This window comes from Leguminivora glycinivorella, chromosome 14 (genome assembly GCF_023078275.1).
Source record: "Leguminivora glycinivorella isolate SPB_JAAS2020 chromosome 14, LegGlyc_1.1, whole genome shotgun sequence".
Taxonomy (NCBI): Eukaryota; Metazoa; Arthropoda; class Insecta; order Lepidoptera; family Tortricidae; genus Leguminivora; species Leguminivora glycinivorella.
This window is the reverse complement of record NC_062984.1, coordinates 3750137-3822225: the sequence shown is the minus strand read 5'-3', so window position 1 is coordinate 3822225 and position 72089 is coordinate 3750137. Positions and strand designations below refer to the sequence as shown.

The 72089-nt window shown below is 38.4% G+C and overlaps 2 protein-coding genes across 3 annotated transcripts; one reads left to right on the top strand and one right to left on the bottom strand.

Moving 5' to 3' along the window:
* Nucleotides 1–22497: 22497 nt before the first annotated feature.
* On the bottom strand, nucleotides 22498–33652 carry LOC125233358. Of its 2 annotated transcripts, XM_048139342.1 has the most exons (6): nucleotides 33555–33652; nucleotides 31810–31882; nucleotides 30796–30861; nucleotides 28146–28297; nucleotides 27313–27451; nucleotides 22498–22701 (listed from the first exon to the last, which is right to left on the bottom strand). In XM_048139342.1, the coding sequence occupies exons 1-6, from the start codon at nucleotides 33636–33638 to the stop codon at nucleotides 22634–22636; spliced, it is 582 nt and encodes a 193-aa protein (XP_047995299.1). In that variant the 5' UTR covers nucleotides 33639–33652; the 3' UTR covers nucleotides 22498–22633. The 2 variants fall into 2 exon arrangements, with proteins under 2 accessions (XP_047995299.1, XP_047995300.1); XM_048139343.1 differs by lacking the exon at nucleotides 30796–30861.
* On the top strand, nucleotides 28956–50998 carry LOC125233357 (integrin beta-PS-like). Its single transcript, XM_048139341.1, has 11 exons — nucleotides 28956–28992; nucleotides 38512–38829; nucleotides 39116–39256; nucleotides 42975–43027; nucleotides 43477–43596; nucleotides 44809–44976; nucleotides 45654–45887; nucleotides 46491–46665; nucleotides 47303–47409; nucleotides 48322–48472; nucleotides 49215–50998. The coding sequence occupies exons 2-11, from the start codon at nucleotides 38538–38540 to the stop codon at nucleotides 49355–49357; spliced, it is 1584 nt and encodes a 527-aa protein (XP_047995298.1). The 5' UTR covers nucleotides 28956–28992; nucleotides 38512–38537; the 3' UTR covers nucleotides 49358–50998.
* Nucleotides 50999–72089: the final 21091 nt, after the last annotated feature.

Genomic DNA, 72089 nt, shown 5'->3' with positions numbered 1-72089 from the left:
TGCCATCAACGATTGATTTATCATAACCGTTCGAAACTGCCAAGTGGTAAATATTGTCCAATTCGGCTCGATAGTGTTCTTCAGAAAGAGGCACAGACAACATCCTATGCACATAACAGTGAAAAGCGGCCAATCTATGCTGCCAAGGGTGTGTAGAAGAAGCTGGTATAACTGTATCAGTATGTGTAGGCTTGCGGTAAATTTGAAATTGATGACTATTATTAACTCTAGTAATGGTCAAATCTAGAAAATTCAATGACTTGTCTTGCTCTAGTTCCTTCTTAAACTTGATCTTTGGATGTTTACTATTAAGCCCAGTAAAAAATTCATCCAGCAGGTCCATACTCCCCGTCCAACAAATAATCAAATCATCTACGTATCTGAAGTAATACAATATATTATCATTCCCTGCAATATGCTGGTTCTCAAAGTGGTCCATAAAGATATCCGCCATTAAAGGACTCAGTGGAGAACCCATGGCTAAACCATCACTTTGCAAATAATACTGTCCCCCGAATCTAAAATAATTATGTTTCATACATATAGCAGTTAGATCTATCAACTCATCTACCTCCCCTGGATGTAAACGTTGCTTTTCAAAAAGGTCCCTTAGAATATCCAAAGTCTCCCCATACGGCACATTCGTAAACAAACTATCTACATCCAACGAAAGCAAGACAGCATTATCTGGAATAATAATATCTTTGATCTTTTCTATTAACTGCAAACTATTCCTCAAACAAAACTTCGGCCGGAACTGAGACTTTTCTCTAATAATGTGATTCAACCTCTTAGCTAGATTATAAGTTGGTGCACCCAAATATGAGACCACTGGACGAACTGGAAGAAGAGCATGGTTGTGCCAATGAATCCACGAGCTCCTATTCTTTATGGGCTACCTAAGATTCATAAGGATAACATTCCAGTTCGTCCAGTGGTCTCATATTTGGGTGCACCAACTTATAATCTAGCTAAGAGGTTGAATCACATTATTAGAGAAAAGTCTCAGTTCCGGCCGAAGTTTTGTTTGAGGAATAGTTTGCAGTTAATAGAAAAGATCAAAGATATTATTATTCCAGATAATGCTGTCTTGCTTTCGTTGGATGTAGATAGTTTGTTTACGAATGTGCCGTATGGGGAGACTTTGGATATTCTAAGGGACCTTTTTGAAAAGCAACGTTTACATCCAGGGGAGGTAGATGAGTTGATAGATCTAACTGCTATATGTATGAAACATAATTATTTTAGATTCGGGGGACAGTATTATTTGCAAAGTGATGGTTTAGCCATGGGTTCTCCACTGAGTCCTTTAATGGCGGATATCTTTATGGACCACTTTGAGAACCAGCATATTGCAGGGAATGATAATATATTGTATTACTTCAGATACGTAGATGATTTGATTATTTGTTGGACGGGGAGTATGGACCTGCTGGATGAATTTTTTACTGGGCTTAATAGTAAACATCCAAAGATCAAGTTTAAGAAGGAACTAGAGCAAGACAAGTCATTGAATTTTCTAGATTTGACCATTACTAGAGTTAATAATAGTCATCAATTTCAAATTTACCGCAAGCCTACACATACTGATACAGTTATACCAGCTTCTTCTACACACCCTTGGCAGCATAGATTGGCCGCTTTTCACTGTTATGTGCATAGGATGTTGTCTGTGCCTCTTTCTGAAGAACACTATCGAGCCGAATTGGACAATATTTACCACTTGGCAGTTTCGAACGGTTATGATAAATCAATCGTTGATGGCATCATCAGAAAGAAGCGAATGGTTATGGTTAACAATATGTTGTATGCGGCACGTCCTTCTGAACCGGTTAAGAGGTGTCAAGCGAGCATTACTTATGTTGGCAAAGTGTCAGAGGACATTTATAAGATTTTGAAGTCAAACGGCATTCCTGTGGCCTTTAGGACAAATAACACTTTGCACTCCAAGCTTTGTAACGGCAAAGATAGGATCGAGAAAGGGAAAAATCTGGGGTTTATAAGTTGAGCTGTGATGTTTGTAACAAAGTGTACGTGGGCCAAACGGGCCGCAATTTCACTACTAGGTATAAGGAGCATATGGCATCATACAGGCACAACCATCCAGAGAGATCCAATTTTGCAAAGCATTTGATAGAGAGTGACCATACTGTATCAGAGAATCATTCTTTTGATGTTTTACATGTATGTGAGAAAGGGCTGCGTTTGGGGGTTCTAGAACAGTTGGAGATAATTAGGTACAACAATAGGGGTTAATCCTTAATGAGCAGTTGAATGTTGCGTCATCGCCGTTATTACGAATTTTTCCATCTAACTTGCTTGGTAGGGGGGGTGGACAAAGTATAAATATGGCCGACCATTCTGGGGACGATCAGTCAGTTGCGGGACTTCGGACCGTCAACACCAGCTCCTGAGGATGCCTCGTAGAGAGGCGAAACACGTGTCGAGTTTTGTATTTTTGGTGGTGGGTTGTTATATTTATTTGCGTATTTATTTTTATTTTTGCGGTGGGAGGGTGGGAAAATTAATTGCATGTAAAAAATACGCAAGTAATTATAACAGGTTAGCACTGATTGACTTGCACGTTATCGATTCGCGGATTAGCAAAGGAAAGTTCTAGTTTACGATTAAACTGACAATCGTTGACGCTACGTGGCGGTCGAATTGCAGTCTGGCTCTGTCGCTCCACTATAAAAGAGCGATAGGGAAAGATAACTACGATACCTAATCACGTGATTAGGTTTTTAAGAAGGCGCTCTAAGTTGCTGCGACCTAAAATGAATCGAACATTGAACATGAAAAATTAAAATTAAATATTTATTTTTCAAGTAGGCATATTATAAGTACAATGCGCATATGAACGTCAAATAAAGCTACGCCGGCTCTAACCCTACGCCTTAGCCTCGAGAAGATTTACAGTACCATCGGCAATACTGTTAGCTATATATTTGTAATCCTCATTACAAGGGCATAAAGTCTACCCATGGTTAGTTAAGAGTGTTGCTGTTTGTACTCCGCTATGTAGTGTAAGAGAGACGGCCTATCGGTGAAGAGCATCCATTAAAACACTTCAAATGGGATTATTAAAGCATATTTTTATTCACTGGGAGCTAAATTACAATCAAAATTCAATCGCTGCTTCTATTCGGATGCCCCGCCAATAGGGAACTTGACTGTTCTTAAAATAAAATATATTATACCATGCACGAAATAAAGCATCAGATAATTATAAGAAAAACATGGACAGAAGTTATTTTTTAATCCAATTTCTATTTAATAAGTCAGGTAGAAATATATAAAATAACTGAATTGACCGTGACGTCACTCAATTCGATTTCATATTAATTCCATATTCGCAAGTCGTTCAAATTCGTTTTGACAGTTCTTAAAAAGAAGCTGATTTGACTAGGAGGCAAGTAGCCTATTGTTCGTTCTCCTTGACGTTTATCTGTTATTCTAAATTCAAATCGGGGACTGCCAGTCAGCAAACATCAAATACGGAATGAAACCTCTTACATATCCCTCACCCTTATGTTAGAAGCAGCCATTGCATTGTTGTACAGCAACAGAGGTGCGCTAGCTCGTAGATCTAGCTACTCGAAGCTAATGACTGGATACGCTAACGACGCGTAAGCGACTGTAACGTTGGCTAGGTAAATATCAGATAGGAACCGTTTGAACCCCTTCGACCCTTTTGATCTACAAACGTACCTTTGAACAGTACACATAAATTGATACCTTCCTACAAACAAATAATATAGAAAAATAATAAACAAAACTTTATTACAAATGAATAAGGTTGATTTAGATAACAGTGTAAACTCATAAAAGAGATGAACGCTTCTCCATACACTTACCCCCCTATTCATTAAACGTTCACTAAAGTTTTTGACGACCGTTCTGGCTCAGTCGGTAGTGATCCTGCCTGCTGAGCCGCGGTCCCAGGTTCGAATCCCGGTAAGGGCATTTATTTTTGTGATGAGCACAGATATTTGTTCCTAAGTCATGGACGTTTTCTATGTATATAAGTATTTGTATACCTATTATATTATATCGTTGTCGGAGTACCCATAATACAAGCCTTCTTGACCTTACCGTGGGACTCAGTCAATTTGTGTAAGAATGTCCTAAATTATTTATTATTATGAATGAATGAATGAATATTTTTATTTCGTGCAACCATGGACACATATGTTATTAGTAGGACTTACAAACGAAGGGGTTAGTGCATACAATATTAAATTTAAAACAACACAACACTCACTGGGGAATGCAATCCCTCGCAGTGCGCTAAATAGGGACAGTTAACCCTGCCCGCTATCATCTGTAGGATGCTGTTGGGGCTGACGCGCACCCTGCGCACCAGGGATGCTACACGCGCACGCATGGTAGTATAGAAACAGTCTACGCGCGCCGCTGCGAACATCCCCGATGCGCTACAGAAACGAGGCAGCCCCATCAACACCCGAAACGCATTATTGTACTGGACCTTAAGAGCCCTGTATGCCCGTTGCGTATACGACGCCCACAAATTGCAGGTATAGAGGGAAGTGCAAAACGCTCTAAACAATGTGACCCTCTCACCTCTTTAGAGCACCTAGCAAATCTGCGGGCGATCATATTCGCCCGGACAGACAGGGCAGGGATTATTATTTATTTTTTAGTTATCCAAACCAAAGTAGCCGACGTAGCCCTGACAGCCGCTAAGCTTAAATGGGACTGGGCCGGACACATCTGCCGCATGCCAAACGACCTGTGGGCCAAGAAAAGTACCGAATGGACACCAAACATAGTGCGGCGTGATGGCAGACCGCGAAGGAGATGGCGGCACGATCTTGACGTCTTTCGAAAAGATTGGCCGAACATTGCCTTAAACCGAGAAGCGTGGAAGAAAGAGAGGGAGGCCTTTGCCCAGCAGTGGGACACAACAGGCTAACAAATAATAATAATAATAATTTTAGTTATCAAGCCGATAAAGGTCGTTTGTCCCTTTCCGTATTGGTGTGATAGAAATTGATAACTTTAGTAAACGTTTATGAATAAGGGGGACTTACCCTATTGTTATTTTGTGTTTGTAATTTTGCACCGCCTACAACTTCTCATGCTTTGCCTAAAGGTTGACTGGGAGAGAATGCCTTATGGCATTAAGTTCGCCTATTGTACATTGTGTTTCTTTGTTCAATAAAGATTAAATAAATAAATTATTATATTTTCTTTTTTGAATATTGACATTATGGAAAACATTTTTATTAATATGGGTATTTTGCGAAGATTTTAGAAGCGCTGGTAGCCTAGCGGTAAGTACGTGTGACTTTCGTTCCGGAGGTCGCGGGTTCGAACCCCGGTTCGCACCAATGAGTTTTTCGGAATTTATGTGCGAAATGTCCTTTGATATTTGCCAGTCGCTTTTCGGTGAAGGAAAACATCGTGAGGAAACCGGACTAATTCCAATAAGGTCTAGTTTACCCTTCGGGTTGGAAGGTCAGATGGCAGTCGCCTTCGTAAAAACTAGTGACTACGCCAAATCTTGTAATTAGTTATCAAAGCGGACCCCAGGCTCCCATGAGCCGTGGCAAATGCCGGGATAACGTAAGGAGGATGATATATGGGTATTTGCGAAAACAAAACACCTACTATACATCTCAACTGCGAAAAATTGCTACAAAGCAATACCTACAGCTAGCTACACGATGTAACTTCACGTTTTCAGGCAATTTTTCAAGCGTGCCTTGATCGTTTGTACTCACAGAGGAGAATTTCGTTACCGCGCTTGTGGTGCAAATAAAAATATGCATTACTGACGATACTACGATGGATTGCGTTGCTCTGTGGAAAATATTGTCTATTCACGTTATTTAAACAAGGAGATTTTACTAAAAAATGTATGTACAACAAAATAATAATGTGAAACAAAAATGCCGCTTTCTGAGCTACGTAGACTTAGCTCGGAAAGCGGCTAAGCTGAAGTGGGACTGGGCTGGTCATGTCTGCCGAATGCCGAATGAGCTATTAGCCGCCTTTACACAGACGCTCTATCGCGCGTGATTGCGCAATCGCGTATGAAAGAATGCGCGTGTAAAGACGACGGGAGGGGAAGGGAAAGAACGCGCGATTGCGTGCGGTGGAGCGGGCGCGCAATCGCGTGGTTGAGGTTGTCTTTACACGTACGTTCATTCGCGCGCGCAAGATGGCGGACATACGCTCGTGGACTAAATAATTAGTGGTTGAATTACTTGCTCTTTATAAATCCATACTATTAATAACAATAAACAATAATAACCAGTATATCGCGCAAGCCTTTACACTCACGCTCTTTTCGTTCTCAAAAACTTCGACGCGCAATTACGCGCGATAGAACGTGAACTTTAAAAAACACCAACACGCAATCGCGCGATTGCGCGCACATGCTTAACCGCGCACTATCCTGTACGCTCCGGGAACGCGCGATAGAGCGACTGTGTAAAGGCGGCTATTGGGAAAAGATTACCACAGAGTGGCAGCCCAGGCCAAAATGGGGACCCGGCAGACCACGTATGCGATGGCGGAACGAGCTAGACTCCTTTTTGGAAGAATGACCGAGGACTGGCTCAACACAGGGAAGAGTGGAAGAAGCGGGGGGAGGCCTTTGTCCAGCAGTGGGACATGACAGGCTCCCATTGATAAAATAATGTAAATTGAGATCAGGCTGAATATGTCAGACGCATGCCGGAAAGGTGGGCTATAGTGTTTACAGACTGGTACCCCCGAAACACCAATGTAAGTGGACGCTCGCAGCGGAGCGTTCGACGGACCGTGTAGTGAGGCGGGCAAGCGTGCGTCCACCCTATCAGCGTCAACTCAGGACACTTGTATGGGCTTCAATTGATTGGCATGCACGCGCCGCTCCGCTGCACGCCCAGTATGAGCGTGCACTCAGGCCCCGTAGCCGAATGGCATTTCTCCGACGCCAAACGAAAGCGATACGCCGCTGGCTCTGTCGCGCCAATACGCAAGCGCGATAGAGATAGATATCTACTAGCGCATCGTTTCGTGAGCGTTTCGTGAGCGATTGTGCCATTCGGCTAGCCACCCAGGCCTGACACATTTTCATTGCGGGCCGGGGTTCGGGCAGACCAAAAAGGAGAATTGAATAGAATAGAATATAGAATAGAAAAAACTTTATTCAGGACGCTTAAACAATATAAATTACAAAAAGATGTCACAAAAATTTAAATAAAACGTCACTGAAAAGGTTTCCACTCAGCTTGGTGTCAAGGTACCTTTTGGATACTTTACATACAAACGGAACAAATATGTATAATTTACAGGATATAATAACATTGTCATTCTACCCAAGACACGCTAGACGGTGACATGGCGCGTAGTCATAATAACTTATTGTCAGGCAAAATAAACTTGACATCTACTAAGCGCTAGTTTTCATTCTACCGCCGCAAACAAAATGGCTGCCTCCCGTTAATCGGTTGACAGATGACTGAGAGCAAATGGCATGTCCCCGTGTCATGTGACGTAGCGTGTAAAGAATAAATTAAAGGCTTCCACTTTAACTAGAAGCACAGTAGGGATAAAAACAGTAGTATTTCGAGTTCTATTTCTTTTCTTTTTAGTAATCGGTATAAATGAGCATTTTCAGAGATTTGGGTCCCCCCAATTAGCGTAAGTTGTTAACAAAAATTAACTCGCTGTCAGTTTTGTGACAATAATTAAGCATGAAATTTCTATAAAAATATTGCTTTTGTTTAATTACATAAACTTTAAGGGATAATCTACATTCAGAATGTGAAAAAAATAAATTTTTTGACGGATTTTATGCTTAATAAGCACTTGACATGCTTAATAATTTTAATAATTTTTTTATGCTTAATAAGCACATAACTTACGCTAATTGGGGGGGGGGGGGGCAACATTCTGAAAATGCCCATATTATTCAATTTCATACTGTGTGTGAAATCAGGTTTTAATTTGAACAATTGGAACGTTAAAATTCTCAATTTCGTTTAGAAACGTATTATTGGCATATGACATCTAAGGCGCCTGTTCCATTTTGAGTAAGTTTCACATTCTCGAGACACTTGTTGATATAATCAAGTAGCCACTAAGTGAAAGCCAAATACGCGTAAGAAGTGACAGCGAACGAACGACTTCATGGTGAGCACCAGCCTGAAGCAAGGCAACGCACTGTCCCCTATGCTCTTCAATTTGATTCTGGAACATGTTGTGGCACCCACTCGTGCTTGAGGTTGGAATCAAACTGAACGAAAATCCTAGATTGATAAGCTATGCGTATGACTTAGTTCTTCTATATATTTATTATTTATTTAAGGAGTACCAACAGCTGTTTACACAGATAATACAACAAACATAAAAAACAAAGAGCCAATTACAGGGACTTACAGGTAGTGATAGAACAAAAATAAAAAGATGTACACACATTCGTGTCACCGCACACGCGAACATTAAAAGAGAAAATGGGAAAAAGAAGTTATACATTAAAAAAAAGTTTTGCAATATATATATATATATAGCATAGTATAGAAAAACTGAAGACCAAATCAGACTAGACAGAGCATAAGAGCAGTTCCCGAATACTTTGTACATAACCACGTCAGCAAATTTAAATTGATCCTATTTTGTTACCAACATTTAGTAATATAAGTCGACTTTCGTAAGATATACCTCTATACAGGATAATTGTTATAATTAAGAAAATATAGATACTAGAGAACCTTAATGACAAAATAAAGTTACTAAAATCTCAATTCATCAGAAAAATCTTGGTAACAAAATAGGAATAATAAAAACAAATTTAACTTTTCCCTAAATTTATGTACAAACTTTTCGAGAACTGCTGATAAGGGCTTCAATGCCTCATTACTTAGATGAACCAGTCCAAACAGTGATTTTATCATAAGATTCTTTGGTTCTCAATGATATCGCTTCTATCACTTGGTAATGTTAGAAAATGAGCTACTGTGTCTTCTATTTCACTAGAACCGAACACAGCCGCTCTAAATCACACTAGGCAGAGCATAATCGCATCAACGCCTCGCACCGAGCGATTTCCGGACGGCGCCATGTCTGATTTATTCGCGTGATTTCCGGTCCGGCTCAGGCTTTTGAGTTCCCCGGATTTATTGGTAAGCGTTTACAAAGGCGCGTGTGGTATAGTTCTAATGTTTCAAACTGCCGATTTCAAATTATGATTCGACAAGATGACCATAAAAAGTTGGCAACAATTTTTATGACTTTTACAGTTTATAAAAAACAGGAAAACAATCTACACAAAAATCTCTATTACGATCGTTTCGTTGAATGCTTTGTCAAAGCCAAATCCAAATATGTAATTCAAATGCATAAAAACAACTCAATCAACATTATGTCAATTCACTTCGCTTTCTTTTTTAACATAATTAAAATTATGCGCCATTTCAATTTCATTGTCTAAACTACTGTCATTAAATTTCACTTTTAATCAAACCATCATCGCTAAACCCGCCATTCAGCGTGATACCTTTAATAAACAGTTATTATGACAGGAATTTAGGCGGATATCCGGAATCAGGGGCCTTGCACCGGATTATTGCTCGTTTAACAAGTATGATTCACCACGGATAGTGTTCCAATAACAGCAATGGCCGAACGAGAGAGTCGATCCTTGTCCCCAACTTTTTGATTGAGTGGGCAAGCAGTTACGATGTGTGGCACTCGCTGTTTCTGCGCAAGTTGGTACCAAAAATTAACTCACTGTCAGTTCCCCAAATTCTGAAAATGTCCAGAAGCAGCGAGTCCCACACATCGTAACTGCTTGCCCATTTATAATTAAGGGGACCCAAATTCTGAAAATCCCCTTCTTTAACCCTTCCTAGCAAGTTACCCCCCCCCCCTTATTCACCCCCTTCGCTGTTCGAGAGGGATTGGGTCAACAAGATTGCGGAGTGTTCAAGCGTGGTGCAGAGTGTTGTTTGCTACCGGCTATACCCCCGTAATATCCTATCTAATTTGTGCTTGCGTAATTTATTTAATTACTTTATAACTCAAAAATAATTTGTTCTCACACTATTTAGCAGGTACGCAAGAACTTAGGATACACTTGTACCTAACCATAATTTGGCAGGAAAAAGGATATAATTTGGTTGTTCCATTGAAATGAGCGGCGTCACGTCACTTGAATTGCTCGAAATGTGTGTAAATATGTAATGATGTTTTTTTCGCGATTTCAGCATTGGTCGTATAATAAAAGTTGTTCATTATGATCTCAAAAGTCACTCTGCAAAGTTTGGCTATACTGCTTACAAAATCACCATGTTTATCTTAAATGTTATGCTCTGGTTCAATAGTGAAGTCGCCTCGATTACGTTTTTGCAACGATTGACAATACTGTCCCAGATTAGTGATGACATCTATTGATCCTTGCGGCAAAATCTAATGAATTTATGTCATTTCAAAACGATAACGCAATATAATTTATGTTGGATAGTCACGTGCTCAACCGAATTATTATTTATTACTGCATTTTGCATAAGGTTAGAGCACGAAAAGGCACAGGAATGAAGTGCCACGAAATGGCCTTATCTCCACATAAATCGCGAGTTCCGAGCCTGATCTTCCATGGCGATGTTTAAGTTACTATTGATATTAATACAATTAACGTGTAACAAATTAAGCAATAGGTACATGTTTTTTTCATGCAGATCCGAGTGACTAGTCATTAAAAAAAGTAAATGAAGATGTAAATGAGAAACCATACCTTAAGGCGGTCAAAATTGCTCACTTCAACCTCGAAAGTGAGATAGCTAAAACGCCTGGTAATTGCTGTTAGCAATTTATATTATACAAACTGAATCATTGCCTTTATGTTTTCACCAGGCGCTATCCAAATTACTAATTCTGCACAGACCTTCCTCTTCTTCTCCTTATTCATAAAAAACCTTATTGAACTGATTAGTTAAAAATTGTTTTGTCCTTTTCTCACAAATACATAATTCAACATGTCAGAAAGGGACAAAACACTTTTTCAACTCAGTTTAGTATCTTTTTTATGAATAAGGGGGTAAAGCTGTAATTCATGTCGGAAATTGGCTGCGGTGTCGCAGTAGCTTCTTGATTGTTGACTAAAGCAACGCCTGGTAATTGACGTTAACCTTTTGTTCAAACTAAATCATTGCCTTTATTTTTTCACCAGGCGCTAACAAAATTACTAATTCCACGAGAAGTCGTAGCTAAAGCTGTAATTCATGTCGGAAATTGGCTGCGGTGCCTCAGTAGCTTCTTTTTTATTGGTGTAGTGATTGCGGAGGTCCCCCATTCCGGTTCGTTACGCGGGCTTATTGAATACACGGCAGAAGCATTGATAGTCACCGTTTCGTTATAGATTAACATTTTATCAAATATATTTTCGGTGATGCAGTGTGGCTAACAAGCATAAGGCCCACCTGATGGTATGCAATTAATGCGTTGCTGACCCTAACACTTCGGATTCTCGTTGAGCTCTGGCAACCTTTCTTTAAAACACCGAATCTAGAATTATTTGGCTGCTACAAGTTTTGGTTTGCAGTGGTTTAAATAACATTTTAAAAAATGTATAAAAAAACTTTAGGCTCGATAAATATAACTTTCCTCGAGCTTCAAAATCAATAGCCGCCAGCCATTTACTTAAATCAGAAAAAATAATATCTAACGTCAACGCGGGCTCCCATGAGCCGTGTCAAATGCCGGGATAACGCAAGGAGGATGATGATACAAAATAATACCTAACTTTTATTTATTTTAAATCAAATGATAGGCCCAACAAAAATGTTCTCTAAAACTAAGTATAATGCCATGTGTTTCGCAACCCCGAAGTGTCAGGGAGCCCGCCACAGAACTGCCGGAATTTCACACCTTTCGACCGAAACTTTTCCTTTGATAAAGGTGAACCTACATACGGAACACACATCGCTAAATAATTAAATTGAATGAAGGAGGTATGTTTTCATGGTATTGTGGTATAATTTACTTGTTAATTGACAGAAAAATATTGTAATAACTCCGTGCACTTCACTGGATATCTCTAATGGCGAAAATAACCTATAAAGTTAAAATAATTTTCCTAGTAAGTCTTTATATAGTTCTACTTTATTTTTTAAACTTATGGTTCAAAAGTTAGAGGGGGGGAGACACACATTTTTTTAAACTTTTGGAGCGATTATCTCCGAAAATATTAACAATATCAAAAAATTATCATTCTAAACCCTATCCAACAATATATCACACGATAGGGTTGAAATTTAAAAAATCACCACCCCACTTTACGTGTAGGGGGGGGGTACCGACATGGCGAAACTATAAGGGCTCCTAGTTGACTACAAAACCCTAAAAATGAGCCTACATACGTCCCATTTCTGGGCATATTCGTAAAATAAAACTGTATATGTTAAAAAGGCCCTTTGATTTACTCAATTCGCAAAAAAGGAGAACCCAATGCAGATACCAAGTCTCAATGAGATCAAACGTCACGAAAGCGGTAGATAAAAAAAGAAACATCAAAGTAATGATAAAGCCAATGCCCAAAGGAAGCCCTCGTAATAACTAGGAGGGAAGTAATATGACGCGGGATAAGTATAGCTGACCAGTCGCTTTGATCTGGGGCGTACTTATAAAAGTACCCTTCAGATGCTCTTTGACTAAATAAGTCACAGAAAAAAAAACTAGAGTAACTGGTAAGAAGGTCCAGCGGCCACACAGAAAACCAAATAGGTATTAAGGATTACTTATTGATATAGGATTTACAAATACTTCATACTAAGAATCGTACGTCGATTTTTTTGCGCCATCTATTAAATACTATCACAACTACACTGCTTTTTTAATGTGTGTTGACGTGATATCATGATTTTAAAGTAAAGAAATATGTCATTTATTTTTATAAAAAATTAAAACATGCAAAAATGTTTGGGTAAATATGATTTTGGCCACTTTCAGGCTGCGAAACCGCACCATCTAGTTTTTAAGCCTAAAAGGCCCATACATTTCAGGGGTACGCTTTTTTGTATGGGGTTTAATGAAGCATGACCATAAATAATATAGATTTTTAAGGTAGGTTCACACACTGTTAATACAGCTAGTTATACAATATTAAAAAAAATACAATTACTATGTTAAAAAACAATTAATTAATCTACACAAAATTGACAAAAAACAAAATGCAAATGTGATGTCATTTTGAAAAAAATATCCTATTTTTTATACAAAAATATTTTTGCAAAAAAAACATGCCCTGAAACAAGTACGGCGTTAAAAAAATACCCAAATTGCTATTATATGCAAATAACTCCACCAAACACCTCAATACGAGAACATTCGAACACACTGCACAAAGGCTCAAAGGGAATGTAAAAAAATAGCGACAAATGTACGAAAGTAATAATTCATCGGGCCTTTTGGCCGCGGGCCAGTCGCTGAGAATGTAAATTCAATACGCTACCTACTTGTCACAGTGTAAGGAATAAAAAGTACAACAACTACATCACTTACACCGTGGCTTGAGTGGACGACGGTCGCGGGACCGTCTCCGTCGCGTCGCATCGCATCGCCTTTAGGTCATCGAAGTCGCCCACATGCTACTTCCATAGAGATCGAAGGCACAGTATAATAAAGAGTACTATCGTACAGTATGGCCACTCCCGCTCCTCGCTGAAAGTGCCACCTCATAGTTACCGCCTGTCAAAAACGCGAACAGTCGACCTGTCATATCTCACTCATACAAGCATGGTTCGCGTTCACCTATACGAGCTTAGAATGTGTGTTATTTATGAATTGATCGCCAGTGTCCGAGGTGTGTCGAAGGTTTGATTTCGTCGCGCCGCGTCACATCGCGACCGTCGTCCACACAAACCACGTCGTTAGGCTGTCTGCTAAGCCATAAACTCTATAAAGCACTGTCTCAAAAGAATACCTATTATATTGCGAACATATATGTCTTATATTATGCTTTAGTAAGTACCTATAGCTGATAATTTCATTTTCAGAATCATTTGGTTTTGAGACAGCCATTCGGCTTAGCCGCCTCTATGGCAGCTTGAGAGCGGTTCTTTTCCGTGGCGGTCTCTCGGCGGCTACCATCAGGGCTCTTTAGAAAGCTAAGCAGTTGTATGTCTTCAGCAGTCTTTGAGGCCGTGGTTTGCGTGGACGAAGATGGGGCGGTTATAAAATTACGACCAGTTTATGACGTAGTGCGCAATTCTTTGATTGGTAGTGATTGTGTTTAAAGATAGATTACTCTAACACTAGTCTACTCTGCCCTAGCTCTGATATACTGGGCCTGTGTTTGGCGTTGCTTGCGTATTGAAAGTATACGATATTGGTCGCGAATGCTTGAGAGTGCCACTTGGAAACTATATTGGGCGTTATTTTCTTTGGCTTTCTCGACTGTGTAATGCTGTAACAGATTTGGAAATGCTTCTGCTTCAGGGAACATGGCTTTTGTAAAACGGTTTTTCTTATATTACGTACTAAACGGAACTTAGTTCTGTTATCACAGCGGACCCCAGGCTCCCATGAGCCGTGGCGAGTAACGCAAGGAGGATGATGATGACTTGATGACTAAACGGCCCGCCCCGGCTACGTATGGATTATCATTATATAACTTAAAATTTTGAAAAAAAAGCCCCAACATAGTGGACCGATTTTCATGAAACATGGCTAACGCCGTGTCTTGCGTAGGCGACGGTCGCGCGTCTCATACTTCCATATCGATAAGGTTTGATTTCGTATGCGTCGCATCGCCGTCGCGGGACCATCGCGCGACCGTCGCCCACGCAAGCCACGGTGTAAGAACACTCCCGACTAACTCAGCTTTCAAACAAAAAAAACTAAATCTAAATCGGCTAATCCGTTCGGGAGCTACCATGCCACAGACGGACACACACAGACAGACAGATTAGACAGACAGACAGACAAACAGACAGATACGTCAAACTTATAACACCCCATCGTTTTTGCGTCGGTGGTTTAAAATGGTGATAATAAGTTATCTGTAAAATATATAGACAATTATTCCATCGCGGACTTTTTTGTAGACCTCTATAAGGGCCACTTGCAGCAATGAAAATGGAGGGTTAACCCGAGGGTTAACCTACCATTTTATATGGAATTTGACAGATGACAGCCCACTAACCCTGAGTTGTGGTTGGTGCAAGAGGGCCTAAGAAGTACAATGGGTATGGGTAGCGTATTCGATTAATCCGTGCATTTTTTACCGACTTGTAATGTTAATGAATTTACGGAAAACCTTTACATATTATATACCTAAACCTTCCTCAAGAATCACTCATTCATAGATGAAAAGTGCATGAAAATCTGTTCAGAAGTTTTTGAGTTTCGCGTAATACACACAGACACACAGAGAAACGCGGCGAGGGACTTTGTTGATTTAAACGGAAGAGGTAGGTATAAAAATACACTTTTTAAAGCGTTGTAAAGGATTTTACGCGCGCGAGAAACCAAAATGGATTCATTTACCAAGGTAATCATAAAAAAAAGGACATGGACATACAATACCGATCGGGAATTGGGAATAATGGTTTTGACTAAATGATTTGAATAAACTGTTATACCAGCTATGACATCTTTAAAATATTTTGTTATTGTTGTTAACTTTAGTAAAGTAGGTATATACTGAATTTGTTAATATATGTAGGTTTTGTGATATGACTAATTAGTAGATTAGTTATAATTCATTTATATAATAAGAACGCTTTAAGAATTTGTTACTTAGTTAAAATGTAAGCTTTAATCCATCCTCTACAATGCAACTGTATTTGACACATTAGCCCCTGTGTGAACAAATATGATTATTATTAGTATAAGTATAATATTAGCTACTGCTTTAAAATAGTTGGCATTTATGAAATGTTAGTTAGTGATGTTAATTTATTAGATTGTAAGTTGTGTTTAGTGTATAAGCATAGGACTGAATTGTATTACTTAAATTTCTTTCGGGGGGAGGGAACCCCTTACCTTTTCAGGGGAGGTGTGATAGGCTAGTAGACATTCCTACACGTTGATCACGTAGACAACGTAGTAGTGATTGAATACAGATAAACCACCTCTCCATACGATAAGGGATTGCCTCTCAGCACGTAGGTTAACTGTATATAAACTACAAGCACAATGTATCTGGACTTGACTGGGAGAGTGTTAGGAGATAGGTAGAATATATTACACCTATACACCAGAACTAACTAGTGTTTCCATCAGCCAACTCCCAGGCTCTCAGCCTATTTCAAAAGTATAATCCATACCTACGACCTTTTTCTCCACCTGAACAGTTTAAGCCCACTCAAAGCCGCGACCTTTCTGTACTGTGTGGGTGTACTCCAGATTCAAATAACAGCTATATGCAAATGTGTGTGTGTGGAATTCGCTTCAAAGTGCTAACGAAGGATTGAAGCCTTTGATGTATTGATTGGGCCCAACTGTGCAACTATCGTGATTATTTCTGGCTCAATGGCGGGGTGACATACCGGCACAGGGAGAAACTGCCTAGCGGAGGTTTAGCACAACTTGCTTTCTCGCGCGCGAGTTCATACATCGAGCGCGACTTCAAGTATGGACTCGCGGGCGAGAGCGCAAGTTGTGCTAGACCGCCTGAAGTTCATTTGCTAACAAACTGTCATACAGTTTGGCGAAAATGCAACACTTAATTAGTAATTACTGTGTAACCTTTTTTGAGTAAGTGACAATCGTTGACGCTACGTAGCGATCGAAACGCGCTGGCTAGAATGCATACTGTAATATTACTTAGATTTATACCACCATAGATTCAAATAAGAAGATCATACCAGCCCATACATTAAAATGCGACCGCGCTACACCACACACAGATGGCGCACCAAAAACGCCTTGTTGCCATCGATTATTTGTAGATTGGCGTTAAGTGTCACTTTTGAGCCATAAATCTATGTCAAAAGTGACAATTAACGCCAGCTACAAGTATAATCGAAAGCTAACATTTTTTTTGTGGCGCTATCTATGTGTAGTGTATGCGCGTTCTTAGGCGGTCGCATTTTAATGTATGGGATGGTATGATCTTCTTATATTTAATTAATGATATCACTTAAAAAATATCCTGTGACATATCAGATTGTTTCAACCTCCCAGTGATGCGTATGCAATAGCATTCGTCTTTGTATGGAAGCCTACTCAGTACGGCGCGGGCTGATAAATTAGCAGGTGTCAAAATGTATAAAACCGCTCTTACTCAAAGCAAAACGGTAAATTCTGATAACCATTTTCCTCCCATATCTACTTTGACATAACCTTACATACATAATTCCTAAAGGACGAATCACACGCAGACGCAAAAAGACGTATACACCAAATGTATTCACAGCATTCTAAACCTAAACACGTTTGGGATAAAGATGGTAATTCGTTACACATGTGCCTCGATAGGAAGTGTCCACATTGCTTTGTACAAGGATCAAGGGACTGTATCGGTGTCTGTTTCGTTCTGGCTGATTTCATATTCAATGAGTACAAAGGTGATCGGTATATGGTGACAGGAGGAGCGGATAGCGTTTTTTAAGTGAAAATTGACCTTAGTCTTATAGATTTAAGGTTGAAACGTTGATTGTTGATTTAGAAAATATCAAGATTGAGACATTTTATCATTGCTCTTTGAAGATACAACCATTATTCAACTGGAAAAATATCATCATTTATTCCGTCGGTGGTCAAATCACAGAAATGGATTGAAATGGGTTAAATACTTGCCTAAATAGGTATAAATTCTTGTTTCAAAAATGTCAATATTTGATCTTCCAGTTTTCAGTTTGCTTTTAGTAGAAGACCTTTGTTACTTCTTAACATTATTAATTTTGACATGTGCCGACAGATGTTACTTATACTTACTTTAATATGCCGAGGTGAGGCCATTTCGTGGCTCTTCATATTCTATCTGTATGTCTCGAAAATTGTTTATAGTCTGTGTGCCTATGAATAAACAAACCATTATTCTATTCTATAAAAAACAAAGAAAGATATTTCCATAATATTGTCTTCGGTTACCGCGATAGTTACTCATGAAATAAAACTATGGAAACGGATTAAATCGCGTATAATGAATTTAAAATACATCCCGACGTTTCGAACTCTTTACAGCGTTCGTGGTCAACGGGTGACTGAGGAAAAATTAAAATGTGCAAAAGCTACCCACTTACAAGAAATATTAACGAACCATGACCACAAATAATATAGACTTCTAAGGCAGGTTCACACACTATTAATAAAGCTAGTTATACAATATTCAAAAATTTTTACCATTACTTTGTTAAAAAAATAATTAACCACCATACAACACAAATGCCTCACAGCCTTCGTCCTTGTGGCCGAACGAAGGACGAAGGCTGTGAGGCATTTGTGTTGTATGGTGTTGGACATTTCCAGTTTGTTTCTTTGTCAATTTTGTGTAGATTAATTGGTTAATTATTTTTTTAACAAAGTAATGGTAAAATTTTTTGAATATTGTATAACTAGCTTTATTAATAGTGTGTAAACCTGCCTTAGAAGTCTATATTATTTGTGGTCATGGTTCGTTAATATTTCTTGTAAGTGGGTAGCTTTTGCACATTTTAATTTTTCCTCAGTCACCCGTTGACCACGAACGCTGTAAAGAGTTCGAAACGTCGGGATGTATTTTAAATTCATTATACGCGATTTAATCCGTTTCCATAGTTTTATTTCAAGATATTTCCAATTTAAAAAATAATGATTAACCAGATATTTTCTGTTAGGTACAGGTAGCTGGCGTTAACGAAATGTTGCGTTTAACGTCAATAAAAAAAATACAATTCCATTACTTGTTAATTAGTTATCTTATATCTTACTGAAGTTATTTAAAGACTAGCTGACTATAGATTTAATAAAAAGATATTTAGTTCCATTTTTTTTCAACTACCTACATACCTACAAACAATACAACAATCCCTGGGCGCATCATATTCAATGCTCACGTTGCCGCATTGGTTATCAATCGCTTACGCCGTGTCTTGCGTGGGCGAAGGTCGCGCGACCGTCGCCGTCGCGTCTCATACTTCCACATCGAGAAGGTTTGATTTCGTATGCGTCGCATCGCCGTCGCGCGACCATCGCGCGACCGTCGCCCACGCAACCCACGGCGTTACACTCCGTGGTGAGGGAACTACCTTCGCTACGCGTGCTATCGCTTCTTTGTTGGCAAAGCTTGCGGCGACCTCGCTACGCATTTTAACGAACTTGCTACCCCTCCCTGAACTCGCTAGTGAGATAACGCAGTTTTTAACTATGCGTTTCTCCAAAAACTTCCTGCTTCGCACAGCTAAACTGTGGAATGAACTATTGCCTGTGGTATTTCGGACCGATACGACCTTCAAACCTTCAAGAAAGGAGCAGGCTCCCATCTTAAATGTCTTCTGGTGTTTCGGGAGTCCATGGGCGGAAGTGAATACTATCCGGCGACCTGTGTGGTCATTTGCCTCTTATCGCATATAGATAAATACCTAAGTAGATAAGGATAAATCGCTCCGCTCAACACCATACGACCAACATTACTTCGGGTCGGTCTGGAATCGAAGGGTACCGATAAGCAACACTTTGATCTCCCGTGACCCCATCTATCCATAACATCAGGGTACGTAGCCAAATGCAAAAACAATATCGTTACCGTTCCTATACTTCGTTTCTTTTAAGATTAGAATTATCTGTCAAACGGGTAAACAAAGAAGCAGTGGTCGTAAACCTTCCTTCTTCGATTTCGGCCGATACCACTGATTTCTTGGAACTTATGTACATAGTATTATAAGTTATAAGTTCCAAGAAATCAGTGGTATCGGCCGAAATCGAAGAAGGAAGGTCTACGACCACTGCTTCTTTGTTTACCCGTTTGACAGATAATTCTAATCTTAAAAGAAACGAAGTATATCTCTATCACGCTTCCATATTGGCGCGACAGGGTCTGTCATTTCAGTCGGCGTCTGGCGTCAGCGATTGTCATTTCGGCTAAGCCGCCAGTTTTGAAACTTGTGTGGAGGTATTTGGGATTGAAATTGGTAGAATATTTTGAAAGAGGAACTTGAAGAGAGAGAAATCGGAAATAGAATAGCACACACACACACAGCAACACTACACAGCGAAAGGAGTGTACCTAAAAGTTTTTAATGGGTCGGTTACGCGCATCTAACACCTCTTGAGTTGCTGGCGTCCATAGTTTACGGTAACCGCTTTTCATCAGGCAGACCGTATGCTTGTTTGCCACCACGTAGTATAAAAAAGTAATCATTTTATTCCGTTTTCCTTTTTTATAATAAAATATGTAGGTACATTTTAAACTTCATGAAAACTTGACTTGAAATGACTTTTTTCGGAACTTAATGTGCAAAATGTCATTTCATGCCTATTTGCCAGTTGTTTTTCGGTGAAAGAAAACATCGTGAGGAAACCGGACTAATCCCAATAATGCCTGATCTTCGAGTTGGAAGGTCAGATGGCAGTCGCTTTCGTAAAAGTAGATTCTGTGCCTACGCCATAATTCAATAAAATTGTTGATAGAGAAATAAAAACATAATTATTTCGGATCACGATTTCAATTTCACCATATACACTCGATCCTCTTTTCTTAATAGACAACCTTACAATTCTTTATTACATTCTAAACAAAGGCACTGTCACTGAAGTTACACAGCTCAGACCATCCAGGTCTGTGAAAACAATTGCTAGCTCAATCTCACACATTAATTGAGCACGTGAGCTCAAGCTCTTACTATCCTTCTTACAAAAAGGCTTATCTACAATGCTTTACTGCACCACTTACGTCCTTTTTCAAATGTAGACCATCTTTGCGAAAGAGCGTAAAACAATTTTTTACTTCACTTCAAATTGAATCTTGTTCTAAACGGTACGAGTTTGAATTTGGAACAGAAGGGTCGACTTCCAGGATTGTATAGTCAAGGTTATATGTACACAGACAAAGTGCCAGAAATATGTATACAGGTCCTTAATATGTGGGCATAAGGTCGCGTATACATATTTATGTCAGTTTATCCGTGTCCATGTTTAATAGGTTGACTGTACTGCAAGTTAACTTTTTTCTAAAAGAGAGTATGTCTAGTCTTACGTTCGATAGAAAGTGAATTCTTGTTTTAGGGGTAAGAGTTGATTTTAGATTGGTATTGAAGATTGGTTAGAATAGCATCGGACGCAATGGAATCAAACAGACTGAGCACTGAGCAGGCTTTGACACAGACAATGAATGTTTTGATTCCGCTCACTTGAGTCTGCAATTAGTGATAGTACATTCTCTACAGTTATATTAGAATTTAACTGGTTCTAATGCATAATTATTGCGTTGAAAGTTCTGAATAAGTCACGGTTATTTTTGACTTATATTGATCGGGATATAATCCATCCATCGAGTGTGAATGTGACCAGTGGTAACGCTGAAAGTGAACGCAGCCAACGCGCGTGAAGGAGGGTACATCGCGCTGTCTACGCAACTTTGACATCCACCCTTCTTCAGTTTTCCGTAGATTATGATGCATGCAACTGCGAGCTGCGTTGAAATATAGGGAGCTTGACAAAAATCGAAAAGTGTAATCACGGTCTATATCCCGGTCAATATAAGTCTATTGCGTTGAAACTATAGGTCTGCTGGGCGCAAACATGCTTTTCACAGAAATCGCGAAGCGCCTGGTTGAGGTAACGGTGACCGAAGATCTGGCGACTTCCTCGCACAACGTACGACGTTGCGATTTAGAGACGAAATGTCGCAAGCATTTAATTGTTTTAGAAATAATTAGCTAGGTATCGTTACTGATTAGTAATCACACCCCCGCCATAAGGTTCATAGAGATCAAAAGGGAAGTAAAATTCTTGGTAAAGTTCATTCATCCTTACTTGTCTTATCGTGTAAACAAACTCTTATATAGCAGTACCTACTTTTATTTCAAGGATAGCAAAAGGAATTGAGTAGGTTTCAATTATAAACGCTGCAAAGGTATCACAATTTATCATGGCACAAATTATATACAATTGGTTTTTAATTTATTTAAGATACCCAAAGATACGAAATATAGGTCTAAAAACGTTTACATAAACGTCGACTTAGGCAAAATGGAGGAAGTCCCCGCTCCGAGTCATTCCTGGTACAAAAGCAGCTGTCCATAGTAATCCAACGCGGAAATGCTGCGAGCGTAATAGGCACTTTTTCACCGAGAACGACAAAGAACAGTTAAATCGGATATTTTTTTACAAGTAAGGTTTATTTAGTTATAGTTTAATTTAATTTATATCTTTGTCATTGACTTGCCCGTGTGGTGACGGGTTAAGAATTTCACCACCCCCTTTCTTCCCGTGGGTGTCGTAGAAGGCGACTGTGGGATATGGGGTAAATTGTGGCGTAGGCGAGAGGCTGGCAACCTGTCACTGCAATGTCACAGTTTTGTTTTCTGTCAACCCCTTATTTGCCAAGAGTGGCATTGAAACTTGAGTAGTTTCATATGCTCTGCCTACCCCTTCATGGGATACAGGCGTGATTGTATGTTATGTTATGTTATGTCATTGACTTAGTATATAATATATACATATGTATGTAAAAAAACGTAAACTTATAATTATAAGTCTATACAAACATCATTACTCCAATTCCATCGTCGGCATGCTGGTCAAACTCCTTGGTCGTGGTCACGTCTGCGAGACAAAAAAAAATCGTATTAATAAATAAATAAATAAATATTATAGGATATTCTTACACAGATTGACTGAGGCCCACGGTAAGCTCAAGAAGGCTTGTGTCGTAGAAGGCGACTATGGGATATGGGGTAAATTGTGGTGGAGGCGAGAGGCTGGCAATCTGTCACTGCAATGCCACAGTTTCGTTTTCTTTTAACCCCTTTATTTGCCAAGAGTGGCCCTGAAGCTTTAGTAGTTTCATGTGCTCTGCCTACCCCTTTATGGGATACAGGCGTGATTGTATGTATGTATGTATGATTGTATCACACAAATAAATGCCCTTACCGGGATTCGAACCCGGGACCGTGGCGTAGCAGGCAGGGTCACTACCGACTGCGCCAGACCGGTCGTCGTATTATATTTTTTATTACTCCTTACCTATGTGGTGGGTATCTTAGTGACATAATGACGGTGGTAACTTTGGAGGCTTTTAAAGTTCGACTTAAGAATAATAAGCAGGTACGTAAAACGGATGAGAAGACACGATTTTCGACTTGAGTCATGGTCACGTTTGCGAGACAAATTCAATTTGTATACCTTTTTGCTAGTTACTCCTTATTATGTAGTGGGTATCTTGTGTATAACGGGGAGAGGGGGGTATTCTGTGGCCCTATGACAGAGAAGGTGAGAGGGAGTAGATTAGCATGGTATAGGCATGTAGGTAATGCGGAGGGATGAAAGCAATGTTATAAAACGAGTAGTAAATATGATGGTGGATGGATACAGTGGTAGTGGAAGGCTTATGAAAAGATGAATGGAATGTGTGAATAATGATATGAGATTGAAAGGTATTACCTAGTATGGAAAAACGGACTATACGGCTGATAGAGAGGAATGGAGGAAGATGATCTGTTGCGCCCACCGCAAATAATGGGAGAAGGGCATGGCGGTATCTTATTTTATCACAGTGACACTGACAATTCTATTCCAATATCTGGGTTGATAAGTAATAATACTCAGCGTCAATATATACTTGTTGAACAGGCAACGAACAGCGAAGAGTCAACTCAACTGGCGACAACTGTCACTACTAGTGAAACTGGCCAGTGGATGCTGTTAAACAGCATAAATTAAGGAAAAAGATGTACGTTGTGTCAGAAAGGAGAAATCAATAATTGGAACTGAAAAGTTCAACGGGGCTCAATAAATTAAAACTATAATTTCCAACTAGCTGGCGATAACTGGATGCGGATGGCAATGGACCGAAAAGCGTGGAGGAATGGAGAGGAGGCCATGTCCGAAAACGGGCGCTTTAAAGGCTGCTATAGATAGATAGATAATTTCCAAAAAAATTTTTAAGACGCGGCTCATACAGTGAGGCTTCTGATGTATTTGGGCTCAACCAAATCTTGCGCTAAAAAACGCCGACAAATTTGAAAAATGCTCACCAGCCTAGTGTCTTCATTAAACACGTGCCTTCCTAAAAATCTTGAATTGGAACCTTGGCAGCATCATAAAAACCCAATAACACTTAAAAATTTATTAAGAATGATTCCCATAAAAATTTTGAATTTCGTTCAATTTTCTAGTGCCAAGATTTGGTTGGCCGTCTACATTCATCATTCTCTTACCATTATCCCAGCATGTCTTTCTCTTCCACACATCTTTTTCACTCGTCATCTCATCATTAACTTGTTTTAGTTCCATATCATGTCTCACACAGTCTATCTGTCATCGTAACATTGTAAAAACCGTTAGTTTATAATTTTACTAGCGAGATTATGAACTAACGAAATATTGTGAACCGTAACGTACAGTTCACAATTTGACGGATTATTTTTACGTTAGATTATAATCTAACGAAGCGGAACCGTCATATTGTAAACTGTCATGGCGTCGGAACGAAGCTAGCGTTCTGATTGGTCGGTTTTATAGTAGATCGTTCTGTGGCCATAGAGTGACTGACACAAATAGACACTGCAATCACAGATGTCAATCAAAAACCTCGTTAAACTTTTATCATCAAAATTCGATATATCGATGACCGTAGGCTCAAAGGGCGTAAGGGACAAAATGGCGAAAATGAGTTATGAATGCAGTTATACTCAGATTTTTTTTCTCTATCGAATGGTATATTCAACGTCTCGATACCTTTGAAAAAATGTCCGATACGCCCTAAAAAAAGTCGTCATTTCTACTAAGTTTGAAAGAGCATTTTGTCGTATCCACCAAGCTAAAAAAATTTTTTGGGGCGTTTTGGCGTAACTCCCTAATCTCATGTACGTTACAGGGCGGATCATTTTTCTAATTTAAGAAATCTTTTAACGATGGGTGCAAATTTAGTGCTCTATAGGGTGAAAATGACGTAAAAAATATAAATAATAATAATAATGGGAAGTGCCTCCACAAATCTATCGTTGTATGTTTTGCTATGTACCCTCGTCGATATTTATAGTAACGCTACAGGAATTAAACTGCCGCTGAACATAGTGAAAACTGCCGCTGAACTAAGAAAAAGAGTAAACAATTAAATACATCATGACCATTATGAGTTATGACCAATATAGTACTAAATAAGTAAGTTCCAAAACACTTTTTTAAATGTGTTTTTTATTACTTTAAATAGCTTTGTGGAGGCACTTACCAATAATTGATACTTTTTCATTATTTTTTAAGAACGGCCTCCACAAGAGGCATCTAAATCGCACCGATCGTTTACGAAAACCTCGAAAAAAGTATTTTTATACATTGATGGATCCGCCTACAGTACTCAGTGCTATATACGACAATTTTAGCGCACAATGTAATTTAATTGCGAAGTTTTCATTTGATTAATTCCAAAATAAACTTATGATTCCCTCTTAATTACATAATAATAAAAAAAATACGCAGTAAAATAGCAATTTACATGAAATTTATCGCAGATTTTACAAAATTATTGTTAAGAATAGTGTACGACTTACGCCAAATTGTCCTCATAAAACAAGTATTTGTGTCCGATGTCAATCAAAAACCTCGTTAAACTTTTATCATCAAAATTCGATATAATTATTGTTTAAGAAAATGGTCGAACTCGCCAAATAAACAAAATTGTCAGTTACTTTGCTTGTTATGTGGCGGCTTAATTGGTACATATTTCTTGTGATTTAATATTCAATTTTCGAAAAAATAAAACCGTTAGTTTATAATCTTACTAGTGACATTATAAACTGACGAGTTATGGTAAACCGTAACGTTCACAATTTAACGGATTATTTTTCGTTACATTATAATCTAACGGGGAGAAACCGTCAAATTGTAAACTGTCATATGCGTCAGGAGCTAGCGCTCTGAATGCTCAGTTTTTTGTTAGATCGTTCTGTGCCCATAGAGTACCTAACATAAATAGACACTACAATCACAGATGTCAATTAATGTATTAAAATAGTACATTACGATACAAGTGCGTAAAAAAGGAAGTTAAAAACGAGTGGCGATAGATTAATGTTTTAAATCGACACGCCACGATACGAGTTACGAATTTCCTTTTCGCACGCAAAGTCTCGGGACTCGTGAGGTAATGACATACATCTCGCACTTATAACGAAATGTACGATTTCAGTACAGATGGTGCTTTTTTTACGCACTAGTGCGAGAAGTGGTTCATTATATGTCAGGACGAAACTTCGGAGGGCCATCTGTACTTAAAAACGTCGAACGATACAAGTGCAAAAAAGGGGAAGTTTGAAACGAGTGTCGATAAACCAAAACACGTCTGAAAGAAGAGTAATGTATTAATAATTGACATCTGTGATTGTAGTGTCCATTTATGTTAGGTACTCTATGGGCCCAGAACGATCTAACAAAAAACAGACCATTCAGGGCACTAGCCCCTGACGCATATTATGACAGTTTACAATTTGACGGTTTCTCTCCGTTAGATTATAATCTAACGAAAAATAATCCGTTAAATTGTGAACGTTACGGTTCACCATAACTCGTCAGTTTATAATCTCACTTGTTTATTTGGCGAGTTCGACCATTTCCTTAAACAATATATCGAATTTGAATGATAAAAGTTTAATGAGGTTTTTGATTGACATCTGTGATAGCAGTGTCTATTGGTGTCAGTCACTCTATGGCCACAGAACGATCTACTATAAAACCGACCAATCAGAGCGCTAGCTTCGTTCCGACGCCATGACAGTTTACAATTTGACGGTTTCGCTTCGTTAGATTATAATCTAACGTAAAAATAATCCGTCAAATTGTGAACTGTACGTTATGGTTCACAATATTTCGTTAGTTCATAATCTCACTAGTGAAATTATAAACTAACGGTTTTTACAATTTTACGGTGACATATCCACCTCTTCTTCGTTTTCCTCTCCTGTCACTTCCACCACCTTCCACATTCATTCGTAATATCTTTCTCGTCACATGCCTTTCATCCCTCCGCATTACATGTCCATACCATGCTAGTCAATTCGCTCTTACTTTTTCTACTATCGTAGCTACTTTCAGGCTTCCTCTGATATACTCATTCTTTATCTTGTCCATTCTTGTCACGCCACACATCCATCTTAACATTCTCATCTCTGCTCTGGTTGGCCGTCTACATTATAAATTATATTTTGTGGTAAAACATACCTTCGTCTACAAAAGCGAAAGGTCTCCCAGCACTGCCTCCAGGAAATTGATCTCTCCATGGCATTATGTCCGGACTTTCTTGTATTTGGTTCCAGCGGTCCATTCGCCATTTTGGTCTCGGAAAGAACGGCAACAGAACCTGAAAAGGGAATTGGAATTTTATAGACGGTCAACCAAATATTCGCAAAAAAACGGCCGAAAATCAAATTTTCGAATGGAAATGAATCCCCCTACATTTTCAATCATTTTTTAAGCAATGGCTAGTTGATGATTCCATCAACACCAAGGTTTTTAAAGGCACGCTATTTATAAAGTTGAAGACAATTTTTTTTACAAGTGGACTTACCTACTCTTGGCCACAGTTTAGCCAAAGACAAAGACGTGGCCTACGATGGAGTGAGCTCGCCTAGAAGATGCCTATTCACTCTTGATTTGAAAGTTGCCAGGTAATATAGCTCCCAGGATATGAGCTCCGAAATAGCCGCCGTCAAGAAATTCCACTCCTTGGCAGCGTGTATAAGAAAAGAAGAGGCAAAGAATTCGCAGAAAATTGGCCATTTTTTTTGTCGCCTTTTTAACCGACTTCAAAAAGAGGAGAAGATTCTCAGTCGCCGCTGCACGCTCAATATGAACGCGTACTCAGGTCTTACACTAAGAATATCCTATAATATTTATTGATATAATATATTATTTTACATTGGCTCTACGGAATAATTTATTAAAAATGTAGTAGAAGTGTGTTTAATCATAGAAATTGCAGTCCTTCGTGTAAATATAGCTTGGACTGTCGTGGAAAAATGTTATTGGATTTCTGAACAGTGTTATTTAAGTACCCGTTGGTGCCTGCTGCGTTGAAAGTAGTGAATCATTTCGGGAGACGTAGTCTGTACAATTTCGTCCAAGGGCGGTTTCGGAGAAGTCGTTGTCGAGGTTGTAAATGAGTTCTTTACAGTTTTTGGTAAGTTCTTATTTGTGGTTGCTTTAGCTGAAAACAAAGGAATCTTGTTTAAAGACTGCTGTTTTTAGTCCTAATATGAATAAATAAATCACTGACAACAATAACCATCATCCTTGCGTTCTCACGGTATTTACCACGGCTCATGGGAGCCTGGGGTCCGCTTTGACAACTAATCTCACTAGTTTTTACAAAAGTGACTACCATCTGACCTTCCAACACGAAGGGTAAACTAGACCTTATTGGAATTAGTCCGGTTTCCTCACGATGTTTTTCCTTCACCGAAACGCGACTGGCAAATATCAAATGACATTTTGCAGATAAATTCCCAAAAACTCATTGGTGCGAACCGGGGTTCGAACCCGCGACCTCCGGAACGAAAGTCGCACGTACTTACCGCTAGGCTACCAGCGCTTAATTGACAACAATATCCCATCAAAAAGGCGGCAAAAATATATGAGAAAATTTAGTTTCTAGAGCCTTATGATCGTGTCAAATATTATCTTCGGACCAGTGCGCGGATGTTGTGAGTGCTGTGTGTCGTGTGGTGGGAAATAAACATTAACTAAAAGCGGGTAGATTATATTAATTTGTCTACCCCGAACATTTATATAATTTAATATCGGGTAGTTTTGTGTTGTTTACATCTCCGGTGACACTTTGTTGGGACGTCAGCCTTCCGCGACCACGGCCAGTGCAACCTGGCCGAAACGTTGGGAAAAAAGGTAAAAATAATGTTAATTAATCGCGTTCGACCTGTGTGTGACTTTAAATTAATGTGTCAAATATTTATTTACGCAGTCTTTTTGTAGGATTTTATTGGCCGTGACTGGTCATGTAAATATGTAGGTACAGTCAACCAATTGGAACGCTAGGCCACTCTACAACCATGTCAAAATGACAAGCAGTAAGAGATTTCTTATCATCTGATTTATAACGTCACTATGACATAGTTCTACAGTGGCCTAGGGTTACAATTGGTTGACTGTACATAAATTAATTGCAATAAAAAAACTCTAGCTGCAAAATAATCGAAACAGGAATGTAACAGAAGTATATAAAGGATCTCACAGACAAACTATTAATATTTACTTTTGTTTTTATTATTATAGTCCGTTCTCTATTGGGCATGCTTGTATGGAGAGGTATCATATATATTTTTGAGTACAGCATTGGCGTTTGGTATGGGTATTATACACGTCCTCCTGAGTCAAATAAGACCGGTAGCCACTTTGAACTCCGTGTCCGAAGGGGGGGACGTGTACCTATAATATCCATACCAAGCGCCAATGCTGTACTCAAAAATTCATACCTTTTCCCAATAGAGAACGGACTATTATACGGTAATCGGTTGATTTGCCTATCCCAGAGAACGAGGACCTTTTACAACATTAGTAAAGCCAATAATAGTTATTTGCTTTACAAGGGGCACAGTGGTTGTTTAACCGCACGTGCCAAAATTGATACCAGCGGGCCGATTTTTGAGTCTCACGTGTTCGAATTCAGAAAATTATCACTGAAAATAATAAACAAGTCACCGTTTTCAACCGGTATTTTAGTGACAAAATCCCGTATGCGAGATTCAAAAATCGCCCCCCAGAGCAAGCAAAAGATTCCAATACTGAACCGCAAGCGTAGCGAGTGGTTCTAAAAGTGGAATCTTAACTTTGCGAAGGTTTCAAGACACGTAGGTTAAACAAACTTTGCCACCGAGTGAAACACAACATTTTTCACCTCACCAACACGAACAAAATTAAATACTTACTTTACTATAAAACATCAAACTAAATAAAATCTAGCAATCTATTCAATTAATTCAAAATAGTTATTTATAGGTAAATTCTGCCCGCCCAGCTCAAGGCATCAAGTTAAAAGTATGAAATTACTTTGCACTCTTGTGGATACAATGCAATTTTGCTATCCGTTTTCGAATAGCAAAATTGATATTTACCAGTTGGTGTGGTGAAAATATATTTTCCCCTCACTGGCTCGGAAACACGCGTTTTGTCGTTTAATACCAGCGGGTAAAAACGCATTTTATCCACTAGTGGGTAAAGTAATTTGACCTTTAATAAAGTCAAATTAACTGTTTTAAAATTGATAAAAGTAGGTAAATCTAGTAATAAAGATGATTTACCACCTGTGGAACTACTGGAAGCAGTGATAAACGCATTTTTTGCGTTGTAGTTTCCTCGCTATTGTGAGGGGAAAAGTTTTGTGTTACACTCGGGTGCAAATGTATTTTACTTCTCGTGTGTTAAAAAACTCGCAAGTTCAGGATTCTATTCTCGAACCACTCGCTTCGCTCGTGGTTCAACTATAGAATCCTTTCTAATGCTCGTTTTTCAATTCCACACTCGGCGTTAAAATACAACTTTGCAACCTTGTATAACAAATAACTATTATATTTAGTCTTTGATTACTACAAAGCATTCACATATGTATTGTGCATACTTGTAAACTATGTGAGGTGTGCAATAAAGAGTATTGTATTGTATTGTCTTGTTTGTATTAAGTTAGGTATATACTTATAATTGTAGACGAGATTGTCGTGCTCCACCAATAGTCTGCAGTAGTTTCAGTCGTTTCTGGTGCTGTAAATATTACAGAAAAACTGAAAATTTTGGATATGGACTGGATCATCATCGTGTCGGCCCAATTCGTATACATTAAATATTACTATATACGACATGGATCTGACATGTTTGACCTAATAGATAGATCGGATCTATTATATGCTAAATATTAGCTGAGTTAGTCAGATAATGGTTGTTAAGAGGTGTAGAGTGAAATGCTTAGAACAGACACTTTTTGGCTACATAACCTTATTTAGACTTTTTTTTTTATGGACTGATCGGCGATTGACCCTAGTCACACCTGATGGGAAGTGAAGACAGAGTCTAAGATGGAGCTCACCGATTCAGTTATAGCCTATTCACTCTACGTTTAAAGAGACCGAGGTCGTATTAGGACTTAGGAGCTAAACATATCAATAGTAATCGCCCAGCAAGGAGGTGGGAACCTCCTTCGTCCCTATATTTGTGATAACACTACATTAGTGAGCAGGCAAGCACGATCACGTGATAAACGATATAGTATCGGGCCTAGCGATGAAAAAAGCCGGAAAATTAACGTTTTTTTTTTCATTTCCTTTGGTTTTTTTTCAGAAATTTATAGAAAAAAATCGAGAAAAAAAAGATTATAAATGAAAGAAATTGGTCATTGTTTGGACGGACACATACCAGAGATAGAAATCGATTATTGCCAGATCGACTTTATAAATTAATCTTTATTCTGCACTGACGACATGGAAGCAGAAATGGATGAAGGACAGACGGTCAACCAAATATGAAAACACAATAATCTCTTCCTTTTTTCAACGCTAGTCAGGCCGTCCTTTTCGCACTATTTGGAAGTGCGATAAGGACGCACTGAGGCGATAAAGTTTATCCAACTAGTGTGCCACGCTCGCAGGTTTCATACTAATAGTATAAATAATAGTACCCAAAGAAACTGCCTCTGCATAATTTGTTAAAACATACCATGTGTTCTTCTAGACCTGGAAGGTCTCTTCATAAAGTTTATAAAAGAATTCCATCCATATTCCAACTGTTCCTGAAACGATATAAAAAACTCATTTACGTATTAAATGCTTTGTTTAAAGTTCACCTATACATGTGACCCCCATGACTCCCCACCCCCCTGGATCCGCGCATGACTCCATTGGAGTCTAGCTCGACGGGCCTCCTAAATGATTCGAAACATGTCGCAACAGTTGCGATAGGTACGGTACAGTCGTTTATTTATAGTATTTTATGAAACTGGCGTTTAAGTGAGGCCAAAAAAGACGAGTGGCGTGAGTAACAATTTGAGGCGAAGCCGAAAACTGTTAATAAAGACGCCACGATCGAGTCCCCTCTGTTCCTGCACTTACCCTGTCGCTAGCACTCCCCCGCGCCGCTGCCAGCTCCGGCGCCCCGCGCACCTACGCTATTTTCATTAAAGGCTTCCTAACAATGCTTTAAGAGCTATATCGTATACGTGGGTGCGCAGGACGCCGGCCCCCGGCTGGCATCTTTTATGTTGGGTTTTAAAGATCTATTCACGACACTGTAAATGACGAATAACACTACGGGAGTAGAAAAAATAATTAAATATACGTCTCACGAAAGTTTAGCGTCTATAATTAATTAACGCGTACAATTTTTACATCGTAAAAATAATCGTAAGCGCTGGTGGCCTAGCGGTAAACGCGTGCGACTTTCGATCCGGAGGTCGCGAGTTCGAACCCCGGCTCGTACCAATGAGTTTTTCGGAACTTATGTGCGAAATGTCATTTGATATTTGCCAGTTGCTTATCGGTGAAGGAAAACATCGTGAGGAAACCGGACTAATTCCAGTAAGGCCTAGTAACCCTTCGGGTTGGAATGTCAGATGGCAGTCGCTTTCGTAAAACTAGTGCCTGCGCCAAACCTTGGGATTAGTTGTCAAAGCGGACCCCGGGCTCCCATGAGCCGTGGCAAATGCCGGGATAACGCAAGAAGGATGATGATGAATTTTTACATCGTAACTGTATCTATTTGAAAAAATGTCAGTACCATTTCGCTGTGCTATAAAAAAGTTATATTCTCCCTTTTTTAACCCCCGACATAGGGTTGCAAAAAAACGGTTTTTTTTCTGGCTTGAAAAAAAAACATGATAAAAAACCGTGATAAAAAACAGTTTTTTTTCTGGAGTATGTTTTTTTTCTAAAGTACGAAATCTCAATATTTGCAAAGTAGTTAATACTTTTATACGGTTTTTAATGTTAACGAATTTAATCAAATAACTTTAATTTCTGGTCTTATAAAAGTAACATTTACGAAATCTGTAGTTGGTAGTTATCACTATTTACTGGTTGGCAACACCACCGCCTCTCCACGCTACACGCAGCATCGGGGATTCCCCAATAAACGTTTGTATACTGAATGTTAATTGAATTAAAATGTACGTTATTGTTATTGAAACACGTTACAACTCACGAAAAACCGTTATTGTCGTATTATTTGTTCATCTGAAAAAAAAAACCATATTTAGAAAAAAAACCAGGGTGCTCGGTTTTTTTTTCATGTTTTTTTTTTTCATAATTCTGAAAAAAAAAAACATTTGTTTTTTTTTCTATTTACAACCCTACCCCGACACAAAAACGACGGGATGGTATTTATAACTTTGACGCGCGGATCTCGCACGGATCAACCGATTTAGATTTAGTTTTTGTTTTGTTTGATATCTGATTCAAAAAACTTACTAATATCTTATCGAAGAAGTGTTGTGCAAAATTCGCCTCAGCTCCAGCCAGGCACACTAACATCACCACTATACTTAATTTCATGTCGTGTTTCACCCACAAACTCTAACGGAACAATGACCGAATGACAGACGATTTGTTATTAGTTCATCTGTTGATATAATATTGGATTTGTGTCGTAGACTTCCTTTATTAGGGTTCTGTAGGAAGCGAAAGGAACCGTGAAGGACGCACGCTAAAATACAGTCTGACCAAAAAGAAAAAAAATAAAAAGTGGCAACATCGTCCCGTTTTCTCACACATATTGATTTGAAAGGGATGAACACTACAATGTTGATATTTTTTAATTTCTAATATTTTTAGTCAGACTGTAAAGCCTAGCAAAAAAACCGGCCAAGAGCGTGTCGGGCCACGCTCAGTGTAGGGTTCCGTAGTTTTCCGTATTTTTCTCAAAAACTACTAAACCTATGAAGTACAAAACAATTTTCCTAGAAAGTCTTTATAAAGTTCTACTTTTGTGATTTTTTTCATATTTTTTAAACATATGGTTCAAAAGTTAGAGGGGGGGACGCACTTTTTTTTCCTTTAGGAGCGATTATTTCCGAAAATATTAATATTATCAAAAAACGATCTTAGTAAACCCTTATTCATTTTTAAATACCTATCCAGTGATATATCACACGTTGGGATTGGAATGAAAAAAAAAATCAGCCCCCACTTTACATGTAGGGGGGGGTACCCTAATAAAACATTTTTTCCATTTTTTATTTTTGCACTTTGTTGGCGTGATTGATATACATATTCGTACCAAATTTCAGCTTTCTAGTGCTAACGGTTACTGAGATTATCCGCGGACGGACGGACGGACGGACGGACGGACGGACGGACGGACGGACGGACAGACAGACATGGCGAAACTATAAGGGTTCCTAGTTGACTACGGAACCCTAAAAAAGTAGAAATTAATAGAGGCGCCACCGTCTATGTAAAACGCTTTGCATGGGGCAACTATTGAGGCACTTTTGTATGAGAACAGTTAAGTAAGTGTTGCTATGACAAAAACCGGCCAAGTGCGAGTCGGACTCGCGCACCGAGGGTTCCGTACAAACGTATGAATTTCAACTTGATAGCTCTACGCGTTCATGAGGAAAAAAGTAATAAGTTTATATTTATTAAAAACCCTAAAAATATATATTTTGTAATGTAACTAAAAATTTAAGGTTTTCGGAATTTTTCCTTTATGTGTGCTATAAAACGTTGCTTCATGCCAAATTTCAAGATTCTAGGTCGACTGGAAGTACCCTTTAGGTTTTGATTCCCTTGCGAGTACTTGCGAGTTTCAAAATATGCAGCTTAAATTGCTGTTTCTTTTGATTGCGTTGACATAGAAGTTTGATTTTGTTACAGCTTAAAGGTATTATAGAACTGAGTATTTGGTATGAATTTCAATTTAATACCTCTACGCGTTTATGAGGAAATGGGTAGTAAGGTTAAAATTATTAAAAAAAAATATATTATGTGATGTAACTAAAAATTTATGGTTTTCGTAATTTTTCCTTTATCTATGCTATAAGACGTTGCTTCGTACCAAATTTCAAGATTCTGAGTTCACGGGAAGCACCCTGTAGGTTTTGATTCCCTTGCAAGTGTCGAAAATTTGCGGCATAAACGGCTGTATCTTTTGATTGCGTTGGCTTAGAAGTTTGATTTTTTCACAGCTTCAAGGGACAGTAGACCTGAGTAATTGATATTAAATTTCAGCTTCATACCTCCACGCGTTCCTGAGAAAAAGGGTCTTGACAGACGGACGGACGGACGGACAGACGGACAACAAAGTGATCCTATAAGGGTTCCGTTTTTTCCTTTTGAGGTACGGAACCCTAAAAAAGAGTTCCATTTCTACAAAAAATGTCAAGCTGTACTTCCGTTTTTAGGGTTCCATAGTCAACTAGGAACCCTTATAGTTTCGCCATGTCTATCCGTCCGTCCGCGGATAATCTCAGTGACCGTTAGCACTAGTAATTTTTTTTTTCATTTCAACCGTAACGTGTTATATAATGGTTGGATAGGTATTTAAAAATTAATAGGGGTTTACGAAAATCATTTTTTGATATTGTTAATATTTTCGGAAATAATCGCTCCATTAGATAAAAAATGTGACCTTGACCTTTTAATATTTTAAGGATATTCAAGGTTTACACCATATACAACGTATTTTTTTGTTTTCTGTTTTTTTATGAGCGACGCGCGCGCGATATAACGACGCGTCGAATAGAATATGGTACTTATATCGTTTTTAAAACAAAATGTTTTTTTTTGGTACATAATAACCTTAAGAGTAACATGACAGTTAGTCGAATATCTGACGGTACATTCCCAAGTACTCATCATCCTCCTTTCGTTATCCCAGCATTTGCCTGGGAGCCATGGGAGCCTGGGGTCCGCTGTGACAACTAATCCCAAAAAGCGTAGACTAGTTTTACAAAAGCGACTGCCATCCGACCTTCCAATCCAAAGGGTAACTAGGCCTTATTGGAATTAGTCCGGTTTCCTAACGATGTTTTCCTTCACCGAAAAGCGACTGGCAAATATCAAATGACATTTCTCACATAAATTCCGAAAAACTTATTGGTAAGAGCCGGGGTTCGAACCCGCGACCTCCGGATTGAAAGTAGACGTACGCTCTTACCGCTAGGCTACTAGCGCTCACATACATTCTAAAGTTCAGTCAACCAATTGGAACCCCAGGCCACTCTACAACCATGTCAAAATAACAAGCAGTAAGAAATTTCTTACAATCTGATTTATAACGTCACTGTGGCATAGTCCTACAGTGACCTAGGGTTCCAATTAGTTGACTGTACTATGGCCTTCATATTTGTAGTAAAAACGTACAGAACCCTCACTGCACGAGTCAAGCTCACATTTAACCACTTTTTATTTTAAACCGGTAGCTGCCTGAGTGTTGAATGAGTATAATAGTGTATACTACTGCGTATCTTTATGTTCACACTTCCCAGCTACTTAGAAAGTGACTTAATTAATATTACGAAATGTACAGTCAATCAATTGGAACCATAGGCCACTCTACAACCATGTCAAAATGACAAGCAGTAAGAGATTTCTTACAATTTGATTTATAACGTCACTGTGACATAGTTCTACATCTACAGCGGCCAAGAGTTCCAATTGGTTGGTTTACAAAGTACTGTGATTTGACATTATATCACAGAATATACAATACATATAAATACAAGTACAGAAGACTCACTGCTTTGATGTTCACAAAGTGCCGCCTTTCATAATTTGTACCTATAAACAAATGGACTGCACGTGAGCAACCTTCAAACCTTCAAGAAAAGAGCGTACACCTATCTTAAACACCGGCAACGCACCTCCAACACTTCTGGTGTTTCGGGTGTCCATAGGCGGCAGTGATCGCTTACCATCAGGCGAACTGCTTGCTTCCTATCCCAATAAAAACAACATTGAAATCTGTAGCGTTGCGCGAAGATCGTCACCATTAAAGGGCCACGCTGGCGCTAGTTTTACGAAACAAGCTCTTGCGTATTGGCGCGAAAGTTCGGTGGCGTCCCGCGTCGCATAAATGCCATTCGGCTACGACAAACGCTCACAAAACGCTCACGATAATATAGTCTCTTTTGTAGATACCTATCTCTATCGCTCTTGCGTATTGGCGCGAAAGAGACATACTACGTTTCTTGTTGCGTTTCGGTGGCGTTCGCGTCGCAGAAATGCCATTCGGTTACAGGGCCTGATCTTCCAACCTGAAGGGTAACTAGGCTGTATTGGGATTAGTCCGGTTTCCTCACAATGTGTTTCTTCACCGGATAGCGACTGGCAAATATCGAATGACATTGCGCACATACTTAAGTTCTAAAAATCTGATTTGGTAGAAGCTGGGATTGGAATTCGAACCCGCGACCTCCGGATTCAAAGTCGCACGCTTTTACTGCTGGGCCACCAGCGCTTTAAATTGTGCAATGAAGGTTAAATAAATAAAAGTGAAGTCATCATATCATAGGTATACAATTTGTTGTTGTTGTCGTGATAAGAAACATCGCATATCCAAAACATGGCCTCTGGCCTTCGACCCTCGGGTCTTATGGAGAGATTACACCCTATTTGGAGTCTTAGTGGTCTCACAACCGTCATACAAGTAACACAGGATGCTTTAAGGTAAGGTATGAACCGTCAAATATCTCTTCCAGTCATGTAAATTTTGTTGTTGCTGGGACGTCAGTCTTCCGCGACCACGGCCAGTGCAACCTAGCCGAAATGTTGGGAAAAAAGTTAAAATAATGTTAATTAATCGCGTTCGACCTGTATGTGATTTTATATATGTGTACAAAGCGTAGAACTTAAGTTTGGTTATCATTGTCACTTTGCATCGCACTTGCTTGAAAACAGTGATATTGTGCCAGCATGACATGTTCAGATGTGTGCTCTATTGTGACCACGGGTGCAAAGTTTGATAAGTTACTTAAGCGCTGGTGACGTAGCGGTAAGAGCGTGCGACTTTCAATCCGGAGGTCGTGGGTTCGAACCCCGAATCCGCTCCCTGGTAAAAACCAATGTGTTTATCGGAACTTTTGTGCGAAATTCATTTGATATTTGCCAGTTCCTATTCCTATACCTGCCAACAAACTGTTCCACAGTTTGGCGGAAAGTTTTATGTAAAAACTGTTTTACTTTTATCGAATAAATAATTTAATTTTTTTTTTTCAGTCGCTTTTCTTCTTTCTTTCTTTCGTAAAACTAGTCCACGCTACGCTTTTTGGGATTAGTTGTCAAAGCGGACCTCAGGCTCTTATGAGCCAACGCGAATTCCAGAATAATGCTGGGGAGGATGTAGACGTTAAGTTTGATAAGTAGGTACTTACAATACAGTAAATAACCCAAACATTAATAATTAGCATTGTCGTTTTTTTTTTAGATTTGGATCTAAACAATCGAATCACAATGCTTACACAACGAAAGACGTTACAACTGTGGCTATGGGTTTTCCTGGTCCAAGTATGCTGGGCAAACCAACCCACCCCTTTGTTTCAACTAGCACGGAACCATTGCTCCAGCAAAACTACTTGCAGCGACTGCATACGGACTGCTAACTGTGCCTGGTGCTTCGCTGCAAGGTTCGATGGTTTGAGATGTTTCAACCCTGCCATAGAAGGGACTGCGTCCTGCGATGAAGCTAACATCTTAGACCCTAGTAACCTACTGTCTGTACAACAAAATATGGAACTTAGTAGAAGTAAGTAGACCTCAGATGCACTTAGCTCACTAACTTAGCTTGTGAAGCAAATAACTGATTATTACATGAGTCTGAAAGTGTAATTAATAAAAATAAAAATATTGAAAGAAATGAGATTCCTTCTTATATATTCATCTCCGTTGCTCTTGAGAGCTTGGGGTCGATTTTGGAAACTAATTGCAAGATGCTACGGTGAAAACTGAGCTAAGGCATCTGACCTTCCAACCCAGTGGGCAAACCTCCTTTCCTAACGTTTGTATTGATAAATGATTCCTCTGTGTTTCAGCGCGTTCTGACTCCATCGCAGACTCACATGGAGAGTCCAGATCCGGTGTCAGCACCACTGCTGGTGGTGCCAAGTCCACAGGCTCTAAGGAGAACCTCGTTCAGATCAAGCCGCAAAGAGTCAAACTGCAATTACGACAGAGTAAGTACGTAAATATGTTCGTTTCGCTGGCTCGGCCATGTGGAGAGGATGGGAGAGGATTGTGCTGCTAAAAGAGCTTACTGAGAAACGGCCGACCGAAAGGCCCAGGTACCGGTGGATCGGTGAGGTCCAGAAAGACCTGCGTGACCTTCAAGTGACTGAGTAGCATCAATCCCATAGGATAGAAGCGAATGGCGGAGTCTAGTGTCGGAGGCCAAGATCCACTTCGGGTCGCTCTGCCGTCCTAAGGTAAAAGGCAGCTATTCGACAAAAGCTAGTTTTGAGATAATCGCAAAAAACCTTCTTTTTTGAATTTCTACAAAACGGATTAACTTTTTTCATTATTTCTTTTTGTATATAGTAGGTATAAGTATTTACTTATTTTAGACATTATTTGTGTGTTTGTACAGCGACTGGTTTTTTTTTAATTCGATAAAAGCCTTTTTGCATAGTATTAAGCTTCAAAAATGGTAGATATTACTAGTCAAGAAAGCGGTAAAACATGCTTTATACGGTGTTCTAATCTAGGATTTTCTCTTAAACTAGGCTATAACGCCGTATATAATCACATACTATCTTATTGCTTAGCAACAATGCCCATCTAGCACTCGAGATTCTAAGTTAAAGGCAGTATCGTAGTTATTCGGCCTTTTTAATTAGTATCCTAGTGAGTTTTCCAGATTTTCGACTGTACTGCTAGTCTAAAAGAACGCATACTATCAAAAAAATCGTATATACGGCTTTATAGATTAGTATATTTGGAAGAAATTGGAACAAAATGCAAATACGTCGTTTAAAAACGTATGTATTAAAGAAACAAGAAAACGCCATTCTGTCCCTATTTACTTAAAAAAACTTCTTTTTGGATAGTGATAAATATAATATAATAAACTTTTACAGTACACAATAATACCTGCTCTTTTAAATTAGTCAGTAAGTAATCAATTATTAGTATCTAATCGTCATTTTTCCTCAAAGCCTAGATGATAAGAGTGCCGTCTATATACTAAACATACGTGTACTAATTCGGAGTTTTGTGGAAACTTTCTTACGTTGCTAATGGAAACAAGTTAGTAAGTAATGATAAAAAAGGTCAATATGTTATTTTGCTTTGAAAAAAAGGTCAATTTTTATATCATATGTCATATGTCAATCTATCGCGTCACTTCTGAGAATTGGAGGCAAAATAAATTATAATTATGTAATTTTAATGCCAAGATGAGAGGTAGAACAACAACGGGTTTTAATTGTGACCAATCTATCTGCAAAGGATTTGGATGACTATGAAATTGGCCGCACAAGATGTGAGTTAGAAAGCAGTTTACACTACCTACTACCAAATGGTTTCGCACGAATTATACATACAGTTTAGAAGAATTTCATGGTCGCTCCAAAAACCTGGCTCTTTTCTATAAAAAAATTTAGAGAAAAAGATAATATAATTATTATGTGACGAACAGTTTGTAAACAAAAAACAATTTTACCAATTTCTATTAGAGATTGTGCGAATATGTAGTAATAGTTCAGTAAGCTAAAGAGCGTCATTCACTGCGGCTGGTTATATACATGAAACAAATACATCCAAAACGCATCCAAACTCAGGAATCTCCCGTCAAAACTTGAGCTCGGAAGTTAAACGACCAAGAGGTACCTCAACCTCTGATAGGGTTCAAATACCTACGATAAAATGATTTTTTGCGAAAAATTTGGGCAAAAAGTGGTTTGGCAAGCAATTTGTCCATTCGTTTTTTGTTTAAGGAAACTTACATTCCTAGATTTACAAGAAGGAATGCCTTCATAAGCAGGTTCTGCTTAAGTATATGAAAGTACAGGGATCAAATATTCTTCTGATCCGATTAAGCTGCTTTTCACTACGCTCGCCAAGTACCGGTCTGGTATCAAGAGAATGATGTCGAGTTTGTTGCGAAAACATTAAATCCGTCGAACTACCCTGAAATGAATTAAGCTAAGAAACAGATAACATCGAGCAATTCAGAAATGACTGGATTAGTAACCATAAAAATCTTCAACAATGTTACAATACAAACATTGCGATCCAAAAGTTTATAGAGAGTATCAAAATCAAAGTCAATCAAAATAATTAGTCATAAATTGAATTCGACTACAACAAAATAGTCATTTAATGGATTTTCTGGAAACAGTGGCAGATGACCCCGTAAGTTTATTATATAGGCCTAACTTTCACACGAACATGCCTATGCTTTTTGATACTGGTTATCAAAAATATGGTTATTTTCATATTCAGTTTCCTATTATATTCATATTAATATTCCATGTTTGTAAAATAAAACATAGTTGAAAATGTAGACTACTGCCAATACTTCTCCTTCTTATTCCTCATACCCTTATCTCATTTTATGTGAGGTAGATAGAACAGGTCTTGCTCTTTCATTCTCCTCTTTCGTCATCTCAACACTCATATCTTTCTCTCTAATATCCTATTTCACATAATCCATTCATCGTTGTTTGGATTTACCCCTCCCTCTCTATATCAACATTCATCTCTAACGTTCTCATTCATTAATTGCAAATTATTTACTTGTTTTACTGTAAATTAAACCAAAAAGGATAACGTTAAATACTTAAACCGTGAAATATTAATATACCTCATATAGTGTTTGCTGCAAAAAAAACTATATACGAACAACTTTCCCACCGCAAACTACGCTAAAAAGACGTATTTGCTTTCGAGCAATAATATCTGAAAATCGAGTTAAATGTTTGTATCTCGAATAAAAATGACAATAGAAATGATGTAGGAAATGTAAACAATAGTTATTATTGTTAAAACGTATCAAAAATGCAATCATTCAGTATTTTTCCTAACTTTGTTTGGTTTCGATCAATATTTCGCGCGAAAAAAGCCAGCTGCGCTCTCGTACTGTCAGCCACAAGCTGCGCCGGTGCTCGCAGCTCGTCATTGATGGCTTTTCCATAGCATAAAGTATCTTTCGGCTGGCGGGTGGATTGACAAAGGTTGGAGCATATACTGTTTTATAGGCTAGTTTGCAGCACTTTCACTCATTTTAAAAGTTTTTTTACGTTTAATATGACACCCATACAAAATAAGAAGAACGTATAACACTTATTCGTTTTTATAGACTAATATTGTGTTGTAAAACAATCGAGCGATACTAGGCTTAAATGACGTATTTGACATTTTTTACAGAAAAAATGTATATACGCTTTTTTAGACTAGTATCAGTTTAAAAAATTGATCAAAATCCTACGCTAAAACTACGTATAACGTCTTGTACGTATTTTTAGTCTAGTTTTTCACTTTTACGTACTTTTAGGCTAGTAATACTGGATAACATGTCAACCTAACCAGAGCGTAAAAAAACGTATATCTGCATATACGTTGATTTAGCTTAGTTTTGTTAAATAGCTGCTTTTTTGGCTAGGAAATCTTGGAAAATTAGTGCAAATACTGCCTTTTTAGAGAAATTTTCTCGGAAACTAGGCAACATATCGAAAAACGGAAAAAAGTGGTCGATGCAGCTTAACCTGTACATTACGAATATTACAATAAGTCAATTTCGGCAAAACGTCGAATAGCTGCCTTTTACCTTAGGACGGCAGCGCTGAGCCAGCGCAGTTAGTAGGTACAATAAAAAAGAAAAATATTGATTCTGTAAAAGATCTTTTTACTCGTATAATTATACGCAATTTTCATTATAAATAAATTGTTTCACAGATCAAATGCAACAGTTATCCTTCACCTACTCACGTGGCGAAAACTACCCACTGGTATGTATTGTCTTTACAGTTTAAACTCAATTATTATCAGAATTAACTCTTTATCAGAATAATTAATTAAATAATTTCAACTTAACAAAATGGTCACTTAAAATAAATTGCATGATAGTATTGCTGTATGTTTGTTAGATTGTTTTAATATTTACTATTGAAGATGCTACATAATAATAGTTATGTTTCTTCGGTTTCCATAAGTTACGATTTGGATTATTAAATTTTTCTCTGTACTTATTTATTTTTATTCTTAGGCTAGGTATTTTACAATATGTATATAGAAATAAAATATAAAAACACTTTCAAAACAATATAAAAACATTTAAACATATTGTAAAAAAACCTAACCTAGGGTGCCGCCAGCAGCGGGGCAGTGCCCAAGCTGCCGGTGGTTAGGGCTGCAGAGAGAGGAACCGTCGGCCTATTAAATTATTATTTTGTACCAGGTAACCGATTCGGTGGTTGAAATTAGAGACACATCAAGTGACGCCATCCAAATTGTTTATTCTTCATCCTGTCTTGATGAACCCAACGTGATGCAGACAAATAGGTGTGACGGGTTAAAGGTAAGCCATATTTACCTATGCAAAGTTATTTTATTACTAGGAATTGCTAGCTAATAACATAAGTCTCTAGACTTATATTGACCGTTTGACTGTGATTATATATTGGTAAGTCATGCTAAAGTTAAATTAAACTAATATTGTCTTCGGTTACCGCGATAGTTACTCATGGAATAAAACTATGGAAACGGATTAAATCGCGTATAATGAATTTAAAATACATCCCGACGTTTCGAACTCTTTACAGCGTTCGTGGTCAACGGGTGACTGAGGAAAAAAAAATTAAAATGTGCAAAAGCTACCCACTTACAAGAAATATTAACGAACCATGACCACAAATAATATAGATTTCTAAGGCAGGTTCACACACTATTATTAAAGCTAGTTATACAATATTCAAAAAATTTACCATTACTCTGTTAAAAATAATAAACCAATTAATCTACACAAAATTGACAAAGAAACAAACTGCAAATGTCCAACACCATACAACACAAATGCCTCACAGCCTTCGTCGTGCTTGTTCCATTATCAGATGTACTACTGGATCCCAAGCCGGTGGTAAAGTAAAGCCATCCTCTCTATTAAAGTTTGGATATTTCTTGATCTCAATGGCCTCTCGCAACATTCTGGGTTCGAAACGTCGGGATGTATTTTAAATTCATTATACGCGATTTAATCCGTTTCCATAGTTTTATTAAATTAAACTAGATCACCGCTTTAAGTTTGAAGAGGTAACACGCAAGCAGTACCGGAATCATAATTTTATTGAGTCATAGAATATGGTCACAAAAATTCACGAGAATCCGTTGAGAATTGCGACCTGTAGAGGAGGACATCCGGACATACAAAAGCAAATTGCTTGAGCTGAAATGTAGCCCTCACTATCGCTTCGATCGTATATTTATAACACTTATATATTAGTATAAATAAATAAATAAATATTATAGGACGTTCTTACACAGATTGACCGAGTCCCACGGTAAGCTCAAGAAGGCTTGTGTTATGGGTACTCAGATAACGATATATATAATGTACAAATACTTATATACATAGAAAACATCCATGGCTCAGGAACAAATATCTGTGCTCATCACACAAATAAATACCCTTACCGGGATTCGAATCCGGGACCGCGGTTTAGCAGGCAGGGTCACTACCCGCCCAGACCCGTCGTCAAAATAGTAGTCAAAAAAAAAGAAGTATGAATTTTAGGTGGGAGATGTCGTGGAGTTCCTAGCTAAGATTACACTGAAGGAGTGTCCGCGAGACCCAAGCAAGTGGAAACAGACATTTGTCATCAAACCTGGAGGCACCTCAGAGGGTCTCACCGTGGAACTGGAGATGATATGCGATTGCCCATGTGAACATCCTGGACATTCCGTAAGTAAACTTTTGTGCTCTCATCATGACCAATAACTGTCGTACTTGGGTTGAGAATCTATAAAAAAAAAACATAACAATGCGCAAATATCAACTAGTAGATATACGGTAGATCACAAAAATAAGTAGATAAATGGCATTTGGACATGGTTTATATTTGGGACATTGTTACATCCTATTATTCTGACATTAAGGCATTACTTGTACTTGCGCATTTATTGTGATGAATGGCGAAAGCAACACGCTGGAGGAGAGAAAGCTATGCGACGAAGCCATGGTTGGCATGCCACGAGACTGGAACCTCCGTGGCATGAGTTTTCTCTGCCAAAAATGTGGCGGGTCGTGCTGCTCGCGAATCGGCCTCCACAGTCATCAAACCCGTTATCTAAACAGTAATGTGTAAATCGTCTGCAATTGCGTCGCCTGTGATGATGAAGGCACTACTTCGAACGGATTAGGGCTTTAGGACAAAGACGGGGAAAACTTATAAGAGATAAGTTCGCCTTTGTACTGTTCTTTACTGTAATTACTGTGTTTATTGTTATTAATTGTACAGAGTTTACTACTACTACGACAACTTATACCGACCCTCTGATATTAGAAATAAGAACCCTAAATATTAAATATCAAACCGTACCCTTTTGTAACGCCAAAATAATAACAACATTAATCAACAGGCGTACAACGACAACCGCAACGTTTGCAGTGGACACGGCATATCCAGGTGTGGCGTATGCTCCTGCCAACCCGACAGCTTTGGAAAGAACTGCGAGTGCGCTACGCAGGGCTTCGGTTTTGGAAACCAGGACACTTGTCGCCCCTACAATACCAGCACTGGCCAAGACTGCTCTGGCCACGGCGTCTGTATCTGTGGCGTTTGTGAGTGCAACAAGATGTCCGACCCAACTGAGGTACGTTAGAATATATATTTAGAATATTTTTTTTTTTTATTCGTAAGCACTTAACAACGACGATAACAATATAATATACACAAAAATTAACGACACACAAACAAGTAACCATACACACAAAGGCTAACAGACAAAAGTGCCACGAAATGGTCTCATCTCAGCATGTTGCTGGCGACTTCCAGCGCTGGTCTTCCGAAGAGGCCATTCGGTGAAAACAATCACGACAGGTAACAATTTATGAATTACTTACAGCCTTAGCTGCCCCCTCGATTATAAGTGGGAGTTCACTAAGCTAAGCGGTGGCTTTTGAGGTCAGTACCACCGTCTGTGGCGATTGTGAATGCAGCAATATATTCTAACCCCATCGAAGGACGTTACAGTCGCCCCACTAACGATTTCTGCTAGAGCGGCTGCGCAAAGCAGTGGATTTGTCAACCAAAATCACTGTCAACTCACCAATGCTAGCTCCAGCCTCTGCCACTGCAAATGTAAATGCATATGCGGCGTATGGGAATACAATTTTTAGATCTTCCCCTCGCTATCAACAAGTCTAAGATATAACAAACCCTTCGACTTTTTTTTCCACTCAACATTGGTTTGCAGGAGATATCAGGGGCGTTTTGCGAGTGCGACAACTTCTCTTGCGACCGCAGCAAAGGTCGTATTTGCTCGGGCCCCGATCACGGAACATGTGTGTGTGGCCAGTGCATATGTAGGCCTGAGTACACCGGTCCCGCTTGCGATTGCTCGCGTAACACTGCGCCGTGCGTCAACCCAGGTATAACCACGATACAAAATTTAAATTAAAAAAAAAAAAAATAGTTGACCGAATTTGATCAAGCATGGTTTAGAACACTCCCGACTAATTCAGCTTTCAAACCAAATCTAAATCGGTTTACTAATTCGAAAGCTACGAGTACGATGCCACAGACAAACAGACACGTCAAACTTATAACACCCCATAGTTTTTGCGTCTGGGGTTAAAAATCGCATCGCACGAGGGATACAAAATACCAATCCTTCACGCTCCGTAGCCTATCGTTTTGATCTCGATCTCCGCGTCCACTACAGAGATATACCAAGGCTATGGAACATGAGAGGTTGGCCTCTTATCTATGCAGGCTGGCAGTGATGTAGGATTTCAGTCGTTCTCAGGATCTGTCATTAAGTAGCCCTACTTAGACTGGGCGTTTCTCCAGAAACTTCCTACGGGTTTCCCCAAACCTATCGACTCGGAATCGACTCATTTGCCTCACCAAAAATCGCTCGTTAGTATGAGACGCTTACGCGTCGTCGTCGCTGACGCAAATGTACGCATGTTCATACCTAACTAGCGAGCGACCCTACAGTTTAGGTAACGATGAACTGTTGCATGAAGTATTACCGACCAATAAAATTGTAATAATTTATTGCAGCTACTGGTGAAATCTGCAGCGGCAATGGGCAGTGTGTATGCGGTCGGTGCTTATGCAACTTCAGCGATGAACATCACTTCTCAGGCCGATACTGTGAAAATTGCCCAGTGAGTATTGACTAAGACCAAAAGACAGTAATTGTACGAGGAGTACAATTATTGTCTTTTGGTTTTACTCGAATGCACAAACGCTCACGATAATATCTCTGTCGTAGCTATCTATCTCTATCTATCTCAGACTACATTTCTGCGGCGTTTCGGGTCGCAGAAATGCCATTCGGCTACAGGTCCTGGATCGTAGGGCCCACGTCACAATCACCAACGCGTTGTAAGCATATCATAGCTACCTGTCTTTATCGTGCTTCTATAGTGGCACGACACAGCAAGACTGCATTTCTATCGACACGTAACGTCAACTATTGTCACTTCGGCTAGGCGAGTACTGATGAATGAAATGGCTGACTCATCATCCTCCTTATCCGGGCATTCGCCGCGGCTCATGGGGAGCCTGGGGTCCGCTTTGACGACTAATTCCAAGATTTGCTATAGGCGCTAGTTTTACGAAAGCGACTGCCATCTGCCCTTCCAACCCGAAGGGTAACTAGGCCTTATTAATCAGTCTGGTTTCCTCACGATGTTTTCCTTCACCAAAAAGCGACTGGCAAAATATCAAATGACATTTTGCACATAAGTTTCAAAAATCTCATTGATACGAGCCGGGGTTCGAACCCGCTACCTCCGGATTGAAACTCGCGCGCTCTTACCACTGGGCCACCAGCGAAATGAATGGAGATTGAACTTGTTTTCGTGAATTGTTTTATATCGCGCCATCTTTTGAGTTTGTCTTCGGAAACATGGTTTAGTTTTTTTTAGTCACGTAAAAAGAAAATGCCTAGTTCTCAAATTAATATGATTGATATTGGATCAGTGCTAACTAATAAAAGCCCAGTCCCACATTTCATGAAATGGCTGACTATTATTTATAATTAAGTTGACTAATTACACCATTTTCTGTTTCAGACATGTCCGAACCGCTGTAAGCAGTTCAAAGAATGCGTATTATGCATGGTGCATCACAAGGGAGCGGAATGGAACCGCACGCAGACTTGCTCTAAGCCGTGCAAAGAGGCGAAAGGCGTCGTTCCCATTGTTGAGACCGAAAAACTTGAAGGTAACGACTGATTTGTTTAGCAGCTCTAGTTATGTTATATCTGTAGAAGAGAGTGAGATATTTTTTATAAAATGTTTTTAGACTGACGTTATTATTTTTACTGGTAAAAGAAATAAAGATAGAATTTTATTTTATTTTCGAATTTTCTTCATGATCAAAGTGCTGTCAAAACAGTAAAAGAGGTTTTATAATTAAGTATTTTAGGGTGTCCTTAAGGCACTGGTCCCACCAAAAACGCGATGAACTATCAGCGATAGAAATGAACTTTTGTTCATTGATGTTCGTATTGAGAAGAAGAAGAGTTCATCGCTCAGTGACGAACTATAATTCGCTCGCGCTATGAATGAATGAATGAAATTATTTATTGCCGGAAATACATTCCATAGATTATTACTAATATAATATTAACATAATAAATTAACTAAATTAAATTAAAATTAATAAAACTAAAACCAAATTAATCTAGTAGGACCCGCGGTTTGGGGTCACCCCGACCCCGATCCCACAGGCCTGTGGTAGGCCCTCCAGCGCTCGTGCAGCGGGCTGGCGTCCCACTCTCTCACCGCGGACAGAAGCTATCATCGCGTCTCTTTTATTTACACGAAAGCGACTGTTTTTAGTTCATTTCTATCGCCGATAGTTCATCGCTCAATCGCTTTTGGTAGAATCAGTGCCTAAATGGTGAACTTTGTCTTTAACAAAGAGTACAACTTTGTATTTGTGTATTTTTTTTATATTTCAGTAAATGATACTCTTAATGAGCATTTGTGCAGCTTCGTGGACGAGGAAGACTGCAAGTACGAGTTTGTGTACTCGTACGATGACCAGATGAACTTGCACATGAGGGCACAGAAGGAACAACAGTGCCCTACGAAAGTCAGATAATTATCATAGTCTATATAATTATGCCACTTTGTTGAAAGGAATAAACCTAAATTACTAAAGAACAACTGCTTAATTGATTTGTCATAGACAGTGATCAGTTTTTTGGATTCGACATGGGGTGAACGACCTCAATCATTATGTTAGTATGGATATGCCCCGGGAATCCGGGCTTAATGTTGTTAGAAAAGGCAAAAATGTATGTATACGTCACTATGTTTTCTGCTAGTTGGATTCCTTCTAAGTTCTAACACATGTCATACAGCCAGAGTGTACGGCATGTCGCAAGCAGCGCTGAACTGACTTTTGGTGACTCACGCGCCGAGGCATATTAGGAATAAGTGTTTCTAAATAAATATTTCTTTATGAAGGGCCCTATGGCTTTGTGACCTGCCTAACTCTACACATAAAAAGACGTTCGGATATGGCAATTTCTATAAAAACTATCACCAGATTACCGGGCTATCGCCAGCATTGGGCTACTTTCCGTAGAAATTGACTCACAGGCAAGTCTGTCAGATTTTGGAATGGTCTGGTCACCTTACGTATCGCGACTGCATTTTTTGAATTTGTTAGTGCTAAGTTTGCAGAAAACCCACTACGAGGTGAAGATATTTCAGCTGTTAGGTACAACACCATTATGATTTTTTCTTGTGTCTCGAAATAAAAACCGATCAAGTCGAGCAATGACAATTGATCAACCGACCTGACCTAGCGCGTAATGACCCCGCCTGCTATACCGTGGCCCTGGGTGCAAATCCCGGTAAGGGATTTATTTGTGTGATGAGCTTCCTCATCAGATCTGATATTCGTTCCTGTGAGTCATGAGTGACATTTGTTCATCACCCGGATCAGACATTATGTTACAACAATAATGTTTTTCAGTGTCCCATCACCAAATTTAGCGGGAAATCGGCAGGTCTTAAGACCCTGACGACTGCAATCGAATGTCTGCAATCTGACTTTTTAAACATTTAAAAGTAGAGAAATGATCCATGCCATATGATGAAACAATAATGAGTGTGCAAGACTAGGTATCTTGAGCTTACCGTGGGACTCAGTCAGTCTGTGTAAGAATGACCGAATTTATTTGTGAGACTTTCACACAAATATATTTCATATTGTGTATCGCACCCATTGTACCTTCACCTTATACTGAAGCACTAACCTCGGTGACTAGCGTTTCCTGGCACTCTCGAGAATGAATGAATTTCGCTTTCGGAAAAGTAGGCAATAAGTGTTTCGCTTTTTTCCATAAACGAAACTCTTGTACGATGACCTGCACTTTTAGAGGAGCCCTTTGTTAAATTCCTATACAATTCGGGAAGCGCACAGTCATGGCTAAACATTTTGGGGTTTCTTTAAAATAAAATGCTGTTTGGTGCTGGGGGAAGTTGAGAAAAAAATGTGTTGTCATGGTCGTATATATTTGCATGTACATTTTGTACATAGTTTTCTTTTTCATTTAGCGTTATATTTGATATTCGAGGAGCCAAGCACGGTAGCACGATTTTCGCACTCATTTTAAGTGCGACAGGGATGCACCTGAGGTACGTAGTTGATGTTCTAGTATAGTATAGACATAGATTTAAGTTTGTATGCCACATTTTATGGACAGTCTGAATACAGTCACCTACGGAAACATACATGTGTTTCATTTAATCGGCTCCACACCACATGACGACCGTGACAGGACTCCTAAGGACAACGCGCGGACTTTGTACGCGATAAGGTTTATCACACACACACCTGTTACGCCCGCAAGTCTCTAAATATTTTTCTCAAATAAAAAGCAACCCCCATCATGCACTTTTATGTTTTTAACGATCGTGGATGAAGAAAGAAAACATCCATGACGCAAACATATTTTTTTTATCTGTGGCCATGACCCAAATACCCTTCCCAGGACTCGAAATTCGAACCCGGAACCATCGGCTTAGCAGGCAGGTTCCCTACCGACTTAGACCGAAGGTCATTGTCGTCTTCAGAAGAACATACCGTACCACAGAATATAATAATACGTAGTACAAGTACGGCCACTGGCTACTTCGTATCTGTGTATATTGAGGATAAAAAAATGTAAACAGTGCGTAAAGGACGAAAATGTTTTGAAAAGTGAAAAGACAAATAACTAATTCACAACATATATTGTGGACAAAGTGCTAAATCAAGTGAATAAACGTTAAATAACAAAATAAATTGCGTGTAAACAAACATTATTTGTGAGTATTTCGGCGACTTTTCTAAAGAATAAACATTTTCTGACTATGAACTAGGACATGTTTGTGTACAGTGTTAATAAATAAAAGTGAAATAGACATTTATTCCAACCAAAATATAAGAAAACACAAAAAAATAACAAATTCTGACAAAAAAAAAACTACCTGCAGAAAAAAAACTGGTTTTAACGCCATCTACTGACGATCGAGTGCAACACAACAACTCCAATCGAACTTCTAAGCTTTGTCGTACACACTGCACACACCACAGTTTGGGAAACAACTACCAGAGGGCGCCATACGAGAAATAAAAGATGGACGATGTAATGAAGTTATTGGCCCAAATTCAAAAAGATCTCACTGAGCAAAAAAATACAATCCTCACAAATGGAGAGAAAGTAACTGAAGCCGTAACGTCGAATATAAATAACATTTTAGATGAAAAACTTAAATCACTGGAAGAAAAATATGATCACCTCAAAGAAAAGCAAGAAAATCAAGAAAAACTACTATTTTTTCTCGAAAAACAAGCAAGGCAAAGAAATATTGTTTTTTTCGGACTAGAGGAAAACGAGACCTCCTACGCGAGTTTGGAACGCATCGTATTAGACTTTGTAAAACAGCATTTCTCCCTAGAGCTGGACCGTAGAGACATTCAGGAAGTAAGAAGAATAGGGAAAAAAGGAGAAAGAGTGAGACCAATCACCGTTTCGTTCACTACACTAGGTATAAAAATAGACATATTTAAACAAAGAAGGGCCTTGAAGGATACTGCATACTACGTCAAAGAGGACTACCCCTTATATGTTCTAGAAAAAAGAAGACAACTACAAGAACAAGTCCAAGCAGAAAGAGAGAAAGGCAACATGGCAACAATAAAGTATGATAAACTTATTATACATAGCAATACGAACGCTGCCGGTAAAAACAAAAGAAAGCTCTCATTGTCCCCTGAACACAACAATTCAACACAGGACGAAAACAAACAATTTCAAGCTAGCAAGAAAAATAAAACCCAGGCAACGATCAAAAGGACGTCGAGTTTGTCGGAAGGAGTACTTAAACCTGGAATTTTAAACTACTTAACTAACTCTAAAAGTTCAAAAAATTCTTCCAAACAACAAGACGACGAAAACGCAAACATATAGCAACTAGCCCCTCCCTCGCACCTAAGTCACATACTAAATGAAAGAACAGAAAACGAACTACATCTTCCAAGCCGGCTGGTCACCGTGGTAGAGTACGACCACAACCCTCCAACAAAGAAAAAAAATAAGAGCGAAAGCCTAAAAATAGCAACTTACAATGTTAGAACCCTCTCTACGAAAGAAAAATACGTAGAGTTGATGTATGCTATTCGGAATCTAAACATAGACATACTCGGATTAGCTGAAATAAGAAAAATGGGATGTAAAATTGAAGAGCATAATGACTACATATTTTGCTACGTAGGCGAAACGCCCGGTTTACACGGCGTAGGATTTCTCATAAAAAAAGAATACAGATTAAACATTATACATTTCAGCGGCCTGTCCGAAAGAGTTGCACTACTACAACTAAGATTTAACAACATAAAGCTATCAGTAATACAAGCATATGCCCCCACACAAAATGCAAGTCAAGAAGAGCTAGAAAACTTCTATCAGACTCTACAAAAAGCACTCAAGCTCTCAGAAAATTGTAGCAAGATACTCGTCATAGGAGACTTCAACGCAAAAGTAGGACAACCAAAAAAGAACGAAATGCTAGTTATGGGCAAACATGGCTACGGTAAAAGAAACGATAGACCAGTTCGCACTTGAAAACAAACTTTCAATAATGAACTCATATTTTAAAAAGAAAAGTGGTCGAAAATGGACTTGGATATCACCAGATCAAAAAAAGAAGAATGAAATAGACTTTATAATGTCAAACTCTCGCAAAAGCATTACTAACATAGAAGTTCTAAGCAATGTAGAGTTTCCGTCTGACCACCGAATAGTAAGAGCTACATTATCCTTGAAAAATTTAAAACAGAGCAGAAAGCACTTTAAAAGCCCATCGTCATCACTGAAAACAGAAAATGAAATAAAAACTTTTCTTTCTAATCTCGAACAAAATATTAACGCAATACCGGATAACTTCAAAGAAAATGTTCAGAACTTTTATGATGCTATTGAGAACGGCATAAAAAATAGCCTTGTTCGAGGTCAATCAACAAGACGAAAGGCGCAGCCCTTATTTCTTCAGCGAAACTACAAAACATCTGATAGAGCGACGTAGCGAACTTTTAAAAACTAAAAATAAAAGTGGCGAACAAAAAAAGGAACTTTCATCCTTATTTAAACAGACAAGCAAGTCGATAAGATCAGACTTCAATGTGCACAAGAAAAATACCATAGAGGCCAACTTAATCCAACACAGAAGCGCTAAAAGAGCTTTAAAACAACTACGCACACACTCAGACTGGATCCAGACACTTAACCAGGGACCGACTCAAGCAAAGTCAAGGAAAGATGTAATATCATGCGCTACAGAATTCTATACAGACCTCTATGCTACAAGAACCAGCGACGCGTTACCAACAATAGAGCCGGAGAGTACCCAAACAAACGCAAACGAGATATTCAGGATAAAGGAAGAAGAAGTTACGAAACATATTAAAAAACTAAAGAACGAAAAAAGCCCTGGGCCAGATGGCTTACGAAACGAGAGTCTCAAAATCGGAGCACCAGTACTCACTAAACCACTGACGAGCATATTTAATATGGTCTTAAGTACAGGCCATACTCCGAAACAATGGTATGCATCAGACATCATACTTCTTTACAAAAAAGGAAATCCTTTGGACATAGCCAACTACCGCCCCATAAGCTTGCTGTCTACTGTATACAAACTTTTTAGCTCTATCATACAAGATAAAATAAATCCCCTTATAGACAGCATGCAGCCAATAGAACAAGCAGGATTTCGCTCCGGTTTTTCAACTATGGACCACATTCACACTATGGAACAAGTTGTAGAGAAATACAGTGAGTTTAATAAAACTCTATATATGTGCTTTATTGATTACACGAAAGCTTTCGATAGCATAAACCACGACTCTATATGGAAAGCCCTTGGAAAATGTGGAGTAAGCCCAGAAGTAACAATAATGCTAAAAAACCTGTACTCAAAAAATATAAGTAGAGTCAAGCTGGAAACCAGAGGGGAGGTGTTTAAAATAGGTAAAGGCGTCAGACAAGGCGATCCGCTCTCTCCTAAGCTTTTTATAGCCGTCCTGCAAAATGTATTCGCCAAACTGAACTGGGAAAAAACAGAAGGAATCAAAATAAATAACACAAGGCTGCACCATCTCAGATTTGCAGACGACATTGTTTTATTTGCTGAAAACTACCAAAAGCTGGCAAAAATGATACATGAGCTTAACTTGCAGAGCAAAAAAGTAGGTTTGCACATGAACCTTAATAAAACTAAGATAATGACCAACGGCACTAAAAGCACAATTCTATTAGACGATGTCGAAATAGAATACGTAGACAGCTACTTATACTTAGGAAAGATGGTATCATTTGCCAAAACCAACATCGAAGACGAGGTAAATAGACGAATTACTTGCAGTTGGAATAAATATTGGGCACACAAAGATATAAGAGTTTTGAATGATTCACGGTTATTTTCATTAGACTTATATTGACCGGGATATAGACCGTGATTACCTTTACACAAAGATATACTGAAAGGTGACTACAACCTAAATATGAAAAAGACAGTCATGGATACTTGTATTCTCCCTTGCTTGACGTATGGGTCCCAGACATGGGCTTATACAAAAAACATTAAAAACAAAATAGTCAGTTGTCAACGAGCTATGGAGCGAAGCATCTTAAACTTGAGAAAAATATATAAAGTAAAAAGCGAAACAATTAGAAAGAAAACAAAACTGACAGATGCTTTACACCATGCCTTAAAACTGAAATGGCGATGGGCCGGTCACGTAGCAAGATGCACCGACCAACGCTGGACCCTCGCCGCCACGAAATGGGAAGGTCCATCTGGGAAAAGAAAAACTGGACATCCACGACAAAGATGGGCGGATGACATGAGCTTACCGGCAAAAACTGGCTAACAGTTGCCAAAGATAGAACGAGGTGGAAGGTGCTGGAGGAGGCCTATACCCTAGAAAAGGGGTCCCTATAATTTATATTTAATTTTAAAATAAGTATATATGTAACTAGGTTAAGTTTAAGGGAATATTAAAGGCTTTATTATTATTATTATTATAGTACAAGTACAGAAGACTTACTTCTTTAATTGTTCACAAACTGTCGCCATTCTAAAATTTTTAACCTACATCATAAATTAAATATAACAAGATCATACCATCCCATACATTAAAATTCGACCGCCAAAGAAGGCGCATACACTACACACTACACCACACATAGATGGCGCCACAAAAAAAATGTCTTGTAGCTTTCGACTATACTTGTAGTTGGTTGTGTGAAGTAACTAAGGGCCCATAAATACATGAAAGGCTACCAACCCTCCTTCATCTGAAAGGTCTTAAGCGCCTTGTTTTTCCGAATAACTTGTGACGTTTTGTGCAAGGCCGTTGTTCGTAAATCGAGCATCGCTCCCGGCCGCAGCGAACGCGTGTTCAAGTGCATAGTCCAAACCACGGCACAGTACTCGTAAAATAATGGTAGAACTATTTTAACCTTAATAATAATAATAAAGGTTATATAGACTTGGCTCACGAGATAACCGCCATGTAGGATGTTGATTCGACGCTCATTGTTCCGATAGTCGTTTCAGCGAACGGTCTCCTAGCGAAGTCTCGACCAAAATCTTAAGAGACTCTCGCTAGGTGGCTGGATCAAGGGCCAGATGCAGAAGGCGGTGATCTTGGACACGGCGCGGATAGTCCGACGGTTCCTCTCTCTGCAGCTTGGGCCCTGCCCCGCTGCTGGCGGCACACAAGGTTAGGTTTAAGTACCTACATAATATTGCTGTTTAGACAACGGGGTTGATGACTGTAGATGCCGATTTACGAGCGGCACGACCTGCCACATTTTTGGCAGAGAAAACTCATGCCACCGGAGGTTCCAGCCTCGGTTTGCTATTAGGACCAGTTTTATATCATTATTCTTACTATATCTTGAAGCACCTGGTGGCCTAGCGGTAAGAGGGTGCGACTAACGATCCGGAGGTCGCGAGTTCGAACCCCGGCTCGTACCAATGAGTTTTTCGAAACTTATGTGCGAAATGTCATTTCATATTTGCCAGTCGCTTTTCGGTGAAGGAAAACATCGTGAGGAAACCGGACTGACGCCGTGTCTTGCGTGGGCGACGGTCGAGCGACCGTCGCCGTAGCGTCTCATACTTCCATATCGATAAGGTTTGATTTCGTATGCGTCGCATCGCCGTCGCGCGGCCATCGCGCGACCGTCGCCCACGCAAGACACGGCGTAAGTCCAATAAGGCCTAGTTACCTTTCGGGATGGAAGGTCAGATGGCAGTCGCTTTTATAAAAACTAGTGCCTACGTCAAATTTCGGGATTAGTTGTTAAAGCGGTCCCAGGCTCCCATGAGCCGTGGCAAATTCCGGGATAACGCAAGGAGGATGATGATGTTCTTACTGTATCTTGTAGGAAACTGTGCCATGCACAGTAATAGTACACCTCAACTAAAGTTGGGGCGTGCATGGCATGCAACATGCTTTCAATCGCTCTTCAGTTTCAGCGAGTAGTACAGAGCATTCCGTCGATAAGTTGCTTAAGGTGCGCAAGTTCCCTTTTAGTAGCATGCTTGAGTGCAATATTATGAGATATATTCTGTCAGACAAGTCTGTGAGTAAATAAGAAGTATAAGAACTAAGAAAACTATAGCTATCCTTTTCTCTAGCATTCTAAAGAAAAGGATAAAGGAAGTTTTCTTTGTTCTTATTTACTGACAGACTTGGTTGACAGAGTATATATCAGGTAAAGAGGAAAAAAGAAAAAGGAAAGGAATGAGGAAAGAGGATAAGGGAAGTTGTAACTTCAAACATCAGTAAATGATGGTAAATGCAAGTTACATGTATAGGCATAGTTATAGTGACATCTAGCGACAATGACGCGTCAATCACGCGTAAAATAGCGTGAATTATCAGTACCACTACTCGATACTAGGTGTCAATAGTGTCTCGTCTGTCAAAAATGTAATATTAGAACAGTTTACAACTTATATTACAATCAAAAGGAATTGAAAACAGAATACTGATTAATACTATAAATATCTGGGCGACCGAGCTTCGCTCGGTTCTATTTTAATATATCACGTCTTTAGATAAAAAAAACTCTTATAAATACAAAAACAAAAAAAGATAAAAAACAAAAACTTAATTTCTGGCCGGGATTCGAAACCCTGACACCTACGATCTATCTGCGTACATTATACCGACCTCGTACGACTGAGCTAAGCGGAATCGATGCGCGCGCGGCGAAATTAACGACCATATTTTACGTTTACTAACGCAAAAGAAAAACTCATGAAAACTCGAAAATTCGCGTTTTCCGGGATCTAAGACTACGCTAGATCGATTTTTCACCCCCGAAAACCCCCACATAACAAATTTCAGCGAAATCGTTAGAGCGGTTTCCAAGATCGTCGGTATAAATAAATAAATATACAAGAATTGCTCGTTTTAAAGTATAAGATATTAGCTAAATATTGATGAACATTAGACTCTTCGTTTGTCGCGACATTTATTGACAAGTAGCAGTACTGATACTTTAAGCTAGTTGACGCGTGATTGTCGCTAGATGTCACTTTAATTATGCCTATACAAATAACTCGCATTTACTGATGTATGGAGGTACAACTCTTCCCGTAAATATTCCTCTATGGTATCAGGTGACTTAATATGCATTATACGCTATATTCATATTCATATTCATTTATTTCGTAAATGCACAGATACATTACACGTCAACAGTTACAGTCAAGAACCTTATATACATACTGGACATTTCGTGCCGACCAATGAGTTGAAGCCAGGTTCATTCACCTTTACTCCTGTGTTCTATCTCATTCCAACACTGTGATGTATTGCCAGATAAGTTAATAAAAAAAAGTATAAAACATTCTTCAATCAAATTGACTTACTTTTCTTTGTATTATACAAAAAAAAACTCAATCAAAAACCTTATTTCTCCGGTATTTACCTCCTGCGTACTATGGGAACACTAATAATAAAAAAATATGCTCGATATGTCAGAATTGTCAAAATTAATTCACCGATTCAGAGATTTATTTTGCAAAATAAACGTTTTTCGACGATTTACTTAAGTTCTGAGCTATGTATTGCATAGTGAACCATTGTGGAAGTAAATGGAAACCGAAATCCGACGTAAAATTTCACAAGTAAGTACTTATTTTACCAAAATGTTCATAAACCTCACTGGCAATAAATTTTCTTCTATTTTGCTTGTAATCTTGGTTAGTTCTTATCATTATATTGTTTTCATTGTCTCAAATTATATCAAAATTCCCACGAATAGGTTTAGAACGATAAATATGACCTTTAAAGAAAAATAATGCTATGTGTGGTTTTACGACTAGGGTGACCAATCTTTTTTCTTGCATGGTATTTACTCTTATTGAATGGAGCTAAATCTATCAACTTGGTACGGTTTCTATGTTCATAGTTCATATCACAGTAAAATAATACCAACTTTATATAATTTATGTCTTTACAATTAACATGAATAATATTAAACTTTTCAGTGTTCCAAAAGATGAAGGAAGGAGGCAGCATTGGCTGTCGATTGTACCGATAAAAGGAAATGTTTCAGAGCGTTCGACAATTTGCAGATTTGCACTTTAAGCCTGAAGATTATGACACAGAAAGAAATTTTAAAAATCAGTCCAGTAACGACGGATATATCGTGGCATAAACATTAAATTGAGATACATATATACATGCGAAGAGAATTGAAATACGTACGAATTGAGAACCACCTTCCTTGAGATTTGGGGCGGCGCTTAAAAATAAAGATATTGTTTTAAAACGTCCTAGTATTTCATTATTTCCCCATTGACAAATACTTCCCTTATATTTTTGTGGCTATTCCCACTAGTTACCACCAAGTTTTTACCTGTCCTAACTACTGGGATTTCCCCCACATTGTTAATTACCACACCGGGGGTTGATAGCTACTGGGATTAGTTTTCCCAGTAGTTACTACCAAAATATTATTGTGATGGTTTAAAGTGACCAAAACACTAAAATATATATTCCATTGCATGCTTTAATAAACACAGGTGTCAGTTAGTAAAAGACAAATACTTATGTAACTCCGTATAGACAGATAAAGTCTAAGAAAAAAACGTACCTCAAAACCATACAGAAAAAGGTACGGTGAGCTAGATGGCGATACACCTTTGGGGTACGCTCAGCTAGATGGCGCTAATATTAATATTTGACATTTTAACACATCAATATCATATCAAGCTGAGAATATTGTCAAAACGGAGGTTCAAAGGTTTTAAGCCTGTGTCGAGAGATGTAATACGTCAAATTCCGCGGGATATCCCTAATGTATGCTTAATCATGGACACCCTAAAGAAAGAGATGCAAGACCGGCGTGACGTAATTCAAGGTCAAATTTTCTGGCTTCAAAGTAATGTTCGGCGTGCAACATCCAGTATGTATATAAGATTCTTGGTTACAGTTCATATATTAAAATTTAGAATAATAATTAAACTTTAAATTTTTGAATTGAATTAAGAGATCATAATACAATATTAAAAGTAATTAGAATAATAATTGGATACATTACATAAATGTTAAATGTCACAAAATTATCAGACAAATTAGCCTTGTTCCTCCGTCCCCATTTCACCTCAGGACCACCAGACAATCGGCAATGCGGCATCGCTTCACGGTTAGTATTCCAAAAATATCTACGCACTATGCGTTTCGCTTCAACATTTATTTTGCGAACCGCCAAGGAGTGGAATGCCCTGCCTGAGTCTGTGTTCCTACATGAGTACAATCCAGGTTTCTTTAAAGCAAGAGTAAATAGGTACGAGTATCTCATAGGTAAGCGTGATCCACCGTAGACCGCATCATCACTTACCATCAGGTGTGATCGTGGTCAAACGTCTACCTATTCATACTAAAAAAAAAAAAAATTAGAGCAACTTACCTATTGGAAACTTGCATGAAGGAGTGGCCCTGATTCTGAGCGAGCTCCATTGGAGGCCACGTCTTCGCCTCGGCTAGTCTGTGCCACAAGTATGCCCTTTTACTCGTATATTAAATAACCTAACCACAAAATTAAATTTTGAGAAAATCCCCGACATATTGGACCGATTTTCATGAAACATGGCTAAGAACACTCCCGACTATCTCAGCTTTCAAACAAAAAAATATAAATATAAATCGGTTCATCCGTTCGGGAGCTACGATGCCACAAACAGACACACACACAGACAGACAGACACGTCAAATTAATAATACCCCGTCGTTTTTGCATCGGGGGTTAAAAATACACGTCGTATGGGCATGATCGACATTTATGCTAATAGTGGCTGCCTTTGGTACTAATTTGACTCCATTTTTTTTCCAATAGCCCGGGCACCCCCCACTGCTGGGCAAATGCTGTGATTCCCACAGCTCCATTAAATTAAACGCAGAAAAGCCCACAAAAAAAGGGCGGGACCAATGCTCTACGTGAGTCTCATGACACAGGCAAGGGCAGCATCCTTTCAGTGTACCCCTTAAATTAGTTATCAATGAAGTTTCAAAAGGGCTTCTACATATTGGCTTCGGCTTTGCACACGTCTCCCAAAAGCCCAGCCCCAATGGCTTTAGGGTTAGGAAAAGTAATGTAATCAAAATATATCAATACCCATAAGTGCCTATGCATCCCGTTTGAAATCCCTTTTTTAGCCCCCACACAAAATGACTGGCCCAAAATTGATTGAGCCCACGGTAAGCTCAAAAAGGCTTGTGTAATATACAAATACTTATACACATAGAAAACAGGAGGCAAATATAATAAATGTCCTTACCGGGATTCGAACCAAGGACCATTGCTTAGCAGGCAGTATCACTACCCTAGGCCAGACCGGTCGTCAAACCCGTAGTCGTAGATAAATATCTTCACCGTCAAAATACCTCACTAAGACCATTGAAGCATAAATAATTTCTTTATCCACACTGCATTATGCAGCCAAGTTTAAACCAGCTATAAATACTACCCCCCCTGTCCGTCAAGCCAGGGGTGATAAAATATTCAGGGGCCTAAAAGCCTTTCTATGTTATTGCCAGACTCCAAGTTTATAATCAGATTTCATTTACCTGCTAACTTGTGTTTGGATTTGGAATATTCAGTGTGGATAATTGGATATTGTACAATATCCATATCCATCACTCATGTAAATAGGAAAGTGTGTGAGTCTCTTTATCCGTCTTTTATGGTGCTCCCACACTGACTGTTATTATAAATGTTATAAACGGTGTAAAATGAAGAAACCGAATAATTTGAACAGCGTATTCCTCATCATATTAGAAGAGTTATTATGAACTCTTCTGGATTTCGCTAACTTTCAAAAGTTAAGCATTTAAAAAAATAACAATTATTTATTATTTCTCAGAACAAAACGCTGTTTTGATGGCGATGATGCCGTGATCGGACATAATCTAACTATCCTCATTGATAGATATCAAAAAGTGACCAGTGACTTATTGCAAAAAATAATTTATTTAGAAAAAAAAATGTTGTATTTTATTTAAAGTATCAGTTTAGGTTTTATATGGAAATACATACAAAAAAAACTAAAAAAGATTACAAACAAATTTTTTTTTTGCTTAATTTGCTTAACGTGATAGGTATAACATTATTTTGCCCTCAGAAATGCGTAGTTAAAATCTTTCGGTTTCCTCATGTTACACAGTCTATAACATTGTATGACAGGGATAACATAATGTTGATGCTATGGCATTGTCCCTGTCACACACTATTATATAATAACAGCCAGTGTGTAAGCACCATCAAGGCAAAACGGAGCAACGTATTGACGTGAATTTTTAAGTGGAAATAATTCTGCTGAAGGGATGGAGTGACATGGACTACTTTTTGTCTCTTGCTAACACTGCTAACACCCCCCACTTTCCTAAAATAGGGGGTGGAAAGTCTGGAGCATTCTGCAATTTTCGAATATAACGCGAGCGAAGCCGCGGGCAAAAGCTAATAGTTTTCTATATTACTCGATTGATTATGTACGAAAATAGTAGGTACAGTATGCAACGTTGGGCGGTAAGTTAAATTTTGCAAACGAGTAAATTAAATCGCGTCGTCTTTTCGGAGGGATTTAAAGACTCGAGTTTGCAATATTCTTACATCCAATATTTTTTATCACACCTTCATTATAAAAATATGTAAATAGGGAAAATTAAATACGGTATTATAAATTTCATAACTCCCTAGAGAGAACGATTTTACAACTCCATGGCTCTTGCATGCTATTGCACATTTACTGTGAACCAAAGACATATGTAACTCCGTATAGACAGATAGTCTAAGAAAAGAAAAAGGTACGGTGACCTAGTTGGCGATACACCTTTGGGGGACGCTCGGCTAGATGGCGCTAATAATAATATTTGACATTTTAACACATATCTAGCTAAGAATATGGGCCAAATTGTCAAAACTGAGATTCAAAAGTTTTAAGCTTGTGTCGAGAGATGGCAGTCTATGCACTATGACTACACATTTTACTTTGACGGTAACTCTCTATAATACTCGATCCTCTTTGCTGTGAACTAACCGTGAATCATTAAAATACGTATATAACATAACTAACATAACATAACTATTAAGGGCCAGTTGCATCAACCACATTTGACAGACACATCATCGTCACTCAGCAGACTTCTATGGAACTTCTCATACAATAAAATTTAACGAACGCTTTAACGGTGTCAGACGGTTTGGTGCAACTGGTCCTAAGTATGCTAAACAAAAGACTACGAACAATGAGGAATAAGCTGATTCATAAAGGATTTACATAAACTTCGATAGTTTTATCAATAATAGATTATATATCGTCACTACTTTTAAAAAATCTCGTATCTCGCGCTGCTTCTCAAAGTTAAAACGCAGTAAGTCTATATGCATTCCATACATACTTACTACAATTTTCTTTTCATTGACAGACGAAGATACAAGTTTTTTTAAAAGTAGTGACGATATGTAGGTAAAAATATTATAGAATTCCTTTGAAATTACCTCCGACGACGGTTGACGTTACGTGATGGCACCTGGAGGATCCGAAAAAATGCCGAGGTCGAGGAGTTAGTGGCCGAACTCAATATCATCGGCGAAAGGAAACCTCAGACTTCGCTGGTTCGGTCACTTACTTAGAATGGGAAACGATCGGGCTGTCAAGAGAGCGTTCTTGGGTCGACCGGCTGGTGGCCTGGTGGCGGGTCGACCCAGGTATCGCTGGGAGGACAGTGTGGTGGCGGATCTGCGTCGGCTTCAAGTCAGTGACTGGCAAGAGGCTGCGCAGGATCGGGACAGGTGGCGATCTCTCGTTTCGGAGGCCAAGATTCACTTTGGATCAGTGAGGCAAAACATTTTTTTTTAGATTTTTTTTAACGCTAATTGATGTGGACATAATACATTTCGTGCTAAATTATTATGTATGAAAACAAAATATCATCTATTAAAAAAATCATGTAGTGAGACTGATTATTAGTGATTTTCTGTCCCTTCTGTCTGTAGCTTCATTCTTTGAATTCTTCAGTCATTGCACACTGAGAGAAATTTGCATTGTGAATTTAACAAGTTCGACTTGTTGCGGTTTATCCGTTTGAATCAGCCAAACGTATATTGTTTAAAACAATATGTGTCAGGTTGTTTTTATAAAATCGACTTGTTGATTCAAATATATTGCCGATTCAAATGACAAGTAGCTTGTTGTTTGAACCAAAGAGCACGTAGGCGCTATTTTAACCAAAAAACTTGTTGAACGAACATGAAAACTGGTTGTATTTTCTCTCAGTGCAAGTGCTTTTCGACCGGTACGGTGCGTAAGCCTTCTGAATCTTTGGCGGTATCTACCAAGAACGATTTAATACTGTACTGCCAAATCCCATACAAAATAGCGTACCCCTGAAATGTATGGCTTTTTAGGCTTAAAACTAGATGACGCTGTTCGCAGCCTGGAAGTGGCCAAAATCATATTTTCCCCAAATAAGTTGCGTGTTTTTATTTTTAACCCCCGACGCAAAAACGGAGGGGTGTTATAAGTTTGACGTGTCTGTCTGTCTGTCTGTCTGTCCGTCTGTCTGTCTGTCTGTCTGTCCGTCTGTCTGTCTGTCTGTCTGTCTGTCTGTCTGTTTGTCTGTCTGTCTGTGTGTGTGTCTGTCTGTGGCATCGTAGCTCCCGAACGGATGAACCGATTTAGATTTAGTTTTTTTTGTCTGAAAGCTGAGTCATTATGTATGTAAATCCTATATAAATAATCCTTGACGGTACCTACAATAGTACATATATTATGTAATGGTAACTTTATGAAGGCTATAAAAGTTGAGTACCGTGGTTAGGCCACGAGGCCTGCCGAGTGGCCTAAGTAAGGTACGAATCTTTTAGCCTTCAAAATGTTACAATTGTATACTATACTTTTTCTACGACAGTCAAATACGTACCTATCCGAGAACAATAAAATGGGTATATTGTACGTCATGTAACGCTTTCTTCGACTTTTCAGGTAACAAACTATCAGTAACAGCGCCATATAGCCTTGATTTATAGTTGAGTACATTATTGATCAGAATAACTCATAATAATTAATAACTTAAAATTTTGCACAATAACGTCGACCGATAATAAACTACACAAAACACTAAAATAGTTTCGACAAAGTTTACAAATTTCCAACAAAACACGCGCCGAACAAGCCATAGACAAGACAAATCACTACATAGTATAAAACAAAGTCGCTTTCTCTGTCCCTATGTATGCTTAAATCTTTAAAACTACGCAACGGATTTTGATGCGGTTTTTTTTAATAGAGTGATTCTAGGGGAAGGTTTACATGTAGGTATAGTACCCGTGCGAAGCCGGGGCGGGTTGCTAGTAGAAAATAAACGGGTTCTCAATTACGAAAAATGTGGTTGCGTTCAAGAATATTTAAACGTCGAATGAGAAATTATATGATAGAATTATGCTTTTTACCTTTGTTTTGCAATATCTAATATTTAAAACGCATTTCAGTAATTTCAGTATATTTTTCATCTTGATTTTAATTATTTTATTTTTATTTTTCTTTATTAAGGAAAACGAACAGCATTATATAATACATTGTAAATCGTACATTTAGGTGGATCATAAGCCAATGAAGTTTTCACTAATAGGTAACACTTATGTGTAAAAGTATGCACAAAGTTATAAATTTAAGCTAGTGTAACATAAGTTACTTTAGTACAAAACGTTACAAAATTATTATTTTTTGATACAAATGCATGCAAAAACTTAATTATAAAGTATTTCTAATCGTGTTTACATAACTAGTATACTTTTGATGTAAGATATCGGTATGGCTATACATAGTATTATGGGTGGAGCAGGCTCTTATAGTAAAACGATTTGTTGAGTAATTATTCCTAGATGGCTTTACAGCAAAGGTATTTTTGGAGCGAGTACGCAGACCGGAGCATTTAAGAGATATGTTACTTAATAGATATGGAGAATCAACAATATTATTGATAATTTTATAAAGTAAGATCTGGTCACTGTGTTCTCTACGTTTCTGCAAGGGTACAATATCGTTGAATGTAACATTCTTAAAGAGCGTAGCCGTGTTTGCATAGAAAATCGGCCCTTTCGCCAAATGTTCACTGTAATTTTTTTTTAAAGAGCTCTCATGACAAATATTATTTACTGTAAGTTTGAGGTTTCTATCTTTTTTATTTTCTGAGATATGATTTTTTTTATTAATTTACATAATATCCATTTTTTTCAACATTGGCTAATGCGATTCACTTGAACTTTTGGGACAATAATATACATGTAATGACTCACATGTTCTAGCAATAATATTTAATAGTGCCGAAAAAAATCTTGGCTTAAAGTAGGAAACAAATCTTCAGTATTTTTTCTCGCTTTTTAGAAAAGCGACACCTATAGTTCTTTGTCAAGTAATTGCTTATATAAAGGCCCGCAATATATATTTTTTTCAAAATAATCCAGGAGGTACTTCATACTAGAAAATGGAATAATAAAGGATACTACCCATACCGCAAACGAGCTACACAGTAAATAGGTGAATTTTAGTCGCAAACCTCTTTATTATTAACAATATTGGTACTGGAAGATTGCATTCATAAAGGTATTACGACTAAAATTCACCTATTTACTGTGTAGCTCGTTTGCGGTATGGGTAGTATCCTTTATTATTCCATTTTCTAGTATGAAGTACCTACTGGATTATTTTGAAAAAAATATATGTTGCAGGCCTTTATATAAGCAATTACTTGACAAAGAACTGTAGGTGTCGCTTTTCTAAAAAGCGAGAAAAAAATACTGAAGTTTTGTTTCCTACTTTAAGCCAAGATTTTTTTCGGCACTATTAAATATTATTGCTAGAACATGTGAGTCATTACATGTATATTATTGTCCCAAAAGTTCAAGTGAATCGCATTAGCCAATGTTGAAAAAAATGGATATTATGTAAATTAATAAAAAAAATCATATCTCAGAAAATAAAAAAGATAGAAACCTCAAACTTACAGTAAATAATATTTGTCACGAGAGCTCTTTAAAAAAAAATTACAGTGAACATTTGGCGAAAGGGCCGATTTTCTATGCAAACACGGCTACGCTCTTTAGTTTTCAGACGATTTATGAAGCAAAATATTAATTATTTTTAAAAAGCTAGTTATCACTGCAATTGAAAGCAAACCAGACCTGTTAAATGGAAGTTTTACTTAAAAAAAAATTAACACAACTCCTATATATTATATTCATATGATTACTGCTCAGCAGTTATCATTTGAACCTATAGACAAATAGACTTTCTTATCGTTACTCAAATGAAGTTAATTTGGATACCGCTGAAAATAATCTGTTTGACAGACTTAAGTGCTGGGGGCCGATTTTTGAGTCTCACGGCGTTCGAATTCAGAAAATTGTCACTGAAAATAATAGGCAATTCACCGTTTTCAACCGGTATTGTGAAAGTGAGATTCAAAAATCGGCCCACTGGAATAGAAAAAATAACTAATTCAATCATACAAATCCGTGTCACACGTGTCGTGTAAGATCTTACCGACCACGAGGATAAGCAGCGTTGCTTACGATGATTAGTAACCGGATTACATCCGCCAGTGATTGACAGCTGGGGCCATAAAATTGGCGATTTCAAACTACTAACTAATTATCATATCAGCATTGCGATACAGCGAGGGAATGTCGCCAGTAGGTATCCTTGGTACAATACCTCAAGGGCCTATTTTAGACATTAGCTAGTTTTTAGGGTTCCGTAGTCAACTAGGAACCCTTATAGTTTCGCCATGTCTGTCTGTCCGTCCGTCCGTCCGCGGATAATCTCAGTAACCGTTAGTACTAGAAAGCTGAAATTTGGTACCAATATGAATATCAATCACGCCAACAATGTGCAAAAATAAAAAATGGAAAAAAATGTTTTATTAGGGTACTCCCCCTACATGTAAAGTGGGGGCTGATATTTTTTTTCATTCCAACCCCAACGTGTGATATATTGTTGGATAGGTATTTAAAAATGAATAAGGGTTTACTAAGATCTTTTTTTGATAATATTAATATTTTCGGAAATAATCGCTCCTAAAGGAAAAAAAAGTGCGTCCCCCCCCCTCTAACTTTTGAACCATAATTATGTTTAAAAAATATGAAAAAAATCACAAAAGTAGAACTTTAGAAACACTTTCTAGGAAAATTGTTTTGAACTTAAGTAATAGGTTCAGTAGTTTTTGGGAAAAATACGGAAAACTACGGAACCCTACACTGAGCGTGGCCCGACACGCTCTTGCAGGCCGGTATATTTAAGTTTAGTCTTAGTCTCTTATATAATTATAAAAATATGTTCATGTAAATAAAGACTTTGTTTATTTTCGATTTCTTTCAACCCCTTAGGTAATTGCCAAGAGTAGCACTGAGACTTTAGTAGTTTCATGTGTTCTGCCTACCCCTTTATGGGATACAGGCGTGATTGTACATATGTATGTAACTAATATGGCTCTGCGATCTACTTAAAGAGACTATTGGCCTCCAAAACGAGAGTATACGCCACATCCCATGAGTGCGAAAGAGGCAGACTACAAAATGAGAAAATGAGTCCATTCTTGAGCGTCAAAGCCTAATTTAGTTTAACGAATTAAGTAAGTAATCGGACTTTTCGAAAAAGTTATATTTTTAAGATACCTACAGTGGGTGATTGCCGTTGCGATTAAACAGTTAGAAAAGCAAATTATTCACGTATTTAATCATAGTTATATAATTTCTGAATTTGGTACTCTCAATGCCATTTGAAATTGTTCCAGTTTTGGTCTCGCTTTTGATATTTGACTATTCCTCTTTGTCGTCTATTTCTATTTTTTTATGCCATAGGAGGCAAACGAGCAAACAGGTCGCCGGATGGTAACCGATCACTGCGCCCATGGACACTCGAAACAGAAGTGACACACCAGAAGAGTTGAAGGTACGTCTTGGGCTGGCCCGACCTTTAGGTACACTTTTTAGGGTTCCGTAGTCAACTAGGAACCCTTATAGTTTCGCCATGTCTGTCTGTCTGTCTGTCCGTCCGTCCGTCCGTCCGTCCGTCCGTCCGTCCGTCCGTCCGTCCGTCCGTCCGTCCGTCCGCGGTTAATCTCAGTATCCGTTAGCACTAGAAAGCTGAAATTTGGTACCAATATGTATATCAATCACGCCGACAAAGCGCAAAAATAAAAAGTGGAAAAAAATGTTTTATTAGGGTACCCCTACACGTAAAGTGGGGAGTGATTTTTTTTTCATTTCAACCCTAACGTGTGATATATTGTTGGATAAGTATTTAAAAATGAATAGAGGTTTACTAAAACCATTTTTTGATAATGCTCATATTTTCGGAAATAATCGCTCCTAAAGTAGATCTTTATAAACACTTTCTAGGAAAATTATTTTTAACTTGATAGGTTGAACAGTTTTTGAAAAAAAAAACGGGAAACTACGGAACCCTACACTGAGCGTGGCTCGACACGCTCTTGGCCGGTTTTATTCTTGAAGGTTTGAAGGTCGTATCCATCCGGAAACACCGCAGTGACAGTTCATTCCATACTTCATCTATGTGAGGGAGAAATATTCTGAAGATATGCACTGCTGAGGACTGCCATCTAAATGGGGATGCTTTGCACATTTCTTATCATTCCCCGCTGTTTCTCTGGCCCCAATATCAAGGATATCTCGGGCTGATTGCACATTAGCATGTCAAGCGGCCATGACTAACTGAATCTAGCTGTAACGCCTTGTAATGGTGGCTGATTGAAACACAATTTGATCAGTATTCAGAGGCTATTAGAACTATTGGATTACGTAAATTACAGCCATCAGATATATAAACAATAATAAATAAATATTATACGATAGTCTTGCACAGATTGACTGAGACCCACGGTAAGCTCAACGATTGTCACTTCGACTGTGCTGGTTTTCGCGATTTCTGTGATATGTATGACCTTAAGTGCGTTTTCACATTATCCGATCCGATATCGGATGTCGGAAGGATTTCAATAGAAAAAATCCAAGATGGCGCCTGTAATGTATGGGATAACGGTCCGACATCCGATATCGGATCGGATAATGTGAAAACGCACTAAAGGTCACTGCAAAGTATGGCTGTGGCAAAGTAGGCGAAACCTCCATTAGGTAATTCCAGTACTTATCATTTAAAGAAACTAAAATGTCTATCAGGCTAACCTAAGAAGATTGGTCCTCGCACGGATTTGGTTGTAATTTGAACACTATAATTAAGCGTAATATCAGCCCTCGAACTTCTTTTGTTTTAGACTTATTTACGAAAATATCAAAAAATCATGGTAATTTTTAAACTGTGATATTAGCTAAACCAAGTAAGTGAGAGTAACCAAATAAATTCAGAATTAATGAGCATGAAATGGGTTTCATAATGCATATTTTTAAAGACATTCATACCTTTGAACTTGGATGAAAAAAAAAAATAGGTTTTTTTTCGCTTATTTTTTTGCCCCTTCTCGCAGAGGCACAACTACCAAAAAAAATTACTCAATAAGCCACAACTGCCAACTACGTATACATTTAAAAAGTTTTTGAAAAATCATGGTGCGTCATGTCAAAAAAAAAACATTTCCGGCCTGCCACTACTGCACCTCAAATTACAACCAAATCCCTTTTAACTTTTGTCAGAAACTCGAAAACCTAATACGCGTATAAATTAGATCTCTAAGATTTTACACGTGCCTCTTTCAACTTTAACAATATCATTAACAGCTTTAACTTTAATTAATTAATTAATTTCCTAGTATCTACTTATTTTAGTCGGAAGTTTGTAATTAAAACAGATTCCAAGTGCCACTTAAGGTATTGCCATTCATTAGAATGAAAACGACTTATTGCTGATTCATAATATGAGCCTTTTATCGCCCACTGCTGACGAGAGACCTATGTCTCTCTTCTTCTCGTCACCCCTCCTAGCAACATGTCCCGCTCAATTCCATTGTAGTTTGGTAATGACGAAACCCACGTCTTGTGTTTATTTAGGTTATTGCAATCCGATAAAAAATCTGAATTCAAAGGTTTATTATTTTTTGCTTTTTAGTTTCTCCGTGTTTTGTAACGCGCCTATTTTTGAAGGCGGTTTTATTTATTTTTTAAGTTTATTTATTTTTTGATTTTTAGTGATTCCTATTGATATTATAAGTATCAGTCCGAATATGCGTACAGTAGTGAAAGAATTATCCTTTAACTCCTAACCATTGAGGAGTTGACCTTCCACCATCAGCTCAGCCACATAAATTTTTTACCATCAGGCATAAATACTGGTGTACCTTTGAAACATACATTAAAAACATTACATGTGCCTATAACATTTAAAGAGTTCCCTCGATTTCTCCAAGATCCCATCATCAGACCCCGACTTGGTGCCAATGGGACCATCTCGGGGTTATACCCGTTCGATTAAAAAAAATATTTGAAAATCGGTTGATACGACGACGAATTAGTAAACATAATCACCATATCAGCCGCTTAACCACTACAGGAAGGAATTTTAAACAGCTAAGGACTAAAAACTTTTATTTTTATTTCATAAATTTGAATTGAACTTAGTTACTAATTGTGCATACTTGTTTACAAAGTTTTTAATCAACCACAAAAATGGCTCCGAGAGTAAACTGTGCACATTGCAAAAATAGGATACAAGATAAACATTATCTGACATGTTCCGTCTGTAAAAAAGCTTATGACCTCTGCTGCGCAAATGCACAAAAACGT

Excerpts from the sequence above, each read along its gene's own strand:
- LOC125233357 (XM_048139341.1), top strand. The coding sequence starts at position 38,538 with ATGCTTACACAACGAAAGACGTTACAACTGTGGCTATGGGTTTTCCTG. Across the intron at positions 44,977-45,653 it reads GTGAACATCCTGGACATTCC|GCGTACAACGACAACCGCAA; the intron begins GTAAGTAAACTT and ends ATTAATCAACAG. Across the intron at positions 47,410-48,321 it reads GATACTGTGAAAATTGCCCA|ACATGTCCGAACCGCTGTAA; the intron begins GTGAGTATTGAC and ends TTTCTGTTTCAG.
- LOC125233358 (XM_048139342.1), bottom strand. The coding sequence starts at position 33,638 with ATGAAATTAAGTATAGTGGTGATGTTAGTGTGCCTGGCTGGAGCTGAG. Across the intron at positions 31,883-33,554 it reads ACTTCTTCGATAAGATATTA|GAACAGTTGGAATATGGATG; the intron begins GTAAGTTTTTTG and ends ATATCGTTTCAG. Across the intron at positions 22,702-27,312 it reads TTTCGCTTTTGTAGACGAAG|ACGTGACCACGACCAAGGAG; the intron begins GTATGTTTTACC and ends TTTGTCTCGCAG.